We start from the raw sequence: 72,089 nt of genomic DNA, 5'->3' as shown, positions 1-72,089 counted from the left end.
GTCTCGATCATCAGCTCGTACAGTGCGCCGAGCCATCGCGCCACTGTATGGACTGAGATATTAGGTGGATTAACTAATACTTACAGCTCATCGTGCAGGCACTTGCTGTAAAAGACGTCTTCACCCGGGGTTCGAACCAGGGATGCAAAAGAGAGTCTCGATCATCAGCTCGTACAGTGCGCCGAGCCATCGCGCCACTGTATGGACTGAGATATTAGGTGGATTAACTAATACTTACAGCTCCCCGTGCAGGCACTTGCTGTAAATGACGTCATCACCCGGGGTTCGAACCAGGGATGCAAAAGAGAGTCTCGATCATCAGCTCGTACAGTGCGCCGAGCCATCGCGCCACTGTATGGACTGAGATATTAGGTGGATTAACTAATACTTACAGCTCCCCGTGCAGGCACTTGCTGTAAAAGATCGGCAAAAGACGTCATCACCCGGGGTTCGAACCAGGGATGCAAAAGAGAGTCTCGATCATCAGCTCGTACAGTGCGCCGAGCCATCGCGCCACTGTATGGACTGAGATATTAGGTGGATTAACTAATACTTACAGCTCCCCGTGCAGGCACTTGCTGTAAAAGACGTCATCACCCGGGGTTCGAACCAGGGATGCAAAAGAGAGTCTCGATCATCAGCTCGTACAGTGCGCCGAGCCATCACGCCACTGTATGGACTGAGATATTAGGTGGATTAACTAATACTTACAGCTCCCCGTGCAGGCACTTGCTGTAAAAGATCGGCAAAAGACGTCATCACCCGGGGTTCGAACCAGGGATGCAAAAGAGAGTCTCGATCATCAGCTCGTACAGTGCGCCGAGCCATCGCGCCACTGTATGGACTGATATATTAGGTGGATTAACTAATACTTACAGCTCCCCGTGCAGGCACTTGCTGTAAAAGAAGTCATCACCCGGGGTTCGAACCAGGGATGCAAAAGAGAGTCTCGATCATCAGCTCGTACAGTGCGCCGAGCCATCGCGCCACTGTATGGACTGAGATATTAGGTGGATTAACTAATACTTACAGCTCCCCGTGCAGGCACTTGCTGTAAAAGATCGGCAAATGACGTCATCACCCGGGGTTCGAACCAGGGATGCAAAAGAGAGTCTCGATCATCAGCTCGTACAGTGCGCCGAGCCATCGCGCCACTGTATGGACTGAGATATTAGGTGGATTAACTAATACTTACAGCTCCCCGTGCAGGCACTTGCTGTAAAAGACGTCATCACCCGGGGTTCGAACCAGGGATGCAAAAGAGAGTCTCGATCATCAGCTCGTACAGTGCGCCGAGCCATCGCGCCACTGTATGGACTGAGATATTAGGTGGATTAACTAATACTTACAGCTCCCCGTGCAGGCACTTGCTGTAAAAGACGTCATCACCCGGGGTTCGAACCAGGGATGCAAAAGAGAGTCTCGATCATCAGCTCGTACAGTGCGCCGAGCCATCGCGCCACTGTATGGACTGAGATATTAGGTGGATTAACTAATACTTACAGCTCCCCGTGCAGGCACTTGCAGTAAAAGATCGGCAAAAGACGTCATCACCCGGGGTTCGAACCAGGGATGCAAAAGAGAGTCTCGATCATCAGCTCGTAGAGTGCGCCGAGCCATCGCGCCACTGTATGGACTGAGATATTAGGTGGATTAACTAATACTTACAGCTCCCCGTGCAGGCACTTGCTGTAAAAGACGTCATCACCCGGGGTTCGAACCAGGGATGCAAAAGAGAGTCTCGATCATCAGCTCGTACAGTGCGCCGAGCCATCGCGCCACTGTATGGACTGAGATATTAGGTGGATTAACTAATACTTACAGCTCCCCGTGCAGGCACTTGCTGTAAAAGATCGGCAAAAGACGTCATCACCCGGGGTTCGAACCAGGGATGCAAAAGAGAGTCTCGATCATCAGCTCGTACAGTGCGCCGAGCCATCGCGCCACTGTATGGACTGAGATATTAGGTGGATTAACTAATACTTACAGCTCCCCGTGCAGGCACTTGCTGTAAAAGATCGGCAAAAGACGTCATCACCCGGGGTTCGAACCAGGGATGCAAAAGAGAGTCTCGATCATCAGCTCGTACAGTGCGCCGAGCCATCGCGCCACTGTATGGACTGAGATATTAGGTGGATTAACTAATACTTACAGCTCCCCGTGCAGGCACTTGCTGTAAAAGACGTCTTCACCCGGGGTTCGAACCAGGGATGCAAAAGAGAGTCTCGATCATCAGCTCGTACAGTGCGCCGAGCCATCGCGCCACTGTATGGACTGAGATATTAGGTGGATTAACTAATACTTACAGCTCCCCGTGCAGGCACTTGCTGTAAATGACGTCATCACCCGGGGTTCGAACCAGGGATGCAAAAGAGAGTCTCGATCATCAGCTCGTACAGTGCGCCGAGCCATCGCGCCACTGTATGGACTGAGATATTAGGTGGATTAACTAATACTTACAGCTCCCCGTGCAGGCACTTGCTGTAAAAGATCGGCAAAAGACGTCATCACCCGGGGTTCGAACCAGGGATGCAAAAGAGAGTCTCGATCATCAGCTCGTACAGTGCGCCGAGCCATCGCGCCACTGTATGGACTGAGATATTAGGTGGATTAACTAATACTTACAGCTCCCCGTGCAGGCACTTGCTGTAAAAGACGTCATCACCCGGGGTTCGAACCAGGGATGCAAAAGAGAGTCTCGATCATCAGCTCGTACAGTGCGCCGAGCCATCGCGCCACTGTATGGACTGAGATATTAGGTGGATTAACTAATACTTACAGCTCCCCGTGCAGGCACTTGCTGTAAATGACGTCATCACCCGGGGTTCGAACCAGGGATGCAAAAGAGAGTCTCGATCATCAGCTCGTACAGTGCGCCGAGCCATCGCGCCACTGTATGGACTGAGATATTAGGTGGATTAACTAATACTTACAGCTCCCCGTGCAGGCACTTGCTGTAAAAGACGTCTTCACCCGGGGTTCGAACCAGGGATGCAAAAGAGAGTCTCGATCATCAGCTCGTACAGTGCGCCGAGCCATCGCGCCACTGTATGGACTGAGATATTAGGTGGATTAACTAATACTTACAGCTCCCCGTGCAGGCACTTGCTGTAAAAGATCGGCAAAAGACGTCATCACCCGGGGTTCGAACCAGGGATGCAAAAGAGAGTCTCGATCATCAGCTCGTACAGTGCGCCGAGCCATCGCGCCACTGTATGGACTGAGATATTAGGTGGATTAACTAATACTTACAGCTCCCCGTGCAGGCACTTGCTGTAAAAGATCGGCAAAAGACGTCATCACCCGGGGTTCGAACCAGGGATGCAAAAGAGAGTCTCGATCATCAGCTCGTACAGTGCGCCGAGCCATCGCGCCACTGTATGGACTGAGATATTAGGTGGATTAACTAATACTTACAGCTCCCCGTGCAGGCACTTGCTGTAAAAGATCGGCAAAAGACGTCATCACCCGGGGTTCGAACCAGGGATGCAAAAGAGAGTCTCGATCATCAGCTCGTACAGTGCGCCGAGCCATCGCGCCACTGTATGGACTGAGATATTAGGTGGATTAACTAATACTTACAGCTCCCCGTGCAGGCACTTGCTGTAAAAGATCGGCAAAAGACGTCATCACCCGGGGTTCGAACCAGGGATGCAAAAGAGAGTCTCGATCATCAGCTCGTACAGTGCGCCAAGCCATCCCGCCACTGTATGGACTGATATATTAGGTGGATTAACTAATACTTACAGCTCCCCGTGCAGGCACTTGCTGTAAAAGATCGGCAAAAGACGTCATCACCCGGGGTTCGAACCACGGATGCAAAAGAGAGTCTCGATCATCAGCTCGTACAGTGCGCCGAGCCATCGCGCCACTGTATGGACTGAGATATTAGGTGGATTAACTAATACTTACAGCTCCCCGTGCAGGCACTTGCTGTAAAAGACGTCATCACCCGGGATTCGAACCAGGGATGCAAAAGAGAGTCTCGATCATCAGCTCGTACAGTGCGCCGAGCCATCGCGCCACTGTATGGACTGAGATATTAGGTGGATTAACTAATACTTACAGCTCCCCGTGCAGGCACTTGCTGTAAAAGATCGGCAAAAGACGTCATCACCCGGGGTTCGAACCAGGGATGCAAAAGAGAGTCTCGATCATCAGCTCGTACAGTGCGCCGAGCCATCGCGCCACTGTATGGACTGAGATATTAGGTGGATTAACTAATACTTACAGCTCCCCGTGCAGGCACTTGCTGTGAAAGACGTCATCACCCGGGGTTCGAACCAGGGATGCAAAAGAGAGTCTCGATCATCAGCTCGTACAGTGCGCCGAGCCATCGCGCCACTGTATGGACTGAGATATTAGGTGGATTAACTAATACTTACAGCTCCCCGTGCAGGCACTTGCTGTAAAGATCGGCAAAAGACGTCATCACCCGGGGTTCGAACCAGGGATGCAAAAGAGAGTCTCGATCATCAGCTCGTACAGTGCGCCGAGCAATCGCGCCACTGTATGGACTGAGATCTAAGGTGGATTAACTAATACTTACAGCTCCCCGTGCAGGCACTTGCTGTAAAAGATCGGCAAAAGACGTCATCACCCGGGGTTCGAACCAGGGATGCAAAAGAGAGTCTCGATCATCAGCTCGTACAGTGCGCCGAGCCATCGCGCCACTGTATGGACTGAGATATGAGGTGGATTAACTAATACTTACAGCTCCCCGTGCAGGCACTTGCTGTAAAAGACGTCATCACCCGGGGTTCGAACCAGGGATGCAAAAGAGAGTCTCGATCATCAGCTCGTACAGTGCGCCGAGCCATCGCGCCACTGTATGGACTGAGATATTAGGTGGATTAACTAATACTTACAGCTCCCCGTGCAGGCACTTGCTGTAAAAGATCGGCAAAAGACGTCATCACCCGGGGTTCAAATTACGGATGCAAAAGAGAGTCTCGATCATCAGCTCGTACAGTGCGCCGAGCCATCGCGCCACTGTATGGACTGAGATATTAGGTGGATTAACTAATACTTACAGCTCCCCGTGCAGGCACTTGCTGTGAAAGACGTCATCACCCGGGGTTCGAACCAGGGATGCAAAAGAGAGTCTCGATCATCAGCTCGTACAGTGCGCCGAGCCATCGCGCCACTGTATGGACTGAGATATTAGGCGGATTAACTAATACTTACAGCTCCCCGTGTAGGCACTTGCTGTAAAAGATCGGCAAAAGACGCCATCACCCGGGGTTCGAACCACGGATGCAAAAGAGAGTCTCGATCATCAGCTCGTACAGTGCGCCGAGCCATCGCGCCACTGTATGGACTGAGATATTAGGCGGATTAACTTATACTTACAGCTCCCCGTGTAGGCACTTGCTCTAAAAGATCGGCAAAAGACGTCATCACCCGGGGTTCGAACCAGGGATGCAAAAGAGAGTCTCGATCATCAGCTCGTACAGTGCGCCGAGCCATCGCGCCACTGTATGGACTGAGATATTAGGTGGATTAACTAATACTTACAGCTCCCCGTGCAGGCACTTGCTGTAAAAGATCGGCAAAAGACGTCATCACCCGGGGTTCGAACCAGGGATGCAAAAGAGAGTCTCGATCATCAGCTCGTACAGTGCGCCGAGCCATCGCGCCACTGTATGGACTGAGATATTAGGTGGATTAACTAATACTTACAGCTCCCCGTGCAGGCACTTGCTGTGAAAGACGTCATCACCCGGGGTTCGAACCAGGGATGCAAAAGAGAGTCTCGATCATCAGCTCGTACAGTGCGCCGAGCCATCGCGCCACTGTATGGACTGAGATATTAGGTGGATTAACTAATACTTACAGCTCCCCGTGCAGGCACTTGCTGTAAAGATCGGCAAAAGACGTCATCACCCGGGGTTCGAACCAGGGATGCAAAAGAGAGTCTCGATCATCAGCTCGTACAGTGCGCCGAGCAATCGCGCCACTGTATGGACTGAGATCTAAGGTGGATTAACTAATACTTACAGCTCCCCGTGCAGGCACTTGCTGTAAAAGATCGGCAAAAGACGTCATCACCCGGGGTTCGAACCAGGGATGCAAAAGAGAGTCTCGATCATCAGCTCGTACAGTGCGCCGAGCCATCGCGCCACTGTATGGACTGAGATATTAGGTGGATTAACTAATACTTACAGCTCCCCGTGTAGGCACTTGCTGTAAAAGATCGGCAAAAGACGTCATCACCCGGGGTTCAAATTACGGATGCAAAAGAGAGTCTCGATCATCAGCTCGTACAGTGCGCCGAGCCATCGCGCCACTGTATGGACTGAGATATTAGGTGGATTAACTAATACTTACAGCTCCCCGTGCAGGCACTTGCTGTGAAAGACGTCATCACCCGGGGTTCGAACCAGGGATGCAAAAGAGAGTCTCGATCATCAGCTCGTACAGTGCGCCGAGCCATCGCGCCACTGTATGGACTGAGATATTAGGCGGATTAACTAATACTTACAGCTCCCCGTGTAGGCACTTGCTGTAAAAGATCGGCAAAAGACGCCATCACCCGGGGTTCGAACCACGGATGCAAAAGAGAGTCTCGATCATCAGCTCGTACAGTGCGCCGAGCCATCGCGCCACTGTATGGACTGAGATATTAGGCGGATTAACTTATACTTACAGCTCCCCGTGTAGGCACTTGCTCTAAAAGATCGGCAAAAGACGTCATCACCCGGGGTTCGAACCAGGGATGCAAAAGAGAGTCTCGATCATCAGCTCGTACAGTGCGCCGAGCTTTCGCGCCACTGTATGGACTGAGATATTAGGCGGATTAACTAATACTTACAGCTCCCCGTGTAGGCACTTGCTGTAAAAGATCGGCAAAAGACGTCATCACCCGGGGTTCGAACCACGGATGCAAAAGAGAGTCTCGATCATCAGCTCGTACAGTGCGCCGAGCCTTCGCGCCACTGTGAAATATTAGGTGGATTAACTAATACTTACAGCTCCCCGTGTAGGCACTTGCTGTAAAAGATCGGCAAAAGACGTCATCACCCGGGGTTCGAACCACGGATGCAAAAGAGAGTCTCGATCATCGGCTCGTACAGTGCGCCGAGCCATCGCGCCACTGTATGGACTGAGATATTAGGTGGATTAACTAATACTTACAGCTCCCCGTGTAGGCACTTGCTGTAAAAGATCGGCAAAAGACGTCATCACCCGGGGTTCGAACCACGGATGCAAAAGAGAGTCTCGATCATCGGCTCGTACAGTGCGCCGAGCCATCGCGCCACTGTATGGACTGAGATATTAGGTGGATTAACTAATACTTACAGCTCCCCGTGTAGGCACTTGCTGTAAAAGATCGGCAAAAGACGTCATCACCCGGGGTTCGAACCACGGATGCAAAAGAGAGTCTCGATCATCAGCTCGTACAGTGCGCCGAGCCATCGCGCCACTGTATGGACTGAGATATTAGGCGGATTAACTAATACTTACAGCTCCCCGTGTAGTCACTTGCTGTAAAAGATCGGCAAAAGACGTCATCACCCGGGGTTCGAACCACGGATGCAAAAGAGAGTCTCGATCATCAGCTCGTACAGTGCGCCGAGCCATCGCGCCACTGTATGGACTGAGATATTAGGTGGATTAACTAATACTTACAGCTCCCCGTGTAGGCACTTGCTGTAAAAGATCGGCAAAAGACGTCATCACCCGGGGTTCGAACCACGGATGCAAAAGAGAGTCTCGATCATCAGCTCGTACAGTGCGCCGAGCCATCGCGCCACTGTATGGACTGAGATATTAGGCGGATTAACTAATACTTACAGCTCCCCGTGTAGGCACTTGCTGTAAAAGATCGGCAAAAGACGTCATCACCCGGGGTTCGAACCACGGATGCAAAAGAGAGTCTCGATCATCAGCTCGTACAGTGCGCCGAGCCATCGCGCCACTGTATGGACTGAAATATTAGGTGGATTAACTAATACTTACAGCTCCCCGTGTAGGCACTTGCTGTAAAAGATCGGCAAAAGACGTCATCACCCGGGGTTCGAACCACGGATGCAAAAGAGAGTCTCGATCATCAGCTCGTACAGTGCGCCGAGCCATCGCGCCACTGTATGGACTGAGATATTAGGTGGATTAACTAATATTTACAGTACTAATACTACTACTTACTATATTATAATATTACTAATACTTGAGCTCAGCCAGAATAGGTTTGAGTAGTTTTCTGAAGCTAATCCTCAATTATACAATCTCTCTTTTTAAAGTTACCAATAATTCAAAATTTGGAATTCACTGTCAATAACTTTAAAAACTAAGAAAACAAGCTCCACATTTAGTAAATTGCTTAATCACATTAATTAAAATATCATATAATTGATTTATTGTCGAAACGTTTAATTTGGTTTTTAATTTTTTCTTCTCTTTTCTTTCTTCAGGGAGTCTTCTACATTATTAAGCTATTGTATGCTTTATAGAAGACTTCCTTTCACCTTGTATATTTGCACGTGAAAAAACAAAATAAACCAAATCAAATCAAATCAAACCAAATTCCTACCAAGAATAGCAGACCAATGAACTTCATGTACAGGCGAAATTATAAACCAGATAACATCAGGCGTTTTAACTATGAAATCGAAAACAAAAACTGGAACGATGTTTTAAGCCAAACTGATGTTAATGCTGCTTACGACACTTTCTTTGAATCCTTTAATTATACCTATAATAATTGTTTTCCAATATGTTATGTAAGCAAAAAGGAAACGACGTAAAAAGAAACATCCATGGATTACAACTGGAATGTTGACATCTATCAAAACAAAGAACAAGCTCTTTAAAAGTTATTTAACAGCACCTACTGATGTTAACAAGGCTACGTATAAGCATTATCGCAATAAGCTTAACCATATTATAAGATTTTCTAACAGATTGTATTTCTATGATAAATTCAAAAATAATAGAAATAATATAAGTGTAACTTGGAATACAATTAACGAAGTTCTAAACACCAACCGAAAAAAGGTGGATATCCTGCTGCTTTTAAAACTGGTGATCAAGAAATCAGCAACGAGAATGACATTGCCAGCTACTTTAACAAATATTTTGTAAACATTGGACCCTCACTTGCAAGAAATATTACAAATAAAGGTAGAACAGAATATATTATTCATAATAATAACAGAAACAGTCAATCTATGTTCATTAATCCTGTCAGTGAGGAAGAACTTTCAATAGTTGCTATTTACAGCCTGAAACCCCAAAAAGCAGCGGGATATGACGATTTTAAACCAGATATAATAAGAAATGTTATTCACTTCATCGCCAAACCATTGACTTATATTTGTAATTTATCTTTTACTTCTGGTACATTTCCAGATAAACTAAAGATTGCTAAGGTTATACCAATTTTTAAAAAAGGTGACCAAGATGTATATAAAAATTACCGTCCTATTTCTTTTTTATCATGTTTTTCAAACATTATCGATAGGCTTATGTACAATCGTATCTTTAAGTTTCTAACCAAGTTTAATATCCTGTGCAACAATCAATATGGCTTCCGCCCAAAGCATTCTACAGAACTTGCTTTGGCAAATGCTATTGAAAGAAATATGTGCTAGTCTTGATAATACCAAAATATTTATTGGAGTGTTCCTTGATCTCTCCAAGGCATTTGATACTATTGACCATACCATTTTGCTAAGTAAATTATCTTTGTATGGTGTAAGGGGAACAACCCTTGACTGGTTGAGCAGCTATTTATCCAATAGACATCAGTATACTTCATATAAAAACTCTAAATCCGAACACGCTGTAACCCGTTGTGGTGTTCCACAGGGCTCAATATTAGGACCACTGTTGTTCATAATATATGTCAATGACATTTGCCAGGTGTCAACAATTGCCAAGACTATTTTGTTTGCTGATGATACCAATATTTTCTTCGAGTTCGAAAACGTACATAGAGTACATGATACCGTCTCTACTGCATTAACTAAATTCACTAACTGGTTTGCTGCTAATAAGTTATCACTTAATGCAGACAAAACTAACTATATAGTATTTAATGGAAGAAGAACGCTTAACTGGAATAATGACATAATAATGGACGGTAAAGTAATGAAACAAGTATCAACTACTAAATTCTAGGGGTTAATATTGATAGTAAACTTCCATGGAGTGACCATATTACAAAAGTTTGCAACAGCGTTGCAAGAGGTGCAGGAATTTTATTTTTTATTTATTTTTTCATTTTTTTGCCACAAAAGCCACAAAAGTTTTAGCAATGCTAAAACATTTCCTTCCCAGAATATACTCAGAATGCTTTATCAAACTTTAATAGCACCACTGACATCTGTATTACTGCTTGATTATCTGGTCTGGTACAAGTGTTTCTCATTTAAGTCACCTTAAATTACTTCAAAAGAGTGCAATACGTCATATATCTCACGCAGCAACCCGTGAACATACAAGCCCCCTCTTTAAGAAACTCAATTTATTGAAATTAGATGACATTATAAAAGTTAATATTGCAACATTTACATACAAGGCTTGGAATGGATCATTGCCAATCAGTTTTCGAAATTTTATAAATAGCAACACAGATTTCCATAATCATAATACCAGAACGGCTAGCAACGCACATTATAAATCATATAAAACACGCACTGGTATGTTAAGCCTCAGAAACCGTGCAACCAAAATTTGGAATTCTCTGTCAATAACTTTAAAAACTAAGAAAACAAACTCCACATTTAGTAAATGTCTTACTAAAGAAATTATCATGTCTTATTAATTATGATTTAGCTGCATAGTCGCATAGCAGCATATTCACATATTAAAGCATATACGTATTGTTATTAACATTATTTTCACTATTTTCTATCTTTTCTTCATGGGAGTCTTCTGTTTTGTTAAGCCAGCATAGGCTTTTCAGAAGACTTCCATTCACATTGTAATATTTATGTGAAAAAAAAACAAATAAATGAATGAATGAATATATATATATATATATATATATAAACATTAGTGAGAGAGGAAAAATGTCCATATCTTATGGATGAAATAAATCTCTGTCTATCTAATATCCTCATCAATAAAAATACTGTTAAAAAGAGTTTCATCGTTCTCTTCGCGTAAGAGAGGGTTATGTTAAATTGGTTGGATAAGCATCTCCTCTCTTGGCATAAAGGGGACTTATAGGGTGCGAACACTCGCGCAAAAAGAAACGTATAATGCCGGTAATCTAACCTAGTTTCGAATGAGATGTAACAAAAGTGTTGGACACCACCGTCGATCCCAGAAAATACACACACACAGCTTGCTACCATCGGTAATTAGACACTAGTTTACAGTCAGTGCATACAGCTGCGGTCAATACCTACAACACAGTGTACAGACAATACAGCGATGGACATCTTAGGTCCAGCTAAAATATAACAAGGTATCACGTTTCATTACCGTACTGTACTGTCTGCACTTTGTAGCGACACGAACAAATCGTCACTTGCAAGCCACGGAAAGTTAACTTTTTCAGCTCGCCGAACGTGGTTTTGGGCGACTCTCCAATGCCTTTAAATTGAACCAATTTTGGCTCAACTACAAAACTCCCCAGCCCCCTAGCTCCCATCCATGCACTTAAAAGCTTCTTGAAGGATCTTATTACTTAATTTCTGTTTTCATACGTTTTTAAAATAAACAATTAAGATGACAAGCAAGAAACATAACATATGTAAAGACATTCTAGTCATTCATGCTCTTCAACATGCAAGCCACAAAAAAAAAAAAAAAAAAAAAAAAAAAAAAAAAAAATCAAGATTGATAACGGGTCAAAAAAGATGTTCTCCTGATGCTTTTTGGAACATTTCCCGAGATAGAATAACAATCGGGCGGATCGATATCGACTCTAATAGGAGTCGTCGTCGTCGTCCTATGAGTCATGACTGACCCTTTGTGACCCTATTGATGATGACGTTCCAACCACTTCTATCCTGGGCATATCGGTGAGCTGCGCAGATGTTCATGCCGGTGATCTCTTTTATCCCGTCAGCCCATCGAACTTTTGGCCTACCACGTTTTCGTTGACCCTCAACATGACCTTGGGTAATGATCTTCTCCAAGTTGTCACCTTCTCTCCTAGAAATGTGTCCAAAATACTGCAGCTTGTTCTTATCTATCTTCTGACATAAGGTAGCCTTTGCTCCAATTTGGTTCTTGACAAAATCATTTGACTTACGTTCCTTCCATGATATCCTCAGCATCCTCCTCCAACACCACATTTCAAAAGCATGGATTTTCTTTCTGTCTACTGCTCCAAGAGCCCACGTCTCAGACCCATATGTAGCGATTGGAAAGACCAAAGCATTCATTATATGGATCTTGGTGTTCCTTGAGATCCCTCTGTCTTTCCAGATGTCGGTGAGGTTTATAGCAGATGATCTAGCCATGGCGAGACGCCGTCGTATTTCTTGTGAGCATCCACCATCATCTAATAGGAGTATGCCACCCTAAATCAAAAAACTTTATTGAAATGTGCAGACGACACTGCCATACAATTTTACAAACACATATTTTGTATAAAACGTGCGTAGGCTAACAATGGTTTTGTATTGTTTTAAAGAAAACATCTTGCCTTGCTGTGCGGCCTGATGTAGCTACCGAAATGGAGATGGAGTTCGTTTCTACAAAGACGAAAGATTTAGGAGACAAAATTTCAACTGCATGACGGTCTAGAGGCCTACCAAGCTGTTTGAGGTGGGGATAGGCATAGGGCCACAGGCACTACTACTAATCGGTACTAGGCTAGGCTTCAACAACTAGTATTACGGCAGTAAGAGTAGATCGGCATGTTTTGGTCATAAAGTCCAGGATTTCCTGTTTAGTTCCATTTTAGGCTTAGCTTACTACTTATTTGAGATCAAAGCAAACAAGCATAGGCCTATGGCTTCCTATGTCTAGGCCTACGACTGAGTTATACGACTGAGTTATAACAAGCCTAGCCTAGACCTACAGTACAGTAGTTATACCAGTGCAACCAATGTAACCAAGATTCTAAAGTCTGACTGTAGCTGGGCTGAGTTAGGCCTAATGGACCTATATGCAGACAATTAGCTGTGTATCTCAATCATAGGAATTGAAGTTGAATATGGCCATAAGAAGTAGCCTACTACTAGTACTACTGTGGGCATAGCAATACATATTCAAAGTGGCTATTCTTACGACTAGTCGTAAGAATAATTTCCGACTACGCATGCGCAGTTGCTATTTTCACGACCAGAAGTACTATTTTTACGACGAGGAGTAACAATAATTTCAGGTTAGGGTTAGAGTAAGGGTTAGGATTGAGGTTTAGGGTTATGTTTAGGGTTAGGGTTACTGTACCCCTACTACATGCGCAGTTGCTTTATTTACTTTACTGCGCTTGAATTTGCCTTTGTCGTAAGAATAGTTTATAAATAATTGTTACGACTAGTCGTAAGAATAGCCACGGCCATACATATTACTAGGTCTAATGCTATGCATGAAGGCCGAGACTGTCTATAGATAAACAGTCCTTCTCAAATTCACTCGAGCATTAAGAATTTGTTACTTGATAAACTACCCCAAATACTGCCACTAGGATTCATCCTTGAGCGCACCTAATTAATTCACCAGTCAACATGTATGATTGTAAACATAAGTGCTCTAAATCTAACGGCCAGCACTACTTTCCTGTGCTTGAAGACATGTTTGGCTTGACCACTGAAATAATACTGTGTGTGTTTAATCATGAATTCGTGCAGAGGAGCATTAAGTCTGCCTAGCATTACCAAATGGGGTAGATATTCAATATCCCCTTTTTTGGCCAACAACAGGTCGAGTCAGTTGGTATTGCAATAAGTATATGGAAGATGGTAATGGCTTAGCCTAAGATACTCCTAGGGTAAGCACCTAGCATGCTATGCAACAACGGTTTGATTGAAGATTTGTTAACAGACTTATCAGCCATAAGGCTAGTTCTAAATTAGCTAGGCCTTACACAGTTACAGTTTCAGCCAAAAACTCCATTAGGCCTATACAATTTGGCCTACTGCCACTGGCTGAAGTTTAAAACGATAGGGTTAAGACTTAGACTAGACTCAGTACTGTACATCAGCAAAAATCGTTTAAGTCGAAGACTATATTGCTAGGGTTTTGCAGGCCTGCCAACTCTCGCGGTTTACTGTACAACTCTCACTGCAAGTCTTCAAAATTTTACAAAAGTTTGTTATACCTTTGAGTTTGACATCAGCGTCCTCGAAATTGGGTCTGTTCACGTTTCACGGTTGCCAAAGGTAGCAAATTTTCAAATTACAGTACACAACTTCTATTCTAAATGAAAGAAATATAATGAATATCTGCAATTCATGAATTAGAATTGACCAGACCTTAAAACTATTCTGGAAATTATATTCAAGATGGTAGAAAAGTGTGACAATCTATAAATTTTCTAAAAGTTGTTCTTTTCTTAATGGTGGTGCCACTCCATCATTAATCAAACATATGTTGTTCATTTAAAGGCAATAATAATGAGTAGACAAACATGTTATTAATTCATAACCTTACTAAAAAAGATATATAAACTCTTAATAGGTTCCAAGTTCGAAACAAAGAAAAGTGATCAACAAGACATAAATTTATTAAACACAAGCCATGCTTGTTATTATACTAAGCAATACATTTCAATGTGTAACACACAGGCACACAAAATTCTTAGTAGTTGCATATTTGCATGCACTGTTCTGGCCTTCGGTTAAGCATTAGGAGTTGAGACCGTTAACTTACTTAGCCCGATCGGATATTACAAGATGACTTCTCCTGAGCTGGATACCGATGAAGAGTACAGTATCATTGGAAAATATCGTTCGTCAGGACTGTGCCCTGAAAATTCAACATTAAATCTAAGAAGATCGATACGGAAAAGATCAAAGAGTTTAGACTAACGGGAGCATTAAACAGCCACCGAGCTTTGTGCTGAAAAGTGTGAGCAGTAATACTTTTAAATCAAGAAAAGCCAAAATCATGCAATTTAAGTCATTGAAATTAAAAAAGCTTCACTGTCCAGTATCAAAAGTATTTGCAAACTTTGATACAGCATTCTGTTCTGTGCAAGAATTGTTGATTGTACGCACCTTATTAGCAGTGTAAGAATACCTGCTTTTAGCACATTCAGTCATCGAGTAATCTTTTGTTAACTTTCAATAAGTATATATAAGCATGATTGGAAATCCTTAATAGCAGTATATTGTCTACAAAACTCAGACATAAATCACTTGAACATCAGTTGGTATGATTGTGTATGGTTCTGAATGCTATTTTCCTTTTTTTTAGGTGGGTGTGGATATGATTGGACCCCTTGCAGAGACCATCAATGGAAATAAGTACATCATAACCCTATGTGACTATTTTTCAAAATGGCCAGAGGCTGTTGCTGTAAGAGACAAAACAGCATAAACCGTTGCAAACTTTCTGTTTGAAACCATGGCCAGGTATATATCCATCTACTTTGCTTTTACTTTACATAACATATTTTTGAAGTTAGTTATGCAGACCTGCATTTGTTCTCAGTTTTACCTGTGACCCAGAAAGCGGCCAAATGGTTACAGGAATTTCTTGAAGTTGTTTTATAAGTTAATGTTAATAAAATGTTAGTGGAATAACGGTCAGTGCATCCAAGACCAGGTGTTATGTCAGTGCTTAACTTACTTGTTTTGAAAGAAGTGCTAAAAGAATCTCCTGATTAAACCACACGGCCACTCTGAAGATGCCAATAGTTTACTGCATTACTCATAACCAGTTCTTTAACAACTTGTTTAATTTTTCATTTATTTAGATTTGGGTGCATGAAAGTTGTCATCTCAGACCAAAGAGGAGAATTTGTTAATTCTCTGAGCAAGTCCCTGTTTGACATGACAGGGGTGGGCCACAGAGTATCCTTCAGCTACCACCCACAGACCAATGGGCTGGATGAAAGATTCAACCAAACCTCTGCAAAATGCAAATGTCACTCATCAAAGTTGTCAATCAAAACCAAGATGACTGGGATGAAACACTGTCTTCCATTCTCATGGGGTACCGTACAGCAAAACATGGTTCTACAGGTCTTTCTCCTTTTGTTGTGATGTTTGGAAGGTTTGTAATAATCCAAACCTACCATTGCTGAATACAGGTTTACATTTGTAAAGGTCATATACGGAGAAAAGCAATCAGGGACAAGAGAGTTTGGAAAAATCCTGCATAGCTACACTGATCCTCTATAGGATAAAATCTCATTTGACACATCCCAGGTCCTGGGAAAAACTGCTAAATAGCAAGTACAAAAGATGAACATTCATTAAACTATAAAAGCATGCCAATTAATTTAGATACATGCAATTAATGCCACTGATATTGGTTTTGTTTTTCAGTTATATATCATATTTTGGGCTGGTATGCAATTTGGACCTATAACAGCACAGAATATACTTTTGTTTTATATTTCTGCTGGTTTGAGTATGTGATGTGACTCAGATTTATGGTTCCAGGGTCTTAATAGTGAAAATAAAATATATAAAAATTTATTTATTCTTCAGTCAACAAAGTGTTGTGAATAATTGATTGTTAATTATCTTCATATATCCAGAGAGCCATTGCTACCAGTCGACATTGAAGACTCCATTGTCCAACCAGAATCTCCTGCTGCAGCGATGCACAGCGGGAGAGGGTTTTTCAACTCATGTCACAGTAGCAGGACATAATCAAAGGTTTTGTAAAAGAAAATATTGGCAAAGCCCAAGAACGGCAAAAAAAGAATTTTGATTAAAGTCAGCAATCAAAACAGGTAATTACATAATGCTATGTTGTGCATTGAAAACTGCACTGTAGTTAAATGAATGGCAACATATACATTGTATGATGATGTTTACGTATATATGCTGGATTTTGTTTTATTCAGAGCTTCAAAGTTGGTTCTATAAGTGTTCTCGTCCGGAATGCTAGAAAGGATGCCCGAAGAGGAGGGAAGCTCGAAAACTCTTGGCTTGGGCCGTATGGAGTCAAGGCTGTGAATGAGAAAGGGCTGTACACACATATTAACAGTTCCACAGGCCTTCCTTTGAAGAAGAAATTCAATCCATTTTACTTAAAGAATTTCACACAAGTAAGATTCCTTTACAGTCTTTTTATTTGGGAGGGGGGGGGGGTTGGGAGAGGGGGTTGATTGGCATGATTCCTCCATAATTTTCTTAACAATAATCAGTAACTTGATGAGTTCTGTGCTGGCTTATGTGAGGGTAAGGGCTGTAGCTGTCTTCACACAATAAATCAATTTTGACTCAATGGCTTTAAAAATGAAACATAATTGCCAACAATAAAAGAGAGAAGAATAAGTTAATTAGAAAACTCCAGTTTCCAGACAAATGTTTTCAAATATTTGATTTTATTTGCTTAGTTTCGAGAGGAGAATTTTATGTGATGTCAGTTTGAAACTCAGCAATTAAATGTTCAACTTCTAATTAGCTTCTTGCCAGATCAACTTGGTAAAACCACATATAGTAACTATTTCCTTTGGTGTAGATATCATGCATGGTAATAAGTGGGCGGGGTTAACATGAAACTAGTATCAACATGTTGCTTGACCATTACAACATTTTTAATCTCTGGTTTATTCTGCTGATTGAATGTTTGTAACGGGCGGGACCAAAATAGATTTTAGCTGACGTTCTCTTGTTAGCTCCAATCTGAAGAATGATAGGTTGGTTTGAGGTGATCCTTGCAGCAATGATGAGCTAAGGAGGGTCGTTATTGCTTTTGGTGCAGATATTGTGCAACAAAATGAGTGGGCAGAGCTTAACATTAATAACTGTTAGCTCCAATCTGAAGAATGGTAGGTTGGTTTGAGGTGATCCTTGCAGCAATGACGAGCTAAGGAGGGTCGTTATTGCTTTTGGTGCAGATATCGTGCGATGAAATGAGTGGGCAGGGCTTAACATTAAAACCTGATCTGCAATTGTTCACCAACCATATGTGGTATGACTAAATTTTATTGTGCTGAGCAGGTTGGTTACACAATGCAATGTTTTCAGTGCTATTATTTTGCTGCATATTGATGAGATGTGTGACAAAATAAGGTTCAGCTGAAATTTCCTTATAAACACAGAATCGGAAGAATTTTATTCCATTTGAGTTGATACTTAACATAATGATACCTCATAGCCTGCAGGAATGGTCCGTCTCGTTTTCTTGGCAGATATTTTCCACTTTCGCCCATGTTTGTTGCATCTCAATCATCATTTCCAGCTTTTTCTAATATTTGTAGAGCCTTAATTACTATTAAGTGTGTGCAAACCCCCTTCCCTCCCCCCACACACAAACAAACGCATACACAAATTACTCATGTTACATCATGGAAACCATAATGCATTTTACCTTGGTTGATTTTTCATATATTGAACAAACTAAATATTAAGAAAATGTCCCTTAACATATTACTTAATTCAAAAGGGAATTGCGATATAGCATCATTACGGTAATGTTGCTTTACCATTCCAATGTTGTTGTTATAGGAGAAATGATATACTGCTTAAATCTTCATGGTGGTGGCAGCAACCCAATGAGATTCCTGGCTTGCAGCCGACAATATCAGGAACTTGGCCAAAGTTGGTTGAGTTGATAATCTAACACACTGTCTAGACTGAGTTTGCAGCAAGAACAGCCATCAAATTACCATTTCCCCGAAGAGTGGTGTAGCTGGGAACCACATTGCACTTTGCATGTGTGGTTGGAGTATTAATTTTATACAGGTTGTAAAACACTGCATGAAGTCACATTTATTCTTTCATCAACATTGATTCTATCATCACAGAAATCCTCATAGAGGCATAAATTTCCAGAATAGGGACTGATATTGACCGACTTAAATTTCATCTGATCTTGAATTTGGTATGACCTCTATGTATTAACATATTCCTTAATTAACAAAGAAAAAAATGCAAATTTGTATTCAATATCCAATAAATGTCTCGGTGCGTTTAAATTTTTTATTGCAAGAAAGAATTTTTTAACAAAAGGAATCGATATACATATGAACATATCCACAGTGTACTAACACAAATAATTGCTGACCTGTGCTGTGATAGGTTGTTGAATATAGCTGTTGCATGTAATCCATAAATTTAATTATTCTATATTTCAGGAACTTGCAGCCAGTATCATCAGTACAAACACACCAGATGAGGTTAGCAGCCCAAGTTTGAATATGATTCAAATATCCAATAGAAGAAATTTGAATTAAAGGTAGTCTGTATAGGCAACAAATTATAGCATACTTCCTGAAGATTTCAAAAATTACATTCCTTGAGATTCTTATTTCCAGATTGGTCTCAGACATTCTAAATGAACACACAAGATGACTGAATGTCTCAGTGAGGTAAATTTCCTCCAGGGTGGTAATGACAACAGTTTAAAATGTTGACCAAATGTGACCGTATTGGAACTTTTGGCATATTTGGGGCCAAACAAACCTCTGCCCCCCTGCACAATTTCCCACCCCAACCTATGTTCTATATTTCTCTTTCACAATATATGTTACCTTCTTACAGGGAGAAACATGATCAAGGTCAATACAGCCCCACAGTTATTGCATATATATCCAACTCTTGCAAAGAATACTGGTTTTTCTATTTCAAATTGAGTTTTCTGTTTCATTATTTTATGGATATAGATCCATGTTATTGTGAATTTCTTGATCGTGGAAAATCACTGGCCATGCTCGAAAAGTCACATTAAATATTGTTAAATGTTTTTATTTCAGGAACAAAGCAATCCTGTTACTGTAAATGTAAGTAACCTAAGACAGCCCATGCAGCTTTAGAAATAAATTCATTAAGGCAGGGATTGCAAGCTACGGAGGTGCAAGACTTCATGTGACTTGATCCTCCCCACCTGGAAATGTTGAAAAATGGAAGACTTTTACTGTGCCAGGACCATATCCTTGACAAACTCCTATGCCTGGAGAAGGGAAAATCCCAACCTATATGGGCACAATTGCAAGGGGCATTTTGTGATGTTCCAACCCCATCCCAAGGATTGGCACTTATTGCAGAATATCATAATTTTCACTTCAACAATGAAGGTTTTAAGTTTTATTATCCCCCAAATATACTAGATTTCCAACATGGGCACTCTCTTTGTCAAGTTCATGATACCTCTACTCCTTTCTCCCAGTAGCATATTCAAACAAATGGTTATTAAGATATGATGTGTTTATCATTTTACTTGATGAGAGTAACTTTTCAGCTACAGAAGCTAGTGACAGACTTCCAAGAAAGTGCTTTGAAACATCAAGCAATCATAAAAAAATAGATACAAATGAAGGCTGCAACCCTAAACTTTTCCACTTATATTGATGAGCCACCCATGTCAGATGTAGATTTCCTACAAATCTAAATTTTCCTTCTTTTATAGCTTCTTTGCAGCATCGTTCAACACTATGATGGACATAGCTCTGAATTAATGGAAGTAATCAAAGCTCTCTTCCACGCAATTTCAACCTGAACTTCATGGGCCTCCTGCCTCGCAAGGTTGAAACAGATTCTTCCAGAGTTTGATTCAACTGCACAGGAGGATGCATTAGAATTCCTTGGTGCAGTTTACACATCATCATGCACTTCCTGTAACCAAAGCCAGTGCAAACTTTTAGATGAGTAAGAGATATAGATCGTTATGTGAAAAGCATCAAAGCAACCCCCCAAAAAATAAGTGAACTTTTCAATGTATTATTTAAATTTATGCCATGTTGGCCCAAATATTCAAATTTGGTCACCTTTGGTCAAAATTCTATAAACTGATTTTGTTACAACTTTTGAGGAAATTTACCTCATGGGGACATTCAGTCATCTTGTGTGTTCATTAAGAATGTCTGAGAACAATTTGGACTAAGGGCCTACATGAAAGTAACTTGTTAAAAACTTCTAGCAATTATAGCATCCTATAATTTGGGGCATATACAGACTACCTTTAACATTGAAACTGATTGGGAATTTGCTTAGGTTTGCAGGGAATTAGTCATTTTTAAAAGAGGTATCATGGCACCAGTTAGATCTGACTGATAAACTTGCATCAATACAATGAGGATGCACATTTTGTAAGGCTGGGTTTAGATGATAGTCTGTATCTGATTTATAAGTTTGTTGCTCTTAATAGTAATTCTGATAATTTTAAGTAAAAGCTGAATGAAAGTTTTCATTTATACCTGATAATCCAGAGGGTAAAGGAACAAATGGAAATTGCAATAGAAATGCAACATTGTTGTAATGAGTAACTTATTTTTTCCTTTCCAGGTACTTCTTCTTACATACAACAAATGAGATGAAGTGGACTTCCTGCAATGAGACTTGGCACTGTCGGGCAAACTCATATCCAGTAATTCCAATATATCCTAGTAACAAGGGCTATATGTTATGCTTGAGTATGCAGGGGCACCTTGAGGTGTGTCTAGATTGCAAAGATCTTGAAGGCTTTTGTGAGTCCTGGTGAGTTCCTGCAAACTCCCTGTTTTTGTCATATTGTTTTCATTCCATGCTGTTTTGTGTTATGTAAAATTGTTTCAATATGTAACACAATGCATTTTTGTGAAGTAGCAGTATGTGTGTTTATGAGTGTAATGCTAAGAGCCCGTCATTACGATAACTCAATAAACTGACAAATGAACAGTAGTCAAATTCTGAAACTATTAGTGATGTAAGTTAATGGCCAGAATTCATACGTTGGAAATTTTCAGGTTTAGAATCCAGCTTGAGTTGAAATGATCCCATTGAGCAGTTCTAAATACTGTATACAGGCATCTTTTCATATTGACTGTAGATCTCTGGTGTTATGTCTTTCACAATTTATTAATTTATTAAGTGTTGTGGAAAGAGTTAATTTCACATAGGGTGACATGTATATGTGAAATTAATTAACTAGTTAATTGTATTTAATCGTCCAGTGTGACGAAATTACACTAAATCACCATTGTTGCCCTAAGTGGTGAGTTTATGCTATGTCGTCCTAAGTGTTGTGAAAAGAGTTAAATTTACCTAGAGCAAAGATGTCGCCTTAGGAGCTTTATGTGCAATTCACTATTTTTTAATTAAATACTTTGGTATTTGTATTAGGCAGAGGGATTATTATAAATAGCACACCATCAGTCCGGTTCACCTTCAATACTTCTCTCCAGAAAGGACACAATTTTCTGGCCAATGGTTCAAGAACGGGATTGATAAAGTATACCATTTGTATTAGAAACCATTACTTCATCTAGCCAAGGATGTGAAGAATTATTAGTCTCCAGAAGTTCTTGATTCAGTGGTTCATATTCAATTCATGTTGAGTTTTCAGGAACTATTACCAGTTATGCAACGAGTCAGGGCTAGAGTCACTAAATTTCAGAGAAATAAAGTAACTCAAACACAAGTTCATGGACAGTCTTCCCGTAGATCTAGATTATGCAGTGACCAAGACCAAGATTCAACTCAAACGTAGGTTTCATAAAAGTGATATCTTTATTAAGTATCTTGATAGTCACTGACTTTTGCATGTTTGCTGATAGGGGTTGTACCAGATGTCATTGTCTTAAACTCCACAAGTCACAAAGTAGCATTAATATTCAGCATAAATTTTTTTCTAATAGGGTCGTGAATGAGTGGAATGGTTTGCCTGAGAAAATTGTACTTGCAAGTACTGTAGTGTGAATGGGCTTAAGAATGCTTTGAACAAGCACTTTAAGCATTGTAATCGGGTCTGATCATTTGTGTCATCAGTTTTCTTCCATCTCCTATAGGGTATTTGATGGGGACTTGAGTGTCCCTCCTGATCCTTTTTCTTTACTAAACTAATCTAAACTAATAAGGTCAAGCATAAAGTATGTGTGCTGTAGGCCTACGCAATTGCAGAAGCCAACCTTCTTAACCTTTTTGAACTAGCCCTTTTAAGGTTAACTTAACCTTTTAGAAGGTAAGCTTAACTTTTTCTTTGCAAATGTAACATGAACACGATTGAGCAAGAGTCGTGCCAGCAATGCCACTGCATGAGGGAAATTCACAGTGACAGAGTAAATAATTGCTTTCCCACCCACGGATGAACATATGTTAGGTATACTACTATCACTAATCTGGGGAAATTGCATTTAAAATATAAATATGTTTATCAGCTGGTCAACAGTTATTTAAGGTATCATTTAATTGTTTTCATTTACTCCATTAGTGGTCTTCCCTTCTCCAACAGCTTTACTGGAAAGACTCTTGCTCAGCCGCATTACACAAACACTTTACGAACAAAATACTGCAGATAGCTGATCGTTAACTATGTTAGGAATCCACATGCAGTTCTGGTTATAAAAATAGTAAGAGACAAGATCTGTATTTCAATCTATGTTTATTGTTAACTACGATTAAGAATAATGAATTGTAATTTTAATAAATGAGCCCTTCAGTACTTATAACCAGGATTTTAGTTATCTATTTTTTCTTTCTTTACAGTACAGAAATGCAGGGTTGCACTACACCATTTCCCACAGAGGAAGTATGGCAGAAAACAGGTGGAATTTTACATATAAATGCCAAAAATGTGCTGGACAGAAAGGTTCAATAAACTTTTGGAACATTGACACCTCATTCACTTACATGAGGAAACCTTTTCTCATAGATGTTGAATAAACAGTTGTAAGAAGATTAACATGTAGAATTGGTTCTGATACTAAATCAGTATTTATGAACTCCTCACATCTATGATCTCACCATAAAAGAACAGAAGCAAGTTGTTGAGTTTGAAGAGTTAGCAACTTAAAATTAGGAAAAAGTTTCATATTCAAGAAGAAATCAAATTTCAACTTTATGATAAAGAATGGGATGATTGCATGGGTAGGTGTGAAAAACCTCTCAGCTACCTCAAGGGGGAAAAGTGAAAGTAATACCCATCACCTCAGAGCTTATACCATCACAGACTTACACTCACTAAGTAGTACATGTAGCTTATTTGATAGGGAAGTTGTAGATCTGGTGAGTAGCCTACTTCTGTGCAGTGTAGCAGAGCAAAAGCGACAGAAGTTTAAAAGCATATATTACTACTCAATGTGGTGTAAGAATCAGCTGAACTGAGCCCCAAGCTGCATTCAGAATAAGCTTAGGCCTATATACATTTAGAAATATGTAACTGGAAAGCTCACACCTTTGCAATTTCAGACCAAGATTGGATGGCATGGGCTGATGACATAAATGAAAAGTTGGCAAAACATACATCAGCCCCAGCAAGTTACACAGAGGGATGCAGAATGTGGACAGGTGCCTACACCATCAGTAAGCCAGGGGCACCAGCATATGGCATTATTTTCACAATGTTAACCCTGGCAGCTAAGAGAAGAAGCAGCAGAGTCCACATTCTGACATATATGCTCTTCAAAGTATTGTGCAAAGTAAAGAAATCTTAAGGACCAAACCATTTGACATCTCCTACATATGCCACAACAGCCTACATGTGGAGAGAGGTGTCACATCTCTCAACAGTATCTTGCAGTGCAACACAGCAGAAAGCCTTGAAAGTTTGATGGCACTTGCCAAGTTTATGGTCATCAGCTTGATTGCCTACTTCCCTGACTGAGTGATACTGTTTTAACTTATAACAGTGAGTGTGGATAGACTCAGTTTACAAATTACTGGCATCACTGATAAATATTGTCATCTTCATCATCAGTGTAGTTTTTCATCCTAGAGAAACTGGTCATGAATCAGTTGATCTTTCTTATAGATACTGGAATGGTTTATGTTTTTAGTTCTACCATGTAGCTTGTACTTTCTCTCTCTGAGTTGTGCTCTCCTCCGTCTGTATGCTCTGCCTCTCTTACGTAATTCATCACATTGCTGTTTTCTTTGCATCTATTTCAGAGTCTGGATACATGGACTATTTGAGCTCACCTTTAATACTGCAGCTTCCATCTTCCTGGCTATGGACTCTTCAGGCACATTATATGTTATGTGTATGGAACTGTAGTCCCTGTACTGACCAATGCACGAAAGTGTGGTACTATGTTTTGGATTGGTCACAGTGAAAGCCTTATTGATGACATCTGCTTTTGAGTGGAAGTCTCAAAACGAGTGGACCATAATCATTTGCTGCAGGTGGGTGTCTCAGATATTTTGTTTAGCTTCCTGCTGTCAGTGTGGGATATTAGCAGAGAACCCTTTGCAGCATTTGGCATACATGGAAATTTGTACTTCCTGCCCCTCTTGCATACAAATGAATGCTTTTGGCAATATAAATGATTTCCACTGTAGTACTTTGCAAGGCATTCTAAACATGTTGATAAAGCGCTTTTGATATTTCAGATATAAGAAATTTATTGACCATAAAAATTGGCATTCAGTCCATCTCAGTAAAACAGACAATAAAACAATCATAAATACATCGAAAATACATAAAAATCTGATTCCTAAAACGAAAAATTAAGACTACTATGTCCATGTTCTGACATATATTTGGCCTATTTCCTACATAATTCATTGGCAAGATTGAGAATAGCCCTTTGCAAGAAAGAACGCCTGTATCTCTCGGTTCAGCATCTCATGACAATTAGTCTGCCTGTTTGATTGCTGTAATCTACCCGATGCCCCAGCATATCAATTCCTTCACCCCCAAAAACGACACTAAAAAGTACTGCAATATAAGCTCTTTGAAGGATTAAGTGTGACTCATCGCTCCCATACGTGAGCGCTGTGATCAACGCGGTCAGGAAGATTAGACTGATCCATTCTGTTGCGGGTTTTTTTTTATATTGCTGTGACGCAAGCTATTGCATTCTCAATGTATATGGGAATTTGGGTAAAAAAACTACCAATAAATGTGTTTTTAAACTAATTTTGAGTTCTTAACAGTACAATAACAAATTTTAATACAATTACACATAAACGATTAAACAGTGCATAGTTACAGTCCCCTATACTAGGCGCTACCACGTGGGCGTCTTCAATAGTGTCTCTCGAGGTTGGGCTAGAAGGTCGATATTTTCTAACGAAGACTCTCATTTGTTACCCCTAGGTCCGATTGAAAACTTGAACCAATCACAATAATTTTTATATGTACAGAATCTGTCACTCATTTGTAATGCATATTCAATTTAGACAAAGAGGAGGGCCAGTGTTATAGTGACGCAATTGAACTTTCAAAAATGGGAGTTTCAAAAGCCACACGACGCTACATGTTGCCATGTGTGTTTTACGTGTGACTTTTGGTTTTCAAAAGTTACGTATTTTTACATTTTTTAACCCCCAAAGTCCGATTGTGCCATGCTAAATAGAAACTAGGAAACAACAGAGATATGAAGAGATTTATTCCACCTTTCTAAAGATGTTTTAGACAAAGTGTAATGAAATGAGGAAAGAACTGTTATCAGTGAAGAAAAACATGGCCTAACAGTAAGTCAACGAGGGGTGTGGGTAGTAACTATCGTGACTTTCCGCCGCTGCACAAGGAAGAGCGCTAAGGAATTGATATGAGGATGTTGGGATGACATGATTGACTTCATATTACTCTGTGATACTCTGACAAGCAACTCATCTACTGAACTGAGGTCATGTGACCGACAAACTTTCCTTGCTTTAGAAACTAGTCTACTTAACTTGGTCATGTCTCTAGCAGTAGTATTGTCACCCCACGCGGCTAAACAGAATGTAATGGTGGTCTTGATTGCCGATTTTAATATAGAACAGAGAAATAAGAGTTGGTATAGTCCGAATAAATTGAGCTTCTCTAATAGGAACATACGCTGATTAGTTTTTGCTAGAATACGTTTTACATGTTCATCCCACTCCAATTTATCAGTGATGGTTTCTCCCAGGTATTTATAAGATTGTCAAGCGTTTCTTAGTCACAGTTTTAGCAGGAACATATCAGAGGGGAATACTGCATTAATATTGTCAGTGCTCTGTGGAGTGACTTGAGTAGGTGAACTTGATCTAACAGGTTAAGTTCACTTTCAGAATGAGTAGTTACAGCCATTGTACTACTGAACCTTTTACATGCCTTGCCATCAGCATCAGTTGTGAGACACTTGACCATTAGTGGATTCTTACCTGTAAGTAATTTGGATTCACAAATCTTTCCTCCATTTTGTTCATCTCCAAAATAGGGCATCTTTGCTGAACAGCCCTCATTGCCTGGACTTTGTACCTTGTGATCCCTTCTTCTTTTCATTTCACCCATTAAGCACAACTTGTTACTGTGATGGTAACCAATAACAAATGTATCCATGGTGACATTCGCAACTATTACATCTCTGCATTGGCTTGCAGGAGCAAATGGAGTCTTACTTCTTGCATTATACTTAGAAGGTTGTGATATTGATGATCGTATGCTGCCTGAATTGGAAAGTCTTTGGAGAGGCCATGCAGTTGCAGTGTCTTCTTAATTAGAACCCTCTTTTGTGCCATATTATTTTTGATTAATTTCTTTCATTACATGTAGGTACAAACTGGTTGTAGTGTACTGACCACAGGACTGGGAAGAGACATGCTGTTGAGCAATCTACCAGCTGCACTTGAACTGCCCACTACTCAGAGGCAGCGGGGGCTACCAGTTCCTGGGAAAGGCGTCCATACCTGGCGCTCATCCTGTAGTAAGTAATGTTTATATATACATGCTATTGTGTCTGGGCTGGGTAAAATATAATTCCTTATCCTAGGTTGCCAGGGTCAGCTCTGTGCATCGTTGTCTTTGTAGAGAGTTTCAGAGTATGTTTGGTAGACCAAACCAACTGTGAATAGGAAATAACGGCTTTCAAACAGCATGTGTGTGTATTTGATTAGATGTGTGTGTGCGTGAAGCTATGGGGTTGGAATGGGATTTATTGTGATTGGTGATTACCCAGTATGTGAACATAGAGCATTCGATATTATTTATAATTCCTTTTGAAACAGGATTACTGGAGCATGAAGTTGATGGACAAATTTAGGAATGAGAGGAACACATGCAAGCAGTAAAGAGGAGAAGAAACAGTTAAGTGACACCTGTTCCACTGAAAAATAACCCAAGTAGATGACCCAGCTAGCAAACAAAGGCATAAAATGTAAGTACAGGTATAACTTTTGAGAATGAAGCTCATCTTGAGGAAAATAGACATCATTAAATAATTAACATACTAGACTAAAATTGCATTATGCAGTCCTATTCACAAATTTGATTTGATTTGTTTATCACGTGAATATATTCAATGTGATAGGAAGTCCTCTAAAAAACCTTCAGATTGCTTAACAAAGTAGAGGACTCCCTGTAAAGAAAAGGAAAAAGAAAACAAAATATATAAGAAAAAAAGAACATGTTCAATTAATAAGATGCAATAATTTTTTGAATAAAGTTTCTTCTGAATGATTTTGCAGAAGGTTTATTTGTAATATTGTCTGATAGAGAATTCCATGTTTTGATTGTACGTGCCCTTAGTGATAACATCCCCATTGTAGAATTATACCTGTTATAATGTGCATTGCCTAAAGATCTGGTATTGTAATGATGAATATCACTGTTACATATTAAGTAGTCATTAAAAGCATTTGGTAACAGTCCATTCCATGCCTTATAAGCAAATGTAGCAAGGTTAACCCTAAAAATGTCATCAGCTTTTAACAACTTAGAACGCTTAAAAAGAGGATTTGTGTGGTCCCGTGGTTTGGCATGTGTTATATGGCGGACTGCTCTCTTCTGTGTAATACAAATGGGATTCAGATTGGTATATCTAGTACCAGACCATATGTTACAACAATACGTAATATGTGGCTGGACTAATGTCTGATAGAGAATCTTTAATATGTGTTGTGGCAGATAATGCTTAGGCTTAGCTAAAACACCGGTGTTTTTTGCAACTTTCTTACAGACAGTTGTAATGTGGTCACACCATTTAAGTTAATGATCTATATATACGCCTAAAAATCTAGTACTATTGACTTGTTGTAGTCTTTTACTACCCATAGTAATATCAGCATTCCATGTAAAATTTTTAGAAGTATTAAAAACTATATAGTTTGTTTTATCAATATTCAATGATAATTTGTTGCCAGCGAACCAGTCGCTGAACTTGTCTAATTCAGTTGATACTTCAATATGAAATAAAGTTCTCGATTGTGATACGAAGAAAATATTTGTGTCGTCAGCAAACAAAACAACTTTAACTTTATCAGAAACATTGGTAATGTCATTAACATATAGGATAAAAAGCAATGGACCAAGTATAGAGCCTTGTGGCACACCACATTGAATTCTCTCCGGTTGGGAATGAGCATTTTTGTAGGATGTATATTGGTAGCGGTTTGCTAAGTAACTGTCGATCCAATTAAGAGGGGTTCCTCTTATGCCGTAACGGTGTAATTTATTAAGCAGAATTGTGTGGTCTATTGTGTCAAAGGCCTTTGAGAGGTCCAGGAAAACCCCGACACAGGTACTATTCTTGTCAAGATTACTATACAAATTGTCAATGGCATCAGCTAGTGCTAGCTCAGTGGAGTGTTGAGGACGGAATCCATACTGTTCCTGGCATAAAATGTTATATTTTGAAATAAAGTTAAAAATACGATTATACATAAGCCTTTAAACTATTTTGGAAAAACATGATAATATTGATATAGGTCGATAATTTTCAAAGTTTTCTGAATCCCCTTTCTTAAAGACAGGGATGACCTTGGCAATTTTTAGCATATCAGGAAAAAAACCGGTATTGAACGACAAATTACAAATGTGGGTTAATGGTTTGGTAATAAATAGGATAACTTGTCTTACAATACCAGGCTTAAAATCATCGTATCCAGCTGCTTTATCGGGTTTCATGCAAGAGGCTGCTGTTTTTAACAACTCCTCCTCACTGACAGGATGAGAAAACATGGAATGAGTGTTAACATCAATGTTCACAGATTCCTGTGATTTACGTTTGTGGTTGATTTTACTTGCCAGTGATGGCCCCAGATTGACGAAAAAGTCATTAAATTTATTAGCAATGTCATGGTCGGTGTTAATCTCTTTGTCACCATCCTTGAAAAAGAGGGATATGATGATTGTTTACGACCTTTGTAGAGTAGTTGGTTAATGGTATCCCATGTGCCTTTTGGGTTACTCCTCGCATTATCAAATTTATTGTTGAAATATAATTTTCTAGAAAATTTGATAACATGATTGAGCTTATTGCAATATTGTAGTGTTTGCACGGGTTATCCGGGTACCCGCCCGACGCGATACTACCCGGTTCCTTATTTATTACCCGAATCCTAAGCAAAGTGTGATCTAAAAAAAAAAAAAAAAAAAAAATTGGCAAACCGACGGTTAGGCAGATTTCCCATTGACTTAGTGTGGTGTTAGGCTACAATGTGGTCGAAGATAACGGCATAACGAAGGGGCCCGCTATTCGCGATACTACCCGGTTCCTAATTTATTACCCGAATCATACGCAAAGTGTGATTGTTTAAAAAAAAATTGCAATCCGAATGTTAGGCTGATTTCCTATTGACTTAGTGTGTTGTTAGGCTACCATGTGTTCGAAGATAACAGCAATAACGAAAGCTTTCCATAGATATCTTATAACTGCGTCACAATTTCAGCTAATAAACAGATGGCTAGGCTAGACTATCCCCATTGACTTAGTGTGGTGTTAGGCAACCATGTGGTCGATCGTAACAGCAATAACGAAAGTATTCCATGGATATCTTATAACTGCGTCACAACTCCAGCAAATAAACAGATGGTTAGGCTTAGCTAGATTTCTCATTGACTTAGTGTGGTGTTAGGCTACCATGTGGAAGAAATTATTATTTATTCATTCGTTTATTTCAAAGAAGGAAAGGCTGGAATTTTACGCGATGTTTATGGATTATAGACGGGATAACTAAATAATAGTAATCGCAAGTGGCTTTTTACTAATCGTTTATTCCAAATGCGATCAAATTGCGTCGCGGCTAATGCGAACCCTGGACCTGCATAATAGATAGTAGTAGTATTAAAAACTGTTTAAGAGCTAAATTGGATATTTATATGGTTTGATCCAATAGACGTGCACGAGCTAGCATAAGCAGCGGCGGCAATGTGATGTTAGTAGTAATGCTAATTATAATTAAATAATTAATTTACTAACAAGTTAATGAAAGAAACAGAAGCAAATAAAAATTACTGAGGGAGGTTTTATACCTTATCTTACACCTACGTATTTGAACATGAAAACATTGTCAGTAGAGAATATAATGCAATTTATTACAGCATCCAATATGTAATTTCTTGAAAATCGTGATACACGAGGGTAAACAAATTTTTTCCGGGTACCCGGATACCCGACGGGTAACGGCCCTCGGGTACCCGGTTCCCGGTTTTTGGACCCGTGTAAACACTACAATATTGAGAATAAATAGTTTTATTTACACCCGACGGGTTCTTAATATGTCTTTTAAATAGCTTATCTTTTCTTTTGATAGAAACTAGAATACCTGCAGTAATCCACAGGTGTCTCTTTTGACGTCTCTTAGATTTGGTGACGCATTGCTCAGGAAAGCATTGATTATATATGGCATTGAAATTGTTATAAAACATAGAATAAGTAATGTTTGCATCAGTTTGGGATGAAACATTTTCCCAAGAAGCATCTCGGATTGTTGAGAAGAAATTCTGTACATTTGTTTTGCAGTAGTTCCTCACATACATAGGGCCCCTTTGCCTACTTTTGTGTATGGCAGTTTGGAGAAATAATGGATAATGGTCACTGAGATCGGTTACAAAGATACCAGTTATTAGTTTGCAGTCATCATTGGTTATAACATTATCTAAAAGAGTTGCAGAAGTGCAACCCACACAGGTAGGTTTGGTAATAGTAGGAAAAAATCCACTGGCATATAGTAAGTTTAAAAAGTCAGCAGATTTAATATTGTCAGCAAGATCAATATTATAATCACCCATAATGTACGCACTATGTCGTTCATTCGGGAGTTGGGTTAAAATTTTGTTTACGTGTGTCAGAAAAATATGCAGTGAACTTTTTGGAGGCCTATAAATTACGCCTATGGTATAATTTTTCATTGCTGATGTTATGTCAACCTCTATGAACATTGACAGAATCATTGAAAATGCTTATATCGTTTCTGAGTTTCTGAAATTTAAATCGTTGTTAACAAATAAACAAACACCGCCACCTCTCCTTTCGGGACGATGCCTTTCAACAAGCGTATAGTTATTGATATGGATTAGGGGGGATATATCTGCAGTAAGTCAGGTTTCGGTAAATCCAATGACAGAGAAATCCTCCTTCAATAGAGACGTAAATGTAGTTATGTCGTCTAAGTTTTTGTTAAGGCTTCGACTATTATGGTGGAATAAAGACAATATGTGTTCGCTAGACATCTTGTTGTATGAAACAATATCGTAGTCCACTGTCCAAAATAAGATCAGCTTGTTCCTTTGCTTTTAATGTGATAATCCAGCATCCCAAAGATTTCACACAACTTGCAATTCCATCTCTGCCAACATCATTCATGATAGCATACAAAATCTCAGTATCTTTATATGAACTGTCGGCAACTCTGATGCTACACTCCTTTAATTTCTCCACTGTCGCAGAATCCGTACTAACAATCTTGTAGGCTAAGGAACGTCGCAAGACGTCATTGCCGAGATCTCCAGCGGAAAAAGTATTCCAAAATTGGAATAAAATAAAATTTTCTGCTAAATATTGTCTCAATTAGTGTCTCAAATAATACAATTTGCAATGATGTAGTGAAAACCACACTCTATTTAACCTCGGAGATCATTAGAAAGTAGAAAATATAAGAGCTCCTCAAGGAACAGTGTTAACAGGTTGACGGTTGGTTATCCAATAACGGTTGGTTATCCAATTTTTTGACTTCATGAAGTCAGACCAACTTAAAATTGATCTCAAGGATTGGGCTTTTTGATAGGTCTATTTATATGTAGAGATATGCACTAGTTAATTGCAATTTCAGCCCTCCAAACTAGTGTAGGGATATGCACTAGTTAATTGCAATTTCAGCCCTCCAAACTAGTGTAGGGATATGCACTAGTTTATTTGCAATTTCAGCCCTCCAAACTAGTGTAGGGATATGCATTAATTTATTTGCAATGTGACCCTTCAAACTGGTGTAGGGATATGCCCTAGTTTATTTGCAATTTCAGCCTTCAAAACTCCAGGAAGTTGCGGGTAAGGAACCTGAAAAAGTTTGTGGTCAGGACCATTGACAATGTGGTTTATACACGAAATCTAAGATTTATGTATATATCCAAAAATATCAGTTATTTTTAATTAACTTCCCTGCGTCAGTTTATCATCAAAAGCTCTATGAGGTAAAAACATGTTTCATTTGTAACTTTTCTAAGATTTTGACTGATATGATGCTTTTTTTGTAGTTTGACATGAAGTTAGGTGTTGCAGAAAATGTACGTTTGCAGTGTATGCTGAGGGCAGCAGCTATGGAGACCAGGTATAATCAGGTAAGTTCGTTCCTTACTTTTTAAACATCTTAGGTCCAAGCATGTGTTATATTATGTGATATGCCTGCTACTACTGTACTAGATGGAATAATTATTTCAGTATGTGAACGAAGACGTTACAAGTATTCATATTTGCTTGCATTTCATTTTTATATTGTAGGTGATTTCTGTTGGTAGACAGCATAAGGCTAGATAGGTTGTACATATTCTGCGGTATTTGCCAGTAGCACCCTCAGTTTTATCACAAGTTTTTGTAGTATTAGATGGCCGTGTCCATGTGTTCGATAAAGGTAACTGTTGTGTACATATTGTTGTTGGCATTGGTACATAATAGTATTCCATGGCATTGGGATTAGTTGGTAATATGTACACTTAGAGTTGTAATAAATACGCTGTATTGATTCCCTTCAGCTATCATCTATTGACAAAGCAAATATTTTTTTAGATGGTTATGGATTTTGGACAAATTTAAGATTTTATATCTTATTTTTTTTTATCATATGTCGGTTATAGCCATGATTTTTAGAATAGAAGGTTAATTTTTGACATGAGATGCATTGTGGGTTGCATGGCATAAGCATTTAAAAGAGCCTTCTACTCCCTAATATTTAAAGGAGCCATTCACTCTTTAATATTTTCTGAGCATTAAAGGAGTGTTCCAACATTTAAAAGCTAGTTTATGATTTTATCAAGCATTGTTTATTACACATTTGTTTTCCTTTTCCTCCTATTTTTTTGATGTAGAGCTTGCTAGTGGGGAACAAAATACCAGCGCTTAAAGAGAAAAACTGAGTTCTGCCTTCCCTTGCCATACTATATCTCCCCCCCCCCACCCACCCCCCCCCCCCTTGGATGTCGCAACCAGACTTCTCTAACCACCCAATCCTTTACATATAAACAATGTCCAATCAATTGCCTGGTAGTGTTTATAGAGTTATAGAACAACAGTGTTTGTTTCAATTATCAAGAAGACTCTCTGCATATGCTGGTCTTCTCTACTGCTTTCAAATGCTAGCTAATGGCTAACTTGATCAATTGTCTTGCATTCTTTTCTTCATATAGTTTTGCCTTCTTTTGTGTAATCTAAATAATTAAGTCACTCACTGTTTTATTTAAAGGCAACAATGAACTAAGGGATTTTTTTTTGATCAACAGATAACTTCTGGAGATGAGTGGAATAACCCCAATGTTGGATGCTTCTCGGCCAAAAGATGTTTTTCTCATCAACTTCAAAGCAGTTGCTACATATTGATAGATAGTGTTCAAAGTTAAAAGTCTGCCAAAGCAATAGTAATAATAATAAAAAAATCCAGACCAGGTACTAAATGCATTTAACATGTGCACACTTCGGCAGGCGCTGCTGTGAGTATCCACCTTTATAATTACTTTCATGATTCTTAGAGCAGGTTCCTTTTTTCTTTACTTGGATTTTGATCACTTTTTTTAAGATCTTTAGCTTGACTTGTCACATTTCGATTTGTTTTGATTAATACATTGTTGACTTTATAAATTTGCTGACCACATAAAAGAAAAGAAAAAGAAGAAAAAAAAACTACCTTAAAAGCAATGATGTCATAGATTATGGAGGATTTTAAATGTTCTTTGAATATTCAATATGTTTGCCTAGCATTACCCTTCCTGCAAGTTGTTGACCAAAGCAAATCGTTAAAAGCAAAGATGTCATAGAATATGGAGGATTTTGAATTTTTTGCTTTGAATCTTGACAGGTCTCAACTATGAAGTGTGGCCTATTGCCGATCAGTCAAGATGCCTTGATTTGTGGTGAGATCTCTATACTATGACTACACGGAGATCGTGGTCGAGGAGGAACAGAAGGATCAAATCATCAGGGCCCCTGGACCCAAAAACAAGATCCTATTCTTGCGTAACCATGTATCGTCTGCTGTGGTGGGTCCATAGAGGAGGCGTACTTCCTAGCCCTCAACTGTGTAGCAGCATGTGAGATACAGGTAAAGAATTAGCTGGACTTGGTCCAACGTGGTCGGATTGCTTGTAAAACTTAGCAGTGTGAGGCCAAATGTTTTCTGGTTATGTTACAGTTTGTTCATTCTCCTCCATTTCAGAATATTTTGGAGACGTGTGAAAGTTACAGAGTTTTCCTTTTTAAGCTGTTTTTGAAAGAGCCGGGAATGGGGTAAGGGGGGGAGGGGGTTAGGGTTGAAAATGGACAAGATTAGTCAGCTCGAAACACAAAGTAAATGGTATGGATTGAGTTAATCTTTGTTATGACCCTCTCCTCTGAGAAAAGTTATCTGAAATTTTCAAACTGTTTCCAAACAATATAATCAATTTGGAATTGTTATTGTCTTGGGGATGATTGTATCTCCTAGCCTACACGGAACTTGATTTTGCCATTAGCATAGTCTACTTCTGTATCAATATGTAGTCATTACACTCTCCTCAACTCTCTCCACCCCCGAAGATTCCGCTTCTGTACAAACTTTTGTTTGCTATTTCCTGAGTCAAACTAGGCTCTGAGTAACAGCAGAAAGCCACCCGCAATAGCAAAGCCTGCTCCATGAAATGAAAAGAAAAAAACAGTGGTTGAAAAAGAATGTTTGACTGGAGTAATTGCTAGTCTTGATGCAACTTGCCGACTCCAAATCGGATTTATGGATTTGGATTAAGGCATAGTAGGGGATGTTTGCTTCCTAACATGTATGTGCACTAATAATGTTGACATTCAGCGATAAAGTTCCCATAATATTCTTTTTGATGTCTGACCCCAAGGGCAAGGTTACCCACCTGGGAGATGTGTTTCATTATTGACCTTGGAAACCAGGGTCTTTTGGCTAATGTAAATCCTTAGAAAAGCTACGAGTTGAAACTGTGGGAAAAATTTCCCTTAGAGATCATTCATGAAAGTCATAATTGAGTTTTCTATTTGTATGTCTTGAAGGTTCAGCAACACACTTTACTAGTGGGTTAGGATTTCAAGTGGTGGGGGAAGTGGGGGGTGTTGATGGGCAGGAATGGGAGTACTTGGTCCTCTCTTCTCCCTGCAGCATCAAGAGTTGGTTGTCTGGGTTTTGTCAACCTACAATTTTATCAATCGGTGTGTGTGTGTGTTTTTTTGTTGTTGAGTCTGGGTAACAAACAATGGTCGTTACAAAGCGGATTATCCGCTTTCTAATAAAGTTATCCTTACCTAACACGAATATAGTCAATAAGTATTCAAAAAGTATTCAAAGATTTCCTTAGTATTCAGAAAATTTACCATATAACACACAGTACAAAATAAGTATTCCAATACTAATACGAATAACTATAAGCCTTCGTCAGAGCCAAAATATGTAAATGAGTGAAGTATTCAAATACCTGTTAGGTATTCAAATAGGTATTCGAATAGGTATTCGAGTAGATTTGGAATAGCTATTTGAATACTTAGCTCATTTGCATATAAGTATTTGCTAATTTAAATAGTTCGGCTCTGATGAATACGTATAGTTACTCGAATACTTATTCGCTAGTATTCAAATACTTGTATGCTAATTAGTTATTTTATGAAGGCTTAACAGGTTTCTGAATACTTACTCGAATACTTATTGAATACTTGTATGCTAATCAGTGTCAAGTAAGGAGAGTTAGGAATTTGGTCAGCTTGTTGTCCTAGTGATTGATTAAAACTCTCCAAACAAATAATGAGAATAACCAGAATTCTGAAGTCTCCTTTTTTATTCAACAACTATAAAATTACAAAACAAAACAAAACAAAAATAAAATACAGCTTCTTCAATTTCATGTATCTTGGAGCATTCGTGCACTTGTATGCAAACCGTTTCTTCATCTCTTGTGGCTGTGGCTCTGTCCACTGGTTTCTGCCACACATACTGTGAATGTACTCTGAACATAAAACAAATAGAAATAATTAATAATGATAGGGCACAAATATACATTGGCACAATAACCACCCAGAAGAAACGGAAAATATAATATATAATATTCAGTGCATAATACAGGGACGTCGCAACGCGGGGGAGAGATGGGTGGCTTTAGACCCCACTTTTTTTGCAAGCAAGCATGTTTACACATGTCTTACAACATGTCACAAAGTTTATATATAACCTTACTAGCCCTCCCCCCCCCCCCCCCTGTAATAATTATTAAAATGATGAAAAATTTGGCTCCTTGCATATAACCACATATGAAAAACAGAAATGTAATCACATTAAAACCCTGCATGCCCAACATTTAAATGTTTTGCATTTTTATAACGCTATTTCAATGGTAAGTAAAATCTCTGTAGTACGGTAAGAGAAACGTCAGACTTGAACGTGAAGTTTGACTAGGTAAAACTAGGAAAATCCAAGTACTGAATGTTCAAATAATTACCAAACATAGGCATTGCCCCATGCACCCATAAGAATAAGCTTAACTGTAGTAACCCTATAAGTTTAGGCCTAAACAAGAAATATACTACACATGTAGCCTTGTCTTATTTTAATTTGATTATTAATTTTATTAACTGCAAATATGCTGTTTATCGTGGCACAAGACAGGAGAAAATTAGAAGTTGAACTTGGTTATTGTGCCACTGTCAGAAAGTTTCAAATGATTACACATAGAAATGAAACAGAAAAAAGGTCAACATACCACTTATTTTGATGATTTTTTTAGAATACGGCCCCTTTCCTCTCCACTTTATCAAGCAGACTGCATTTTCAGTTGCATTTTCTTTGTCCATCACCGACTCTGTACTAACTTGCTGATCTTTCATCCAATAAATAACACATTTTTGAGGCTTGGTCTTCTTCGATGGGTCAACAATATTTTCCATATTCTTGGATAACTGCAGCAAGTTCTGAACATTCATTATTGGATATTTAGGCCAAGGCCTATTGCTGTGGGATAAAATTTATTTTCTTCCAAGTTTCAGCCTAATGTTAATAAAGTTCAGTCAGGCTGCAAGGATTGGAATAAATTTAGTCCGACTCAAAAACTGAAACATTTATTTCTGCTAACTCAAATTCAATCTGCTAATAAAAGTTGAATAACATTCAAGAGGAATAAATATCTACTCAAAAGGGAGTATTAAGCACAGAATACTAAAACAGTAAGTCTATGAATATGATCGATGAGATTTTGGAAAGGCTTCAGTTTTCAATCCTCCGCGGTATATTCAAATACTGCCGCGCCTGTGCACTTCACCTTGGCCAGAAAGAGTATTATAAATACTAATGTGATGACACTAACATCATGAAAGGAAAGCTGGGATGCTCTTTGTAAGTTTGATGAGCTCAGCTTGCACCCGCAGGCGTCCTGCAGGATTCTGTATCAAATCGTTTGGAGAAGAGGCTTATAAACACAAACATCCGTTTTCCTGATAGTGTTACAATGCTTCTATTGTACCTCATACATATTGTACATAATGCTTTTGCCTGTTTGCTATCAAGGTGCTTTGCAGAATCCAGGCATTGGTTATATCCACCATAGAGAAGTTGACATCTTTTTGTTCATTAAAGAGCAAATTAACAAATAGCCAAGTTTGGTCCAGTTTTGTTGACAGACAAATTTTTTGTTGTTGGATAGGAACAAATGAAGTATTATTGCCCAGACAGACAGTTGCTCAAATATTTGCCTGTTGAAGGAGAAGTGCATTTCTGTGTTTGTTCTGTATTGGCAGTATTTAGCTCTTTTGTCCCTTGACAGAGAGATGGAAGACAAAATGCTTCAATTGAGAAGGATTCAAAGGTTTCATCAAAAGGACGAAAGTTCAAACCGGATTTAAGCTAAAAACGACTCTTTAGTGGGTCTTGTATTTTTGAAGCATGACGCCAAACGGATGGTTTCTTCGGCAAATCATGTACGATGTTGTCTCTTATATGAAATTGTTGAGTTTCATTCCTCGGATGGCATATACAAGATGACAAATATAAGAATCTCCTTAGTAGTGTTAGGACCAGCAGAGCAAAGTCAGCGACGAGAAATGACAAAGGAGGAATAAGAGAGATTAAAAGAGTCGCTCGTAAGACTTGTGTTCGATAATGTAACAACAAACTGCATTCAAACGCTTTACCGTATGCTAATTATTTGTGACAGATACATGCCGTAGGCCTGGATAATGTCATCCACCTACCAGATGAAGTCAGAGACAAGGTTGGCGAAGGGACTGCCAAGGACGCAGGTGGGGTCAGTGAGACAGGACACAAACTGAAGGTCGGTGAACTGGAGTTCGAAGCCATGATGAGACATTTGGACAATATAGTAAGATTTCGAAATGCAAAAATTACAACTCACTTGGCCTGCAACGTCTGTGCAGCAGACCAACTAGCCTTATTTGCATTTAAAGATCTGGGCAGACATCTGGGCAGCAAGCACTTACTGTGCTAATTGCCAACCGATGGCGTCGCTAGTTAATGTATGAGGTTTTTGATCATATGTGTACCAAGCTAATATGCTTTATTAAGTGAGATAATTCAGTGAGAAGTGAGTTGTAGGAAGTCAGTGTGGATAAGCAGGTAGCTTTGTTCAGTCAAAGTAAACAGCTGTGACGTATCAGGATGGTTGGATACACCATTTGATTTGATTTGTGTCTTACTTCAAACTCTAATTGTTACAGCTTGATACTCTCTTAGATTCAATATATATATATATATATATATATATATATATATATATATAGTATTGGCAAGCTCTTGACTTAATAATCAGAATGGTTTCATACGCTATTGAACATAATCCAAACTTTATCGGTTTGGGGAACTTCATGAAGCTCCCTACAAGTGATCTGTCGCACACCCCATTTTGAAAATATTTTCAAGATCACCTGCATCCAAAATTGTGCAGTATTTCATGGAAATGGCATAGAAACGGAATGTTCCAATTAGTTTGTCCTGAATGCACCAAAGACAGCGAATGTGTGAGATTTTCAAAGAGATACTTGTGGAAGACTTGATATGTAATCATTTCATAAGTAAAACAGCAAAGAAGACAAAGATGGAGGAATGTTGTGCTGCTGATGTTAGATGTAAGAGTGACTTAGATCTGCAACCAGCACAAAAATTTGATCACAGGAACTTTTTAATTTGTTACAGGGTTACATAACAGGCAACGTGTACGGCCAGCCGTTTGTGAGACACGAACTGAAGCCCAAGAGCGACGTCGCCTACCCAGCAGCCTCCACCAACTTCATCTACATCTATGACAATGAATTTGAGAAGAGCAGACATGAGTCACCGATCAAGATGTTGAACAGGAGGCAGGCAGAGGAGAAGACGAAATGGCTGAACACGCCAAACACATACTCCAAGGTGGAGGTAGCTCAAAAGTATGCCAGGCACATCATCCATTTGACAGAATCACCCGACACAATCCTTAATTTTGGGCAATTTGGGGACTTTGACAATTCAAGTCATCGAAGAGGCACTTGCCAAGGTGATGAAAATGTTTTGATTTTAGCACTTTCCAGAAACAAAAAAATCTAAATCTAAAATATCCTACAGATGGAATTATCAGAAGTTAGTCATCCTTTGTTTGTTTGCTATTTATTTAGCAAATGTTTGATCTTTTCAGAGGGAGAACAGGGATAGAAGGGTTGTTGGGGGGGGAGGGGGAAGCGGGATTGTCACCATTCTGGACAATGTGATCCGGGGCGGTGATTTGTTTCAAATATTGATGGGGTACATTTGCCTGGGTGCAGGCGCGTAGCAACTTTCAACCTCCAAATTGTTCTCGCGCTTTGTGATATTTTGTATATTACTATCTAATCGAGGGGGGGGCGGTCTCCCCCTTCGCCTCCTGGCTACGCTCCTGCGGTTAGATATCTTGTAGGAAACAGGCCAAATGGAACCCAGTGATTATGCGTCATCCACAACTCTTCTCTCTGGTTACATTTTTCACAGTGGGTACAAGGACCCCAAGAGTGGTGATGCAGTCGCTATCACCGATCCACAACAGTTTGCAAGACAGGGACAAGATCATAAGGAGTACAAGAAGAAGGTTTAAACTGTACGTTGATGACGTTATACACTGTTATTTCTAATTGATTGTTTTATTTTTGTTATTTGTCACCACTTTCTCCTTCCTCTCACTTCTTTCCCATATTTTCGCCTTTCCCCTAATTCGGTCTTCCGAGGAGTGAATGATGTATCTGGTATGTTGTAGAAAAAGTGGTAAAAAAAAAAAAGATAATGTAAAAGTGTATCAGTGGGTGTTGCCCTGGATTTGTTGAAGCGTACTCCCCACGTAGGTAGGGTTCTCCCCTTGTAGGGAGCGGACTCCCCATTTAGGGAGCCATTTCCACATGTAGGGAGGGTTCACCCAAGAAAGTTTTTTAAGTTGCGCTATTTACTACTTTTGTATTTTTATGGTAGGTTGAAGCGGATGGGTGTGTATTTTCTCACGCCCCCGACCCCCTTCCCACCCAGGATCATTTTACACACAGCAGGCCCTTAGCAAGCCTCAAAAATTTGCTGTGAGAACTTTAAACATTCTTAAATCTCTCCTCCTTAGTATCACTATTCAATGTCCTCTTAGTGTTATGTTATGTGTCTTCTTAGTGCTATGTTATGTGTTCTGTCATTCTGACATCTTTGATAGATGTCCCAAAGATTGTCTGCCGGTGAAGTTTCCGTAACCATATTACCCAGAAATGAAAAATTGATGAGGTCACACCTGCATCCAAGAGAACGAGGCATTTAGCACTCATGCCACATGCTCCTTGCAGCTGGTGCCAGGACCGCGGTGGCAAAAGGCATGAATTTTTAATGCCTCATCCTTAATGGCATAGAGACTATGAATAGAAGTGTTATAATATTACCAACGAGGATGTTGTCTACTCTTTGAATTTCAGATTAGGCAAGAGCGTTTTGGGGATAAGATGCACCCTGGACCCATCTCTGAAGTTCTGGCAGGTATAACTTATGGAGATGCTTGCAGAACACAGGTGCGTTGGAATTTTCCTTGTCTCTGGCCCCCTCTACCTTCCATTCTTCTCCCCACCCCCTCTGCATTTATCTATTAAGTCCACATTCTTAAAGGATATCTCTTGTTTTAGAATATGAAGAGCAGAGCCACCCACCTATTTCTGTTTATAGATTGTTTATGATTTGCATACTAGTATAAAGTATACCGACTAAGTTCAGTAGTATGTCAGCTGATAAGGCTTTTTGTTTCATGGACAAGACCGTAATAAGTTGGTGTAGGGTTACACAGCAGTTGTACGGGTATGCTGCTGTAGACAAAGACAGAATAAAGCGCCCTCGCTACCTGTTGTGTTCTAATGCGTCTCATACCAGCACAACAGTGTCCTGTTTCATTTAAGCTTTTACACTGGTTCCAGAGTAAACCACCTGTATCAGCCCGATGACCCTCTAGTAATATTGTAAACATTGATCAAGATCTAATAATATGGTAAAGTTTGATCAAGGTACCAGTTTACTTAAGAATAGAAAGTCTTTTTTTTCTGTCTGTAGTTAGGTAATAGCTTGGCTGGCCTATCCCCCAATCCCAAAAATTATTTTTATGTTATTTGATTAAGCATTAATCTTGACCACACCTACCAATGGGCTGCCAAAAACTTAAGTATCCTTGCTTAGAAAAATTGTAAAAATCTTCATCATTAATCCAAAACAAGCACTAAGTAATAGAAAGAGAGAAAATAAAAGGGAGGGGGGGGGGCAATTTTGTTTTATCAATGTGCCTGGTGTGACAGTCGTTAGGATACGATTCATGTGTACTTATTAAAGTGTGGTGAAAATGACGGATGGTCTCGACATTCCTTCCATTAGGTTCTATGTAAGTAATATCAGTGAATGTACCACAAGAAAGTACATGAGCTACGGGGAAAAGTTGAGATATTAGCCACTCCCCCCTCCTCCCCCCCACCCCACTCCACCCAGTAAAATGTGTGGGTAAATTGACACTGAAGCTAGTACTTGGACATGCCACTGGAGTTGCACTTCATGTTAAAATCAATAGGTTGAACAAACTTCCATTGATAAGATCGAATTAATTGATCAATCTCAACTTACTAAACCCAGCTTACTGGGAAACAAATATCTTTCAGTTATGGCTTGTTTTGATATTCTTCATTAATGATTACACAAAGTGATTGGTTTTAAGTGTAGAAATCATGTCACCTTTTATGTGAGTCATAAATCAATGCTTTGCTTTACTTTTGTTGGTGAACTCGGTTTGATCAGTGCTGTTCTACCCAACCTCTACCCCCCACCTATCCCCACCCCCAAATTGCAGTTGTTTTCGGATTGGTTTGACTAGACTCACATGTTTGAAAGACTTGCCTGCAGCTTTTGTTTACTTTTCAAATGAGTGTTTTGTTTTGAAATTATTTTTGAAGTGATATTGTTTTCGTAAGCTTCACTTTCACCCTTTTTTTGCAGGAAAAAATGTTTTTATGGTAATGTGTGTATCTTTGCTGAACATCAGAAAGAAAAAAAATACAAGAAGATAATTTCATAATGAAACTATAGTTTAGAGAATTAATACCCAGGAGATTCTCAAAGAATATTATTTTAGATTTGCCAGATTTTCTGAAAACATCGGTTCTGATCCTGCCAGACTCTATGTTTATTGTTCAGTTAAAGTAGCATTCAGCTTAAAAAATCTCAATAAAAAACCAAACCATGTATTCCATATCAAATACGAACATAATTGATGTTCAAATGATAGAAATTACACAAAGAGGAAGTTTTAACCTCCGACTATGTCCATATTAGCTGTTAGCGTTAGTCTTTACTGTACCATGTGTTTACTGTTTCTAGCTTTAGTGTTTGGCTAACAAACAGTTTAAAAAAAAAAAAATGGGGAAAAAAGTGCTCTTTTAATCTAAATTGCCTGCATGGAATATAGCTCCACTTTTAGTCAAATTACAGTAGTGCATGTCACCTTTAAAACCCTGTCTTTCTTCAATCTCCTTAAACTAGATCCCCCAAAATTGCTTGACTTTCTCTCCAAACTGGGATGTTGCCTCGACCAAAAAGAGGGGAGAAAGGAGAAACTGTTTTCTTTCTTAATTCAGCCATCTTTTTGGGCATTTGCTACAATGATGTGATTTTGCTGTGACGTTGTCACAACTTGTCACAACGTGTCACAAGTCTGTATTTACTCTGTCGTTGTCGTTGATGTTGTTGCAAGTTTTGGTTTTCCTTCCCCACTCGGTCGACCAGGATGCGCCACTGTCGGATTCTCGTGACGGTATGTAACCAGGCCAACAGGAATAGGAAATAAATTTAATAACAAAACAAGACTGACAATAGCGCATCTTGGGAATAAAAGCAACCAAAATATCATCATTTTGTCACGGTGGATTTATATTGCAGACTTGAGGTTTCCGTATTATCTATGAGGACATTATTAGAACAAACATCAGTAGCAACTGAAGTTCTCTCTCACCCTGCTTACTTCATCCATTTTCATTTTTCTTGGTGGTGAAGGGTGATGGGTGTGGGGAAGTGGGGGGGGGGTTAAATGCCACCCTGAATATTTAAAATATGCAAAATTCTTAAAACCACAGAAAGATCAAATGTAAGAGAGGATTAAGATGTCTTACTTTACTTTTCATATAGCAGAAGGGACAGAGGTGATCAGGCTAATTAGCCATGTGAAGTTGCACCTCTTTGGGCGTGGGTTGGAGGGGGAGAAATACACCAAGGGTTTCGTACAGAAATATTGCATAATATTGCCTTCACCTGGTGGTAATTAGAATTGAATGAAAAGTGTAGTATGTTAAATGCTACTTCACAAAATTGATTGATCTTTTAGCTTTCAATTCAGGCTTCGTCTCTGAAATGCTCTCTCAACCGATTCTCCATTCAGTGATAAAATGACATCTGGATTCAACTTTAAGTCTCTGCTTGTTTGTTTATTTCTGTCCTCTCTAAATATGAAAGTCTCAATATCTGTCCCATCCATGTTTTGCCATGCCAAGCATCATATATTTACGGACTAATTGCACCCATTTCGACGGTGCTGAAGTAAAACTCATTAAAGTGTTTTTAGGGAACTATCCAGTAGCTACTTGACCCGACTGTCAACTTATTTTCTATGGTTTCAATTTTTTCTTTAAATCCATTGGGATATGGGTATTTTGAGTTTTTCATATGACGTAAACACAAACAAAAATGTTGGTCATGAATAGCACACAGCTCCTCTGTTTTTACTTACATTTCAAAACTGAGTAAATTGGTTGGTTTTATAACTTGCCTCGTAGTTGTGTTCTGATGAATATCCTTCATTGTTTGTACTTACTTTCATGTGATATTTAGGTATAAAGCCCCATTATGCCTTCCATTATAAACATGAACAAACTGTTCCCTAACCCTATTTTGGTACCATTGTGTAGTTAATAAGCAGACAATCTTGTAGGTGCATTGTTTGCCAAATATTTTGGCTGAATCTCAGAGAACGAGCAAGAATAGAAACCTCCAAAACATTATTATTCAGACCGTCCAGATGGAATGCATAGTGAGACTTTAACATCAAAGGACAAGATGTACAGTGACCTTTGAGTTAATGTTATATATTCTTTGATGGTATGATATTCCTTTTATTACCCTTATATTTCTTACATCATGGTGAAGCGTGTAAAACCTACCTTTATAATCCCCACCGGTTTCATACACAGTGTATCAAAGACTGGAACAGTATGAACTATCTTTTTAACTGTTTCCATTCATTTAGAAGATAGTACAGTATTCAAATGGTGGCCTTTACTGTAGAGTTGTTTACTCTGTTGTTCACTCTGATAGTTGAGTATAATTAAGTTACATAATATATGCTGCAAGACACTTGGGGCGATATTTTATGAAGGAAGTACGTTCCTTTGTAGCTACTTGTTCTGTTTGCTATATGATCTAACTGTTAACAATGAATTATTTGACAACCTGTAGGCTTTATTTTCACACTCAAATGAGTAATTATTAATGATTACCCACATTGTTGATTATTATAGATGTGATTGAACACACAATATCACAACCTAATTAAAAGGCTTGTATTAGTATACATCTCTCTCCAGAGGCTCCAGTTCACTGTACTTTCATCAAGGGATGTCATTTTCTTATCATGTTTTCAGTTTTAGTACTTTTATCTTTTATGTTACTGTTTAATTATCATTCAATTATGGTGTGTATGTATGCTGTTGATAAATAAAAAGGATTCCAGCTTCCACGGAGTGGTAAAATAAATGGCTGTCCTTTGAGTTTCTTATAAAGCTAAGATTTATATCAGAGCTGTAACATTATGTAAATGTGGTTTTCTGTTTCTTAATCTTGGCGTCCAATTGCACTACACATCCAACAGGTGCAGATACCCCCTCCCCCCACTCCAAAGATAAGAATGGGGTTACACAGCCCTTGTAATAATAATAATGAGCAGTTATTTTTACAAAGCTTAACCAAACACAAATGTGGGAGAAGCCCGCACAGGCGTATGGATCACAACTTACACTACGGGTGGCTTCCAATTCAACATTTTATATAAAATTTAGAAACTCACTTCAGATGGGAAAACTGTAGACTGCTCTTGGATGATAAACCCACCTTACATAGAACCTCCTGATTGCCAAACCTCATTGCTTCAAATGCCATTGCCTTTATCCACTCGATCACAGCACCAGTGGTTCATCCTAGATGAAACCTAGCTGGCAGAGGGAGGGGGGGGGCACCTAAGATACAGTTACAGCAACTGAAGTAGATATAACTCATTGATTCTATTAAAATATAGCAAACCTCTACTTTACCCAACCTCTACTTCAAGACATGCATAATTAGGAACAGATGCTCTAGAACTCTGCACAAAAAGGTAAGACTGTACTTTAAGAACAAAACCTCTACATGGATCACAGAAACAGTGAATTTCATTTAATACCTTCATTTATATTGGAGAATGGGTTTAAAATTCAGACAATTTATCTAATAAATCCCAAATGTGACATTTTATCACAAAATTCAAGCAGTTTTTGCCAAAATTTGTATCTGAAAATGTTCATGCAGCTAGCTAAACAATTTTAGGCTGACATTTTTATGTCAAGATTCGCCCCAAGAGTCCCCCTCAAAAAGTGTAAATTATTATCTTTAGAATGTCTGTCCCATGGATACACCAGACCTACACCCTCGCCTCCCCCCCCCCCCCCGGGTTGATCATGCATGACGGTAGGCCTACTGTCCCGCCTAGGCCTAATGCCAGACCAACCCATTCGGGTAATGATATATTGGTCATTAAAACAACTTTTCTGACGAGATTCGCAGCGAACTCAATAAATTATCTTGACCAACATGTTTAATGACCTTAGGCCTATGTTATGAGACCATTTGAATTGTTTCGTTGTAAATGTAATGATTGCAAATGGATATGCATCTAGCATGTCATTGCTAGTTTATTTTTTTTTCAATTAATACGTTGATATATTATGCGGTGTTTGTCCCACATGGCTTGCCATAGACGCACACGGTCGTGGTCAAAGGTTAAGCAACGGAGCGCGAATTATGATCTGTACATTTCTATGGATCTGTATATAAAGCTCACGAAAGGTTACACGAGCAGTGCAGTTCGCTTCCTGGCAGCCGTTGGCAATTCAAACGTAATTGTAATTTGTAGCCTATTCTGTATGGGGGGTAACTGCCAAAGAATGTGAATGGCAGATATATTCGCCAGCTCGAAGGTTGTGTATTAGGTTTGTGGAGCAAGTTAGTACTTCACATTGTTTGAGTCAGCGAGCGTGAGAAATTACGCTAGCCTATCATATAATAGTATCGCTTAGGCCTAACGATAGGCTAGCTCACGTAGGCTCTGGCGTCTATACTAGATGGAATGCTAATCTAGGCCTAATATGATATTCACTAGACAATTAACGTAAGTAAAGTAAGTCACTTTATATCTTCCGACAAAATACTAGACCTAGCTGGTTGGGCCTAGGCCTAATTACTTTCTGGTTAAGGCTAGTACAGCCTACCATACAGTAGCCTAGGCTATGCCATCTAGCACTTAACACTAACAGTAACACATCCTCAAGAAACTAACTCGCAGCCGGACAAATTAGCTTAGGATGAAAGCTCTCTCTCTTTCCTTTTTTTTTTCCATCATGACAGGCAAGGCCGTTGGTTTCTTCTCCAACTTTCAAGAATAAAAACAATAGTTTCCTCCCTGAAATTATTTTTAGGGGTTGAAACCAACGTTTTTCAGGGGAGGAAAGAAAGACGGCTTGGCTGTGGAAAGAATTAATTTAGGTAGTGAAGCAACCGTACGTAGTAAATGTGTCTTGTGATTTAGGAGAGTTTGGTGAAAGAAAGGAACATATTTCAAAGAGACACTTGTACTTGTAGTAATTGAAGGCACTGGTAAATAGGAAAACAAGGAGAGGAACCAAGGAGGGCATACCTACTGTATAGGCTAAATTGTCTATGTTATTTCATTCCCACAATGAATGCCATACAAGCAAACAACCCATTACCACTATGAATTCCACGCATGTAAATTACCCCATGTTCGCATACAATCCTATGCAAACAATCTGGCCTATTCACAAACATTTTTTTTCTTCCAATCACTGAACAGTTACACAAGGAAGATACCTGGTCACATTTTCTATTTTCATACTATCACAACTTTCTTTAGCTTACTCTACAAGAATATGCAGTCAGAGCCTACAGAACAACAGTCCTCCTCCCTTGAAAATAGTATGTTAGTTTCCTTAACCATGTTATTTTTCACCCTTAACTTTACCTTTCTCCCTTTAAATCTTTCCTTACAGTTATTCCACTTACAACATCTATTCTTTCCACATAGCCTAGCCAATATGCCTCCCATGAAAAACCTTAGTTAACTCCCCTGGAAATGTTAGTTTCCAGTGAAAATGTACTTGACTCCCCTATGATGTAGGGGAGGTAAGTTACTCAACTTTTAAGTGGGAGGAAAATAACGTTGTTAGGGGAGAGAACAAATGGCCCCAGGCTAGGCCTACCACCAAATGATAATGGGAAACCTAGGCTAGCCTACCAAAGCGAAGGCTAGATAGAGATGAGGACGAACTAGCCTATCCTAGGCTTCTTATACAAGCAACAGTACTTTGTAAAATGAAATTCTCAAGCAATTAGGCCTAGCTCTGTGGTCTAATTGATGTTAGTGATGGTTCAAATATGGAGAAAACTCCATGAAAGCTGATGTTACCTAGCATAGGCAACTAAATTGATATACATGTATTAATTTGATCAACTAGCATAATTTTGACCTGAAGCTAGGCTTAACAGTATTGGTCCAACTCTCGGCATATCTTTATCAGATCATAGCCTTCTTTTGATGCCTATTTTATGGCATGATTTTATGGTCTGCAGAACTGTTTCACTGAAACTGATTATTATTAAACCGAATTCAAACTTTGCTAAGTCAACCTCTCATTGTTGAGTAATTGTCTTTAATTTGGTTTTTAATTTGAAAACATTGATTGAAAGTTGTGAGGAACACAACTCATGGTAAACACATATTAAGAGTATTGAGAGATAAGTACAAGATATAGTATCTCTGTCCTTGTTGATATAGAATATTATTACACAGGTGCTAGAAGTCATGGAAGCACATGAGGGTTTACCATGAATATACTAATATGTTGTTGGTACTTGAGTATTGGCTGAAAAGCCAGTTTTCATCTTTGCTAAGTGTACATGTTGCAGCTTAAGTGTCGGTCCTTATTTCACTTGTCAAGTTTCTCATTTCAAGAATGATGTTTATTTCAGACATTTTTCAATTTTCCAGTTCCTCATGAATGTGCTTGCTAAGTTTGTTTAAACTAGTACATGCTCTCCAAATTGTTTGGCTGATGAAATGTTCTCAAATTGTGTTGAATTCATTCCTTTCAATCAGCTTGACCATTATAGTGAACAATATACATGTATCAAAGGAAGTTTTGGCATTTTACGAAGTACTCCATAGGTTTGATAGCAATGTCTAGTAAGGTTCATTAAAGAGTCATATTGCAAGTATTTAAAATAAACAGGCACTTAGTAACAAAAAGAGGTACAGTTTATTCATGTTTCATGTAAACATTCATCAAAAAGGTATCTGCATACGCAGACTGGAAGATGATCTTATGTAAAACTACTTTAATAAAAATACTAAAATTTATTTCACACCAAAGGTATATATATACTGTACATATTGCTTTGATATTTGTCTTTACAGCATTGCATTGGCCACACTGATTCACAAGGAGACTCCATGAACTGTGACTGTAACATCCTGCTGGAGGTCTGAGACATTGAAGATTCTGTAATGCTTCCGTTTGGGTATGCAGTTTACTATAGTAACACAGAAATATTTAAGCTCTGGTATTTGTTTCGTTTATTTCTGCCATTAAACCACAATCATATACATTTGTTTATACATAGTTATATCAATGAGGCAGCAGTCAGGGTTGTTAAGGTAGTCAGGGGGAGGGAAGGGAGTGAGTGTATAAAAATGAATCTAGTTGCAATGTCTATCTGCTTTCCAATATCTTCTTATCTTTTACAATACTGTCTCAGGTGAAAGAAGAAGATGAAGAAAATTGAAGGAAAATTGTGAGTCTTGGATGTCTGTGATGAAGCTGGATCAGGTTTAGAACAAGTGGTTGAAAGATCATAAACTCCACCAAATACGAGAAGATCCTTCAAGCCTGTCCTCTACAGAGAGATCTGGAAGTGTTATCTGGAGGTGATTTAACAGAAATTGGAGAAAAAGTAAGATTCAAGGAAAACATCAGTGTGAGCCAGTATCATTAACATCAGTTTTGTCCTCTCAACAGTTGATTGTTGTCAAGATCATTTTTAAATGTAGGAGACACGATGCCTTAGCCTGTTGGTACCAGTCGGTATTTGGTGTGGTCTGTTTTTGTGCTAACTGTACGAGACACAGTGCCTTAGCCTATTGAAAAAGGTAATTGGTGTGGTGTGTTTTTGTGCTAATTGTATGAGACACAGTGCCTTAGCCTGTTGGAACCAGTTGGTATTTGGTGTGGTCAGTTTTTGTGCTAAATGTACGAGACACGGTGCCTTAGCCTGTTGGAACAAGTTGGTATTTGGTGTGGTCAGTTTTTGTGTTAAATGTACAAGACACGGTGCCTTAGCCTGTTGGAACCAGTGGGTATTTGGTGTGTTCTTGTTTTTTTGCTAAATGTATGAGACATGGTGCCTTAGCCTGTTGGAACCAGTCGGTATTTGATGTTGTTTTTTTGTGCTAAACTACTATTCTTACAGAAAGGCTGAACAAGTTCCATGATATAGTTTGTACAGAGTGACACATTCCACTCATTCCAAGCAACCATGACAACATCAAAATGAAGCTAATTAGTTTCTTAGTTTATAGGCATGAGATGCTAATTAATGTAGTCTGTTTTTGTGCTAAATTATTGAGACATGGTGCCTTAGTTTATTGGTATTAGTTTTTAATTAGAAATGTAGGAGACATTTTTGTGCTTAATGTATAAGACCTCAGCCTTAGCCTATTGGAACCAGTCGTTAATTGGTGTGGTGTGTTTGTATTAAATTGATAAGTTCTGCCTTAGTTTATTGATATGAGTTGCTAATTAGTGTGATCTGTTTTGTGCTAAATTAATGAAACCTGTTGCCTTAGTTTGTAGGAATGAATTTGTAATAAGTATTTTGGTTGTCTAAAATTAATAAGACATTGTACCTAGTTTGATGGAACGAGTTGGTATTTAGTGAGGTCTTTTTTGAGAGTTGTTCAAACCAGTGTCCAATAACTTTGATCTGACCATAAAATTCCATTTCTTTCACAAATTGCCCCTCTAGAAGAGTATACATGTTTTGTCTCACGGCTGACAGTTTGGTTGTTAACAGGGTTTGACTTTTTTACTTTTGCTGTTACTTTGAAGAAAAGTGACTAATTTGTTTTGTATTCCTCTCCTTTCATCAGAGATCTGTGGCCTATGTTGCTCAACAAGCTTGGATCCAAAATGATACTGTAAGAGGAAACGTTCTGTTTGGTAAAGATCTCAACTCCACCAAATACGAGAAGATCCTTCAAGCTTGTCCTCTACAGAGATATCTGGAAGTGTTATCTGGAGGTGATTTAACAGAAATTGGAGAAAAATTAAGTTTCAAGGGAAACATCAGTGTAAGCCAGTATCATGAACATCAGTCTTGTCCTCTCAACAGTTGCTTGTCAAGATCAGTGCTAAATGTACGAGACACGGTGCCTTAGCCTGTTGGAACCAGTCGGTCGGTACTTTGGTGTGGTCTGTTTCGTGATAAATTAAAGAGCCAATAGATTGGTGGAATGAGTAGCTAATTAGTGTGGTCTGTTTGTGCTAAATTGAAGAGGAGTACTGTGATAATTTGTTGGTAGTTAGTGTGGTGTGTTTGTATTAAATTTATAAGTTTTGCCTTAGTTTATTGATATGATTTGCTAACTAGTGTGGTCTGTTTTGTGCTAAATTAATGAGACCCGGTGCCTTAGTTTGTTGGAATCATTTTGTAATTAGTAATTTGGTTGTCTTAAATTGATGATTGTTGCCTTAGATTGTTGGAAAGAGTTGCCTATTAGTGTGGTTTGGGTTGTGGTAAATTAAAAAGACAGTTGATTGTTGTCAAGATCAGAAAACTCAAAGATGAGCTGATTTGATGGAAAAACACCAGCTAAGCTGGAAAGCTGCATTATACAGTCAATGTTAGTCATAAGACAGAAAGGTTCATAAAAATGTAATATATTATTTAGTAATTAGTAATTTGGTTGTCTTAAATTGATGATTGTTGCCTTAGATTGTTGGAAAGAGTTGCCAATTAGTGTGGTCTGGATTGTGGTAAATTAAAAAGACAGTTGATTGTTGTCAAGATCAGAAAACTCAAAGATGAGCTGATTTGATGGAAAAACACCAGCTAAGCTGGAAAGCTGCATTATACAGTCAAGGTTAGTCATAAGAAAGAAAGGTTCATAAAAATGTAATATATATTTAATTGTTTCCACCAGTAAAGTTTCAATCACAACCTAAAATTTGTTGGAATTAGTTGCTAATTAGTGTTTAATGTTTTGTGCTAAATGTACGAGAGTTACTTTGAAGAAAACTGGCTAATTTATTTTGCATTCCTCTCCTTTCCTTAGGGTTCTGTGGATTATGTTGGTCAACAGTTAGCTTTTTGACATAGCGCCACCCCATCATCCTTCACTCTATGACTTACTCGCCATTTACAAAACGTACGCGTCCTTGGATACCAACACAACGCTGCCGAGTACACTTTCGATTCATAGTGTGTGTCTTCAGAAGGAGTTCCTATTCTTTCCGTCCGCCGTCTTAGGCTGGAGACTAATTCTTTCTGGTAAGTGAAGTTTATGATCAATTTGATTGTATAGAAGCCATTTAAAACCCGTAGGGAGGGGCTGTTTTGCCAATATGACAACCCCTTACCCACCTATAACCGCCCCCCTAGTCGAAAACCTAAACCTCTCCGATTTTGACATAGACATTAATGACTGGATCCCTGTACAAAAATAGCAGAAAAAGACAACGTCCAATCTACGTTGAAATAAACCCATCTCCTAACTCCAAACCAACCACCAAAAAGTCCGCTCAAACAATCATTGTATCAGGAATCTTACCAGAACTATCAAAAGACCCAATAAACACTTGCTAAACTAATCAATGAAGAAAAACCAAATGCCATGATCTCAAATATAAACCGTCTTCGTAGTAACGACATCCTAATCACCCCCATGACCCTAAATCTGCAAATATCCTCCTGAAAAGACTAAACTAGGCAACCCCAAACCAAGAATCCCCCAAAAAGTATGACAAAGAAACTTCTCCATAGTAGACTGTGGCATAAACCCTGAAATTCAAATCAAAGATATTGAACAAGAACTCAAAGACCAAGAATACACCCCAATACAAACTAAAAGACTCATTAGTCATGCCACAAACAATACAACTTGGAAAGTAAAAATGACGTTTGAAGAACAAGAGCCTCAACAATCCCTAATCAAACAAGGTTTCTACTTAGGATACTCTAAACACCAAACAGAAGAATACCACGAACCCCCCCAAATCACTCAATGTTTCAAATGTCAACTTTTTGGACACACCCACCATACTTGCAAAAATCAAACCAGATGTCTTAGATGTGGCGAAAACCACAGAGTTAAAGACTGTCCCAAACCAAAAGAAAACCCAAAATGTGCCAATTGCTCAGGGACTCATGTCGCCCTTAACAAAGGATGCCCAAAATTTAAAGAAGCTAAAACTGAAAATAATAACAAACAACAAGAACAAAGAACCTACGCGAATGTAACCAATTTTACTCCTAAAATTGAAATAACAAATAAAATCGTCACTGAAAAAAAACTTAATATCGCAACCTTTGTAATTGCATTAGTACAATACACCTTCCAAAAAGCCAACATTGATATTAAATCTGACGACCTTGCCAGTTACGCCACCGTGTTAGCACTAAAACACCTAAACTAAAATATCCCAGAAACTGTAATTATGGAACGTCTCCACCATCCTTCAATATTTAGCCCTCCTCAATCACCTACATGACAAGCACACTCCCTCCTTCGGTCAAGTTCCTCCACCTAAACATCAACAGTATCCTTCCAAAATTAAGCCTCCTAATTACTATATTCGCCAACCACTCCCCGGATATCATTTCGTTAAACGAAACTAAACTAAATAAAAATTCCCCCCTTAGCATCCCTGGTTACCAAACTTTCAGACACGATATCTCTCGCTCTATGGGAGTAGTACTTATTGCTGAAAAAAACAACCTCAAAGCCACCCTCCTCCCAAACAATCCCAAACAATTGAAATTGTACTCGAAAGAGACAATAAACCTCTCCACATTATTAGCTATTATAGTCCCCAAATGAGCCCATATCCACAATCAAAAAAAGTTCTAATAAAAATACAATACTACTAGGAGATTTAAATGCCCACCACATCATTTTTGGTAGCACCAAAATATCTGAAAAAGGCATATCCCTCTTAGAAATATGTGATAAACACAACTTAACAATAACTAACCAAAATACGAAAACTAGGATAAACGCAATAAACTATAATACTGAACTACTTGACTACGCCATAACCTCAAGCCACCTTGCAACTAAAACTCATTTGATTCAAATCCTAGAAGATGACCTAATCAGTGACCATTTTCCACTCCTTTTTGAGCTAGACATAAACCTCAGTCGCATCCAAAATAACAAATTAACGTATAATTACAATAAAACAGACTGGACATCATTTAAAAAGGGATCATAACAAACAACACTATTGCCAATTACCACAACAACAAGCTAAATTACATCGGCATATATTGTGACAGCATTGCCCAACATATCTTTAATACCTTCAAACAACACTGCCCATTAAAAACAAAACAGAAATCCAAAACTAAATAGGAATATTCTTACACTAAATAACGCAGACGTCGACCTATATGATCTCCCCAGATCCAACTCTAAGAACCTAAATTAACCAACCTAAAAAACAAATAAATAGACAAATATCGGCGATCAACCAAAACCAAATCCAAAACAAATGCGATTCAATCATTAATGACAAAAACCCAAAACACTTTTGGAAAAATAAAAAAAATATCATAAACCCATTACAACCCAAACACAGGTAATACAGACGAATGCCTTAGAGATAAAGTAGGTAACCTCATCACAAAAACTTAAGACCAAATAAAGCTTAGTGAATCATACTTGAAAACTATATTCAATATCTTAGATGGCCCTCCATACGATAACAGATTCCAACACAAAATAGACCGTACAATTGTCTGTAATGCAACCAGCTTTATCCCCAACTTCTAAGGATGTCTCAACAAAAACATCCCTCTACTCAAAGAAATAGATATAAATGATTGGTATAGTGCCACTGAATATGCAAAAATGCCTCCTCCCCTGGTCTTGACAACATAAATGACCTAATGCTAAAAGATTCCCCTCCGTCGGCCTCCGATATTCATTAACTCTCATATTTTCCCATTATTTAACAAACTCCTTAGACTGGGTCATTTCCCAACCCTGTGGAAATCCGCCAAAATGATTTTAATACCGAAACTAAGTAAAGACACACCAAAATTCAAAACTATCAACCAATTAGTCTCCTACCAGCCTTAGGTAAGATTTTCAAAAGAATTATAGATAACCGCACCAGAAACCACCTTGAGCAAATTAATCACTTTGCCCGTATCAATCAGGCTAATTCCGCGCACACAAATCTACAATAAACCAAACTTTCCACCTTTCCAAAGAAATTCGCATCGGCTTCATAAAAAAACATGATACCACTGCCCTCTTCCTTGATGCCGAAAAGGCGTTCGACAAAACTTGGCACAACGGCATAAGAATTTAACTACTTAACTTTAATCTCCCCTGCAATTACACCAGACTTCTTTCCTCTTTCTTTAGTGAGCGCAATGCCAAAATATGCTACAAAAACCAACAATCAAAACCTATTCCACTTGATGCAGGTACTCCACAGGGCGCTGTTCTCAGCCCCCTCCCCTGCACCCTATTTGTTAATGATTTGAACATCCCCCCTCTATCTGAATGCAAAGTTCTATAGTCAGTACCCTGACGACATAGCCATTTGGAGCACCAGTAAAAATATCTATATGACGGAACTAAATATTAAAAGAGCAATTACACATCTCGAAAATTGGTGCTTGATGTGGAGAACAAAAATATATCCCTCAAAATCTAACCTAGCCAATTTCTCCATAATAAACTCAAAATACCATAACCATATTTCCAAAATTAATCTTTTCAACACCTCAATCACTGCTACTCCTAATGCAACCTTCCTTGGTACCACTTTCGATAGCAAATTATCGTTTAATCTACTTTGTAACAGAACTGCAGGACGCTGCTGGTTCCAACTTAAATCCATTCAAATCCTCTCACACAAATATAACTTCCCTCCAAAAACAATTATCCAAATCTATAAATCCAAAGTAAAACCGATTCTCAGTTACGGGAGAATCTCCCTGCTTACCATCTCTAATCCCAATAAACAAATTTTAAACAGAATCCACACCACAGCTTATCGACTCGCACTCAAAATCCCTACCTATATTGCTACTTTGTACGTTCTCCGTGCAGGAAACACAAAATCTACTTTGACCCGACTTGAAGAATTCAACACCAAGTTATACAAAAACAACCTCGAGAACGACCCTTTGATTGAAGACCTCCCCCTGAAATACAAAGTCGCAACAACTCACTACCCAAAAACCAAACCCTTTCTGTATTCACAATTTTTACTACTTAAAGTCTCATTCCATTAAAAAAATCCTTTCCTAAATGGGTCTAGGCCCAAGTATACTTATATATACAGATTATATTGTTATCAAACAATAGAAACCACAACCACTCCCTACCCAGACAATAGAAACCACTCCGTCTCCACAATTCTCAGTACTTAAAAAATTCCTCTCCTTTAGAAATCCCTCCCTAATTGACTCTTCGACTCTGACCTCGGGTATGATTATGGCTATCCTGTCCTATGTAAATATATAAGACTTCATTTACCAGCAATTCCTTGACTGAACATAGACAACCTCTCCAAGAAAAAAAAGAAAATTTCTATTCTATAAAAAACAAACTTATTATCCCCCGTAGGACCTCTCGCCAGGTCGACCAGGGGTTAAACTCCTTTTGTTTTGATATCAACAACAACAAAAACAAAACTCAAATTAAAAAAAAAGGTAACTAATTCCTTTTATTTCATTTCATTTATTGATTTTTATTCTATTTTAACATAAGTATGACATATGACATAGAAGGAGAAAAGAAACAAAACTTGTGAAAGGAAGTGTACTAAAAAAACCTATAGGGCTTGTCGGGTAGTGACACTCCCTAAAAACTTAATGTGGAAGACATCATGATTAGATTTTGGTTTCATTTAATCAATAGGTGGAGGTAGAGGAATTGGACACTCTTGCACAAGATATCAACGGCTTGAAGTACTCTTCTCAGGTGGCCTCCATTCTAGGTATGTGGTCAATTCCATGATAAGGTCAACATCATACCAAAAAATTTAAAATCATTGTACATTAAAATTGTATGAGTTTCCAATAAATAGAATACTTGTAGTTACTAAAAATAATTTTTTCACCCCTGAAACATCATTTGTTTGATTATGGGGTCAGTTATAACAAATGGTTCCTGTTGTAACTAAATTATGAAAAATACAGTGAAATTTCATTTTGTGCAGATTTGTACATAGTAATCATAGGTATCATCAGTTTTATGGACTAATTATATTTGCTATAGCATAGTGCTCACTTAATAGCTTCAATTTTTTTTTCGACATCAAGGCATTAGACAATAGTGGTGAATTGAAAACACCCTCCATTTACTGTCACGCGAGTCACAAAATTTACTTTTTTTTTTTTTTTTCTCCTTGCCTGCACAATAGTTTTACCCCAAATAATGAATATCAAGTCTTCACATAGATACCAAAAGGATTACTAAATTTTCCTTTCCAGAAGATATTCAAATTTTGCGGAAAATCACCCTTTATGAATGTCACGCGAGTCACGTCACGCGAGTCACGTCAAATCAAGATAGTGTTTCTACCTATTTACTGTGTGTTGGACTAATTATATTTGCTATAGCATAGTGCTCACTTAATAGCTTCAATTTTATTTTGATATCAAGGCATTAGACAACAGTGGTAAATAGAAAACAGTAAACACCCTCGATTTACTGTCACGGAGTCACAAAATTGACTGTTTTTGCTTTTTTTCTCCTTGCCTGCACAATAGTTTTACTCCAAAATAATGAATATCAAGTCTTCACATAGATACCAAAAGGATTACTGAATTTTCCTTTTCAGAAGATATTCAAATTTTGCAGAAAATCACCCTTTATGAATGTCACGCGAGTCACGTCACGCGAGTCACGTCAAATCAAGATAGTGTTTCTACCTATTTACTGTGTGAAAATTACAGGGATGTTATCTAGTTTGATGAATGAATCACTGATTAAAAATATCATATGCATTCCCCTTTAATTAGGCAACTTGAATAATATGGGCACACATAATGCAACTAATTATCATAATTTCATTTGAAATATCAGAATTTAAAATCATGAATATTTTTATTCGCAATATAATGCCTATTTTATCACCACATTTGGAAAGTTAGCACATGTCATTGATTTTTTTGTATTATACTAAAACATAATCTACATTTGTATCTGGCAATGCCATGTGCTATGACTTGACAACCTTAAGGTCTTAACTGCTCAATCATTCCCAAAATCCTATGAGCAAATGTATCTTCTCAAATATTGCACTTTTGGTTTATTCAAATATGACAAATGAGAATGGTAATTTGAATCACATTTTGATAGATCTGTTTCTTCTATAACTTTCAAATGAGTGACTTCAACAGACTAAATATTGTTATAAATATTAATTGACAAAATATATTCCCTGAACAACTGTACTACCTGTACAGTATATTACCTACTGTCTGCAGTCATGAAGGTAACTCAAGGACATAATATCATCTGGACATTCCCAAGGGAAGTACCTTTTGGACACTTTCTAGACCAATGAATGTTATATTTCACTATGCAAGATCTGTACCCTCAATTCACTACTGCATTTGGTCTAGAAATATCCGAAAAGTGAACTTGTCACGCGAGTCACGTTTTCTTGTCACGCGAGTCACAATACATCTTCATCGTTATTTTCATGCGTTACAACTTTTTTTCAAAGTTGCATAGCAATTGAGGTAGAGGTATTTTTCAACTTCGGTATGATTATAAAAAGTGATTGGAAAAATTTTAATAAGACATAAGAAATCGAACATTTGTGTGTGCATTCTGATTTTTGCTAATAGTAACTGTCACGCGAGTCACGTTTAGTTTTTCGCCAATTTCACCCCCAATACTTGAGGTATAAATATTTTTTCTCTACTGTTGTAAGCATTAAGGCATACATTCACTGCTACATTAATGCTTTTCTCCCAGGTAATTTCTTTATTTGTTAAATGATATCAAATAGAGAGGAATTTGAGTAAAAATGTCACGCGAGTCACCATGGAATTGACCATGTACTTAATAATAATATAATAATAATCATAATAATAATAAAAATATTCAATTTACTGTGTTTGGAAAGAAACTTTTTGCTGCTTTGGATGAAGATTAAGGATTCTTGTTTTTCAAAAGGCAAAATGCAAGATGGACTATATATGAAAGGATGAATACCAAAAAATTAAGAAAAGAATTGGGTGGGGGGAGGGGGAATCAGGCAGAGACCATCATGTTACTACCCTGTTAATTTTGTGTAGGACCCTGGTTAATTCAAAAGGAAGAAATCCCTTTAGTACCCTTGAGTTTCTGAAAGGGTTCTTCTTTGGGATAACGGTGGAGAGACATATCGATGTTCTCTTTTGGGTCTGATCATCAGGAAAATGCAGATTAAACTGCCGTGTCCATTTGGAACCTGGGAATTGAACCCTGCTACTGGAACAAATGTATTCCATCAGAGCATAGACAATGATTCAGAGAAATATGGCCTTTATATTAATAATCTGTTGTTTTCTTTCCCAAATTTTTCTCTTTGGTTAAACAATGAGTGAAAAGATTCATTCGGTTGGAAGCAGCACCATCCCTTTTCACACTTTTTTTTGGGGGGGGGGGGGGTGGGGGGGAGAGACCTATTAGCCCTTAGGGTCTGAAAATATTACAATAGGATTATTGTGGTGGACAGGACAGACAATAGCTATTTTTGCTTGTAGCTGAATGTATGATGTCCAGGGATCACAAGGAAGTATCAAAAGCCCGATCAAAACTGCCGTTTTTTTGTACTATCGAAATTTGTCAGAATAAAGAAATTGAAAGCCAAAATATAAAGAGTTTATCTGGCCTTGTAGACTGCGATTGAACCAGTCTCTGTCATCTACAAATAATAGAAAGTGGGTATCCATTTCTGTTTGTGACAGCAATAACAAAAAATGACTGCAAATTAACAAGTTTTTGTAAACTTTCTCTATTCAGGGATTCGAATCCCAAATTCCACTCGAATATACCCCCCCCTACTTATGAACTGTCACGTAGCTCAAGGTGACAAACTTACTACAAAGATGAGAATAGGCCTTAGGTGGTTCCTAATTCAATGACGTTTCTCACAGTTAATTGAATTGACTTCCCCCACCCTCCAGATTATCCTCACCCATAGAAAATACCCTCCACCCAAGAATACTTTAAAAAAAATACCATGGCTTACCAAGAACCTCTCTGCGTACATTTTTCAGATTCCAATGAACCTTCCATCAGCAAAAGAATGGCGCAACTCGGTCTGAAGGACAATCGACCGCTGGCGGAATGGCTTGACTGGTACAACGCCAACCAGCCGGACCTGGCCGCCAAGCCCAACTTCACCACATTTCCACTGGACTTTAAGCCGTCACCGTGCAAACCGCTCTTCTTTGACATGGCTCTGAACCATATAGAGTTACCCTCCTTGGACGAGAAACTGGAACAGAATAAATCGTCCCCGCAGGGGGGTCTGGGTGGGTTCCTGCGTGGATGGTGGAGCGGGGGTGAAAAGTAACTCTCAAATTGCCACGATGTCGGAAAAAGGATTTCGGAAAAAAGGTCTTTTGTATACATAAGCCGGTAGTATTTGGGAGGGCTCTCACTCTTCTCCTGCATGTGCTGTAATCATCTTTTATTTAAGTTTTATTTGATTTCATTTGTTTTTTTTTAGTATAGAAAACTACACCTTGTTGCAATGCAAACACAAAGATGGGGGAAGGCCAAAAAGAATAACACTCACTTTTTTAACGTGGCTTGGCAAACAAAATTTGAAGAATATTCAAAATGGGAATTGGAATTTTATATATTTTGGATTTGGTGTTTGTGTGTTTATCTTGTTTAGAGAAAAAGAAGAAAAAAACAGCATCTTTATTTGATGGGGCTTTAGAGTTTTAAAAATGGGTTTCGGGTGTTGATTTCTTGGTCTACAAACATTGTGGTGCTTGACTGACTGACACTTTATGGGGGGATGTTAAGGTGACTGAATTTGATATTGGCAGGAGTTATGGATGATAGTTGGAAGGACCAGGGGTGGGGGGGGGTGGTGAGGCGAAGGATAGAGAAGGAGAAATGAAAGTGTTGAAAGTGAAGAGGGAGAATCTTTTAATTGAATTTTCAGTTTGCAGCAGCACAGGTTTACTGCATGAAAAGGCTATATTTAAAGAAACTTTCAATAATGCACTCTTCGTGTATATAATTTGGTGGGGTGTGGTAGTCGGAGCGGGGGGGTGTGTGATTGAGACAGCAATGAAAGGGAGCAACCTTTCCACATGTATGTTGTTTGTGCTATGGTAGTATCGTTTCCTTTTTCAAACTTGAGGGCAAAAATGTAAAATTTAAGTTATTTAAAATTAATTCAAAATCAGGTTTAGTTAATAAATGAAAGTTAAAGAAAATTTTATTGATGGTAGCAGGGGTGCCATGGTATTGTAAAGTGAATAATCAATCAGCCATGGAAGGCCAACTCCTTTTTGTTGGGAACTTGTCGTCAAGCAAACCTATGGATTCAAGCCCTGTCTGGCTAAAGTAAGATGGGGTTATTATTTTTATCTAGGAGAAATCAATTCTTTTTCCCCTCATGATGAAATGGTCTTCCAAATGTTTAAAAAAAAATGTCCAAAAAGAATGTACTGGTGTGAATTGGATAGCCACCTGGTGTGAAGTAAAAAGGCCATAGGCTTATCCCATATGTACATGTGACTACTTAGTATCATTAAATAACTGCCCCCAGGCTGATATTATAAATAATAGAAACATTATAGAAAATAACTGTCTGTTGTCACCCAACCATCTCAATAGTAGATGCAGGTATCTCTATGTTTATGAAATATGTATTGCATGTGCTGATTAGTATTTGCATAATAATTTGATGAGGGATAACCTGTTTCTGGACAGGTAGTTGAAGGGTATTAACTGTGGTGGGAGGGATGAAGGTATATCCTGTCCATGAACTGATTTGTCATTAAAAAAAAAGAAGTTATTTCAAAGTATCACTCTTTTTTCTTCCTTTTTTTTCTTCCTTTTACATGAGTATTGTAAAAGGAAAAGCAGAGGTTGAGTTTGAGCCAGGGACCTTGAGATGCAAAAGCAAAAGTCTTTGCCACTAGACCATTAGGTGGGCCTCTGGATTCTAAAGCTTTACAAATATTTAAAGATCCTGCTGTTTGGACTTGTCGTTTTTGTAAAACATTTTCTCCACTACTCCTCCTCCCCCCGACTACCTAGTCAGGGGGGAGGGGTGGCGGCAAACTCCACTTGTCCGCGCGTGAACCTTGTCAGGGGGAGGGGTGGCGGCGATCTCCACTTGTCCGCGCCTTTACCTTGTCAGGGAGAGGGGGCGGCGACCTCACCTTGTCCACACCTTCACCCCCTCTCACCTCTCACCTCTCACCTTGGTACTCACCTTACCCACCTGTCAGGAGGGGGGCCGCCCACCTTCGGGATTCACCTTATCCACTTGTCAGAACTCCTTTTGCAAATACTCACCTGGGACTTGAACCGATGCAATCCAAACCAATCGCTTACTGAACAATGGAATAACCAATTACACCATTTTGGTTCCCTCTGGAGAAACTTCGTTTCTTATATTTATACTTCCACTCCCTCCAGAGGGTAGAAAAGTAAAAGGCTCTGTCTGGACATGAACCGCAGACATGATGCTCTGTCTGGGAATCGAACCGGAGACATGGAGTTTGTCTGTCTCTCCAGTCCAGAGCACTACCAACTGCGCCACTAGAACTGTTGAGAATTAATGCTCGTTTCTAATATTTAAACTTCAGAGTCCAGAATGGAATCAGTAAAAGAGCAAAAATATAAAATGCTCTATCTGGGGTTCGAACCGGAGACATGGAGTTTGTCTGTCTCTCCAGTCCAGAGCACTACCAACTGCGCCACTAGAACTGTTGAGAATTAATGCTCGTTTCTAATATTTAAACTTTAGAGTCCAGAATGGAATCAGTAAAAGAGCAAAAATATAAAATGCTCTGTCTGGGGTTCGAACCGGAGACATGGAGTTTGTCTGTCTCTCCAGTCCAGAGCACTACCAACTGCGCCACTAGAACTGTTGAGAATTAATGCTCGTTTCTAATATTTAAACTTCAGAGTCCAGAATGGAATCAGTAAAAGAGCAAAAATATAAAATGCTTTGTCTGGGGTTCGAACCGGAGACATGGAGCTTTGTCTGTCTCTCCAGTCCAGAGCACTACCAACTGCGCCACTAGAACTGTTGAGAATTAATGCTCGTTTCTAATATTTAAACTTCAAAGTCCAGAATGGAATCAGTAAAAGAGCAAAAATATAAAATGCTCTGTCTGGGGTTCGAACCGGAGACATGGAGTTTGTCTGTCTCTCCAGTCCAGAGCACTACCAACTGCGCCACGAGAACTGTTGAGATTTAATACTCGTTTCTAATATTTATTCTTCACAACATTAGAAGGCAAATAAATAGAAAATCAAATGCATCCTCTGGTGTTTGAATTCAAGACAAGGAGTATGTCTCATTTTTTTTCAGTTTATTGACAATTTCATTGTACAAAACAATAATAAATATGCAAAACTATACAACATAACAACTTCGCCACAGTAACTGTTAATTGAGAAATGATAGGCTTTTCTAATATTTTAACTGCAAAATGAGGAAAAGAAATAACAAAACAATACATCCTCTGGGAGTTGAATTCTAGACAGAGAGTTTGTCTTACCTTCTAAGTACATAACACTAACCACAGTAACTGTTTAGAAATAATTATTAGTTATTTGATTTGATTTATTTTGTTTTTTCACGTGCAAATATACAATGTGAAAGGAAGTCTTCTATAAAGCATACCAAGGGCGTAGGAACCGGGGGGCTGGGGGCGCCAGCCCCCCCAGTGAAAAATGTGGAGGGGCGGAAGTATCATTCCGCCCCCCCACTCCGCAAGTCAGAAAACCCCTTTTTCATTTCCAAATGAGAAAAAAAATCTCATTTGGAGCCCCAAATTGCATCTAAGGCCAGGTGAAAATACAAAATTAAGTTTACAAAATGGAGTGGGTGTTGAAGTGTGCTATATTGCACCAAATTGTATCTGAGGCCACCTGGAAATGCAAAAAATTCCAAAGGGGAGGGGGACACCCCCTCCCCTTAGACCCTCCCCCAGGCCGGCCATCAGTCTTCAGCCCCCCCCCCCCACTCAAAAGTACCTTCCTACGCCACTGAAGCATACAATAGCTTAACAATGTAGAAGACTGGTCAAAAAAGCATTATTTGGACAATTGCTTCCCATCTAGCAAAAACATATCCCTAACAAACAGTAAACCGGCGTCGTAAAAGCTTTTTGTCATAAACAATGGTATTATCAATTCTAATAAAATTATTAGGGATTTGCACACCCAATTTCCGATGGTTTCTTAAAGGTAGCTAAGCTTACTCAAAACCATACAAATTTGTCCAATGAAGGTATTTTTAAATACAGGAAATATCCTGGTCATGAAAATTATAATTAAAAAGCAACTCTTTACCGGACGGCGACAGAGAGGAATGAAATAAAAGAGCTTCCAATACCCCGTGTTGGCATTATTACAATAACGCTTGACCCAAGAGGTTTTGCGAGCACCAACAAAGCTGTGAACATATATTTTTTTTAAACCCCCCTTTTCATTATACATAGTAATTTTCCTTACTTTATCAGATTTCCCGTTCGAAATAAATCAAAAATAGTACTTTGGATCTTATCAATAAAATCTTTTGGAGGGCTATGCAGATTCCTTTGGGACCACGTATCTCCCGCACGGAAGCAGATATGGACCTGGGAGTTGCAAACTTGGGCTCCTGAGCATCGGTTACCCCCTGTTACGTCATTTGGGCGAAATCGATTTTGGATCGATTTTTGGTCAGTTTTGGCAAAACTGCAAATCAGGTTTTTTGCCCCCACGTCCCAACACAGCACCTAATTCCAAAATAAACTTCAGATTCGTAATCAGCGTGTCGCGAACTACCAGAAAAGATACACATTTATCGCTTTTGCGACAATCTGTTTTTCACCTCAAAGAAAAGTAAGACCGAAAAACTTTTACGACGAACAAAGGTTATAAAACCTTTTGTTGTCCCTAAAAGTTTTTCGGTTTTCTATTGTTCCTCTGAAGTTGCAAACTGAGCGAAATAAGTGTCATAAGAGGGTGCTCGACGCATGTTGCCAGTGATACGTGATTTCAAAGCAGTCAAATCAAACCTTTGTTTGTCATCTTGAGTTTTATCTTGACATTTATGAATAAATGGGTCAATTTTGGCAAAAAACTGCAAGAGGTACGTACCCCTTACGGTTTTTTTTTAGGTGAAAAAACTTTTTGTCGCAAAGGCGATAAATGTGTATTGTAGGCCTATGCTAAGCGATAGAAGTGTTCAATGTTTTAATCGGAATTTTTTCTTCAAAAATGGAACGGAGGGTGATAAAATACTGCCTGATACTGTTGTTTTAACTGGTTGTTGTATATTAAGTTTTCAACCGCTCCGCGACATGAGCTATGCAGATTCAGGAATCGTTGCCAGGGGCGTAGCGAGCGGGGGGGTGTGGGGGTGTCACACTCCCCCCCAATAATTTGGTCGCTGTCGGCAAATTTTGGGTCTGTCGGCAAAAGGAGAAAAGGTGAAGAGAGCGGAAGGGGAAGAAAGAAGGATAGCTGAATAGAGAAAAGGAGAACGGGAGCTTCTTCCGTGCCAAATTTGACTTAAAATATGCACCAGATTGCATCTAAGGACGTTTCAAAACTAAAAATTTTCCAAAGGGGAGGGGTAGACCCCTACCCTTAGACCCCTCCCCCATTTCAGTCACCACTTCCAGATCCGTCGGCAAATCAAATTTGACTTAAAATATGCACCAGATTGCATCTAAGGACGTTTCAAAACTAAAAATTTTCCAAAGGGGAGGGGTAGACCCCCAACCCTTAGACCCCTCCCCCATTTCAGTCACCACTTCCAGATCCGTCGGCAAATCAAATTTGACTTAAAATATGCACCAGATTGCATCTAAGGACGTTTCAAAACTAAAATTTTCCAAAGGGGAGGGGTAGACCCCCTACCCTTAGACCCCTCCCCCATTTCAGTCACCACTTCCAGATCCGTCGGCAAATCAAATTTGACTCAAAATATGCACCAGATTGCATCTAAGGACGTTTCAAAACTAAAAATTTTCCAAAGGGGAGGGGTAGCCCCCTACCCTTAGACCCCTCCCCCATTTCAGTCACCACTTCCAGATCCGTCGGCAAATCAAATTTGACTTAAAATATGCACCAGATTGCATCTAAGGACGTTTCAAAACTAAAATTTTCCAAAGGGGAGGGGTAGACCCCCTACCCTTAGAACCCCTCCCCCATTTCAGTCACCACTTCCAGATCCGTCGGCAAATCAAATTTGACTCAAAATATGCACCAGATTGCATCTAAGGACGTTTCAAAACTAAAAATTTTCCAAAGGGGAGGGGTAGCCCCCTACCCTTAGACCCCTCCCCCATTTCAGTCACCACTTGAAGATCCGTCGGCAAATCAAATTTGACTTAAAATATGCACCAGATTGCATCTAAGGACGTTTCAAAACTAAAAATTTTCCAAAGGGGAGGGGTAGACCCCCTACCCTTAGACCCCTCCCCCATTTCAGTCACCACTTCCAGATCCGTCGGCAAATCAAATTTGACTTAAAATATGCACCAGATTGCATCTAAGGACGTTTCAAAACTAAAAATTTTCCAAAGGGGAGGGGTAGACCCCCAACCCTTAGACCCCTCCCCCATTTCAGTCACCACTTCCAGATCCGTCGGCAAATCAAATTTGACTTAAAATATGCACCAGATTGCATCTAAGGACGTTTCAAAACTAAAAATTTTCCAAAGGGGAGGGGGACACTCCCTCCCCTTAGACCCCTCCCCATTTCAGTCACCACTTCCAGATCCGTCGGCAAATCAAATTCTCCACACCCCCCCCCCAACAAAAAACCCTTCGCTACGCCCCTGAACGTTGCCTTGACCATTACTTTAGCAACAAGGCAATCAAAAGAATTAAGATCTTTTAAGGACTCAAAAATGTAGAATTTATATTCCAAAATGTTTCAATACCCAGAGAGAACAGTCTTCCTATGTGAAATAAAGACATACAGATGCTCTATGTATGAGCACATGGGCATATTCTTTGATCAATTTGAGCAAGAAAAGCAGCTCTGCCACCCCTTTAATAATTAATGAGTTACATGACATTGTTTTATTTTCACTATGAAACATTTTCACAAGTTACTGCCAAACCTAGAGTCATGTAGTATTAATCACTGAAATAATACCAATTTTAAGACTATTTGAAATATGAAGTTCAATAAAGGTGTACGTGTTGAGTTATCCTGTTTACAAGTACAGCATTTTGAACATCACCCTCCGTTCCATTTTGAAGACAAGAGCATCAATGACGCAGTATCTCAATACTGGAAGTTTTAATTTTGATTCCTAATTTAAAATCTTTGCTGTCTCTACAATTATCAATATCAATCATGGTACAAAAAATATATAACTTGCATTTTTGCCACTAATAGTCTCTACAGGTTACACTTTATCCTGCTAGTCTTGCCTTTAGCGCTCATTGCCTGTTATTCGAAAGAACGACGTTGCAAGGTTTAGTAATGTCATAGAATATTTAAGAACTTGTTTTTTATGTGGTATCCTTCATCTTGGGTCAGTCTCTGTTGGACTTTTTGGTAGGGTTGGGCGATATATCGAAAATTATTATTATCGCGATAATTTTTTTTCAAGACGATATTTTTTGAGGATTGAACAAATGACGATAATTTCTTGTGAAAGAAATTTGAAATAAGTGTGGATAAAAATGCGATTATCCTTTCTCCGTTTTATGTGTAAAGGTTTATTCTAGCATTCCATGGTTAAGAAAGTTGAAACAAAATAAAGTTTATCAACTTCATTTACTGACTTTTGAACTTCGTAAAAAACCCGTCCTTTACAACATTAACTGTATAGAGAAAAAAAACCTCGAAAATCAGTAGAGAAATTACCAAAGATCGAGCAAAATACTTTCGAAAAATTCACGCGAAACTGGCATATCGTGCTAAATGCAACAAATGTCATGTAAACAAGGCTCTAGTACACCCATTTATGAATAAACCATACGACCACATCTGCTGTTAAGCGGGGGAAAGAGAAAGTATTTTCTAGAATTTCCACAAAAAAAAGGAAAAATAAATATCCTACCATAGTTAGGAGTATAGTACATAGCCTAACCACTTCGTTGGTTACGAATCTCACGTAACAACAAAAAAACAACTAATTGTATTTTGCGAAGTTGACGTTTTCTGCAAGGACATTGAAACAATATTTAGCATTTAGTTAATCATGCCAAATGGCCTAAAACATGGGATTGCAAGATATACTTTCATAAAGATGGCCATACTGTAGCTACTGTGAACTTGATAACGTGTTGTCTGTATGGTATAGACTGTGCCTCGTGTATCATGAGGAACATATTGTTTTGTTCATGCGGATGAGTCGGTTGGCTTGAGGTGTGTTTTTACCTCCATGGTTTTACCTACCTTAATGTTACGGGGATATAAATTTTCTTAAACGTCTAAAATAATATTTCGCATAACTTTACAGATCCTTTACTGACTGACCTAATTAATTCTAGAGTGGAGTCAAAATAGTTTACTCCATAAAAAGTTTTTTTGGAAACGTGCCAAAAATGTTAACAAACAGGTGTTAGGGGGGTTGTTTGGCAATTTACCTCCGCAGCACATGTACAGTCGCCTACCGTGATATTTAAGTAGGGGTAAACACTGCAGTTAACTTGTAAACTGATGTACGTATTGTGCACGCTGTTCATTGTTAGGCAGTCTAGAAACGGGGCTTTGTCGAACATAGTTTCTTCATAATATCGTCAGTTTTGTAAGTTAAACTTTTTAAAGATTGTAAGACAGATTAAATCTCTTTTCATTTTATTACATAATATAGCTACTCTATCTTGTCATTTTCAAATTTTCATCAGTTTCGTGACAATTTATATTCAAAAAGTTGTTAGTATTGTGAATCCTCAACTGCGAGTTTGTTATCGCCAGACACGCAAAAATACTAAAATTTTCCGGGGCCTTCGCCCCTGGACCCCACACATGGGGTTCCATCCCTTAACCCCACTGGGGCCCTAAGGCGGACCCCTTGACCCCACGCCATTATGCTCGCACGCAACAGGGGTTGGTGTGTTCGCTGCGCGAAAACACCGGTGGTAAATCGGCAGTTGTTTTTAGTGTGTTTGCGAACACACTAAAAACAACAAGGAAAAATTATCGTAATTATCGAAATATCGCGATAATTTTTGAACTATTTATCGTGACGTTAAAAAGCATATATCGCCCAACCCTACTTTTTGGTCATATAGTTTGACGTCAATCACAACGGCCAAATTAGAAGAGGCGAACAACTCGACCATATTCTTGATGCCTGCCTTGAAAGCTAGGCCTATTGACCTACTGTATGTTACTGTAGACTGTAGTGGTGACTACCATCAAAACTGTGTACACTTCTAGATATCAAAACAACCCACGTTTTTCCATCTCAATTTTTTCTGACATGAAGATTTCATGGATTTATGACTTGGAAAAAATAATGTAAAAGAAGATTACAAGTTTTTATATGCAAGTGATGGGTGGCCTCCTCCCCCTCCCCCTAATAGCCACCTCAGTTCCTCTCCATTTTGTTATTTTATTTTAATTCTTTGTACAATTGATGTCAAACATTACAGGTTCAAAAGAAAGCTAAACATACTTCTTATAACCTTATACATCTTATATCCTTATAAATAAAACATAACCTTATACAATTTTTATAGTCTTATAAAAGTTGTGATGCTATGGCCGGCTCCTGTTTTATACGTACCCATCAAACAAACTTACCCTGGTCCTTCCTAGGGAAAAGCTGTCTGAACACCAGTCTGAACACATAGCTAATGTGGCTATCACTGAAAGCCTAATAGGCCTAGGGGGCCTAGGCCTATATTTTTTAAATGCACTAGGCCTACAGTAAGTAGCCTTCAGAAATACAAGAATGTGTATACGTAATTATACAAAATACATGAAGGGCAATCAAATAAACTTATCATGGCCCTTGCTCTGAAAAGCTACCTGAACACCAGTACTATCCTTAAATGGATGCTACAAAAACGAAGGCCTAATATCATAATATAAATTAAATGCACTACGTAGAATTCAGCAGTACAGGCTGTGTATATGTAATTAGCATGCAATACACACCTCGCGTACCTAACTACAATACAGAAAATTTGTCGCGAGGGTAGCCATTTTCGTATATAACATGTAGCTGTCATGAGTCATAGCCAATCTGCTACAAAACAGACTTAGGGGCGGGGCTTAATCATCAAAAACGGACCTTTTTACTAAAAGTAGGGGCGACAGCTCAGTGTTGTTTTAAGAAAGAAAAATCATTTAAACATCAAATAAAGCAAATAAAAGCCATAAAATGTCATATACAGCTGGTAAAATTCTTATTAATACCTACCTGTAAACAGCAAATGAAATTTTAAAATGTTAATAAAATATATAATACATAGGACCCTACTTT

General features: G+C 38.8%; 1 protein-coding gene and 1 long non-coding RNA gene across 29 annotated transcripts; both read left to right on the top strand.

Moving 5' to 3' along the window:
• Positions 1 to 11,868: 11,868 nt before the first annotated feature.
• On the top strand, positions 11,869 to 47,552 carry LOC139977971 (uncharacterized). 26 transcript variants are annotated; one of them, XR_011796831.1, is made up of 18 exons: positions 11,869 to 12,726; positions 15,322 to 15,479; positions 15,824 to 16,122; positions 16,613 to 16,810; positions 16,925 to 17,128; positions 18,833 to 18,909; positions 19,163 to 19,263; positions 21,309 to 21,500; positions 23,233 to 23,350; positions 23,487 to 23,669; positions 24,888 to 25,121; positions 27,463 to 27,613; positions 27,915 to 28,063; positions 33,379 to 33,462; positions 34,618 to 34,824; positions 35,190 to 35,432; positions 39,523 to 39,687; positions 40,518 to 40,847. XR_011796831.1 is itself a non-coding variant. In XM_071987870.1 (14 exons), the coding sequence occupies exons 6-9, from the start codon at positions 22,427 to 22,429 to the stop codon at positions 27,947 to 27,949; spliced, it is 306 nt and encodes a 101-aa protein (XP_071843971.1). In that variant the 5' UTR covers positions 15,969 to 16,122; positions 16,613 to 16,810; positions 16,925 to 17,128; positions 19,163 to 19,263; positions 21,309 to 21,500; positions 22,348 to 22,426; the 3' UTR covers positions 27,950 to 28,063; positions 33,379 to 33,462; positions 34,618 to 34,824; positions 35,190 to 35,432; positions 39,523 to 39,687; positions 40,518 to 40,851. The 26 variants fall into 26 exon arrangements, 1 of the variants encoding a protein (XP_071843971.1); XR_011796832.1 differs by having other exon boundaries at positions 19,163 to 19,204; positions 40,518 to 40,846; XR_011796813.1 differs by lacking the exon at positions 18,833 to 18,909 and adding an exon at positions 22,348 to 22,487 and having other exon boundaries at positions 40,518 to 40,845.
• A 5-nt stretch (positions 47,553 to 47,557) lies between these two features.
• LOC139977977 (uncharacterized) lies at positions 47,558 to 63,329 on the top strand. Of its 3 annotated transcripts, none has more exons than XR_011796858.1 (6): positions 47,558 to 48,022; positions 50,617 to 50,720; positions 50,958 to 51,152; positions 53,533 to 53,747; positions 58,357 to 58,435; positions 61,716 to 63,329. It is a non-coding gene; the product is annotated as an uncharacterized lncRNA (long non-coding RNA). The 3 variants fall into 3 exon arrangements; XR_011796857.1 differs by having other exon boundaries at positions 47,999 to 48,128; XR_011796856.1 differs by having other exon boundaries at positions 48,016 to 48,115.
• The last annotated feature ends 8,760 nt before the right edge of the window (positions 63,330 to 72,089 follow it).

Source organism: Apostichopus japonicus, chromosome 12 (genome assembly GCF_037975245.1).
Source record: "Apostichopus japonicus isolate 1M-3 chromosome 12, ASM3797524v1, whole genome shotgun sequence".
Lineage (NCBI taxonomy): Eukaryota > Metazoa > Echinodermata > Holothuroidea > Aspidochirotida > Stichopodidae > Apostichopus > Apostichopus japonicus.
Note: the sequence above shows the minus strand (reverse complement) of the source record. Positions and strands in the feature narration are given on the sequence as shown.

Excerpts from the sequence above, each read along its gene's own strand:
- LOC139977971 (XM_071987870.1), top strand. The coding sequence starts at position 22,427 with ATGGACAGTCTTCCCGTAGATCTAGATTATGCAGTGACCAAGACCAAG. Across the intron at positions 22,488-23,486 it reads GACCAAGATTCAACTCAAAC|TACAGAAATGCAGGGTTGCA; the intron begins GTAGGTTTCATA and ends CTTTCTTTACAG. Across the intron at positions 23,546-27,462 it reads GGAAGTATGGCAGAAAACAG|GTACAAACTGGTTGTAGTGT; the intron begins GTGGAATTTTAC and ends CATTACATGTAG.